The sequence below is a fragment of the Symphalangus syndactylus genome, chromosome 18 (genome assembly GCF_028878055.3).
Source record: "Symphalangus syndactylus isolate Jambi chromosome 18, NHGRI_mSymSyn1-v2.1_pri, whole genome shotgun sequence".
NCBI classification, from domain to species: domain Eukaryota; kingdom Metazoa; phylum Chordata; class Mammalia; order Primates; family Hylobatidae; genus Symphalangus; species Symphalangus syndactylus.
In genome coordinates this window covers 54113940-54186028 of record NC_072440.2, presented here as the reverse complement: position 1 = coordinate 54186028, position 72089 = coordinate 54113940, and the positions used below count along the sequence as shown (strand labels likewise).

General features: G+C 42.5%; 1 long non-coding RNA gene and 1 pseudogene across 1 annotated transcript; one reads left to right on the top strand and one right to left on the bottom strand.

Moving 5' to 3' along the window:
• Positions 1–6499: 6499 nt before the first annotated feature.
• Positions 6500–10705, bottom strand: LOC129468009 (uncharacterized). The gene is made up of 2 exons (XR_008652525.2): positions 10230–10705; positions 6500–6767 (listed from the first exon to the last, which is right to left on the bottom strand). It is a non-coding gene; the product is annotated as an uncharacterized lncRNA (long non-coding RNA).
• A 2301-nt stretch (positions 10706–13006) lies between these two features.
• LOC129467409 (uncharacterized) lies at positions 13007–20071 on the top strand (annotated as a pseudogene).
• Positions 20072–72089: the final 52018 nt, after the last annotated feature.

The following is a 72089-nucleotide window of genomic DNA, read 5'->3' as shown; positions in this document are numbered from 1 at the left end:
TGGCAGATGTGATGAAGTTAAGAAATTTGAGGTCAGGAGAGTGTCCTGGATTATCTGGGTCAGACCAATGTAATCACAAGGGTTCTTATAATAGGGAGTGCAAGAGAGTCGCAGTCAGAGAGGAGGTGGAACAATGGAGAGGGATGCTGGGGGGAGAAAGGATGGCACCATGAAGCTGGAAATGTGAGGGCATCTTGAACACAAAAGTATAGTATCTGATTCTCTCCCTTGGAGCCTCCAGAGAGAATACAGCCCTACTCACTCTGTGATTTTAGTTCAGCAAGACTTCTGACCTCCAGAACAGTACAATAATACATTTGTGTTGTGTGAAGCCCATGAGGTCATATTTATTTGTTCCAACAATAATAGGATACTAATGTAAGAGAAAGACATGTCTTTTTTCTCCTGAGTGCCTGGGTGGTCTCTGTTCTCCCAAGAAAAGAGAACCTTGTCATCATTTGCCGTCAATTATCACAAGAGACAGAACACATCCCATTGTGGGCTGGGAGGGAGGCAGGGGCATAGCACCAGAATGCTCCTAAGAATTTTCCTAAAATGTCTTGGGTCAGATCCCTTGAATGGCTCTTGAACAAGCTGGGTATCTGAGAGCCTAGTTGTGAGCTCTCACAGCACGTGAAAGGAGAGGGAATTATAGGGTTTTTATATATGTATATATATTAGGAGGGCAAATTAGACTTGCAGAACACATTCTGAGAGGGACAGACTGAGCCAGAGAGATTGGAAGAGAAACAGGAGATGTAGAGAGGGTCAGAGAAAAGAAAGAAGTGTTCTTTCTCACAAGTCCAAAATAAAATCATTCACAGTTGGTAAAGGCGTTGACAGACTTGTGTTTTTTAGAGGAAACTGCAGATGGGGATAGTTTATGATTAAGGTCAGCATGGTGTGAGGCAGAGGCAGCAGGGAGCTGTGGAGTCCACACTGTCCCTACAGTGTCTTCTCCCTTATTACAGCCTGTGGGCTTAACTATGAGATGAAAACGGCTACATGAAAGGAATATAATAAGGGCAAGCAGACTTGGGTGACATCTCAGCCACGCACTTGCTGATCATGTGACTTTGGGCACCCCACCCTGGAGGTCTGGTAATTGGTTTCCTTCCCTGTGAACTAGAGAACTATGCATATCATGGAGTGCCCTGAGGATTTAACCAGATGATGTACCTTGAAGTATATGTGTGCGAATGCGTGGAGATAAATATACATACATATGCATATACATATATGTATATATATTTATCAGATAAATATGTATATGCATGTATATATATATTAACCTGATAAATGTATCTAAGCTTATATATGTGTATATATGTATGAATATTTTATATATATATATTTATATACATGCATGAAGCTTAGAGCCACTGCAGTCCTGTAGAGACCATGAGGCATTGAGCCAAGGCAGAAAATCCAATGTGGTCAAGGTGACAAAGCAGAAATGTGGACAGAATTGGGGCCTTTCTCCTGTCACCAAGCTGCTGTACCAACCCTAAATACTTCTTCCAAATTCCATATATATATATTTATATCCAGTCCCCTTTTTATGCATGCTTGAATATCTTAGAATAAAGAGAGTATGTAAGATATTAGTAGCGAAATATCATTTTCAAATCAAATTTTAAAATATTTATTCTACAACTACTAAGGGTTTCACTAAAGGCAATGAGGTTTCCTATACATTATTTTTACCATAAAAATTTCCACCTACCTTGTTATGTGTGGCATTAGAAAGATAATCAAAATGACAGTTGACTATAACACTTTTAGTCTGGCTTGTCCTTAAGCCCCATTTGTGTTACTCTTTGGCTCCAGAGGCTGTGGTCACCAGTCTGAGTTCTATGTCCTTTCTTCTCCCATGCACAGCGTTTCCCAAGACACACTCTAGCCTCCTCCATGCTGAGAATCCAGACCCAAACTCCAGCTACTCTGTTTTGAATCCAGCATTAACTGCCTGGAAGCCTTTCTTTGTAATCCCTCCAAATGCAACCCCTGATAGAAAAGTGAATGGAACAGTCAGAATCTTCATTTCAAAAACACTGGAAAAAGAGGGGAATCCTGTAAACCTTATGGTGGTGTTGAGGAGATGCATAGAATCTCCAGATTTTATGTCTTCTCCAAGTGTTCTTGTCTCTTTCTTGACCACAATTCTAATTTCATGACCTTAATGGAAGGAGGAATTAAGGACAACAAGGGGATGTTCATGCTTAAGATATAAAAAGAGAAATAAAGACAAGAAGAGAGCAGAATTTATAAACTCTGTAACTTTGTTGTGGTTTCCCTAGCCATGGAAACAGAAGCACCAAGATGTCAGAGGAGGACATCACTTATTCGGGTTCCTGCTCTTCCTGCCTCTGACATCCACAGAGGTCTACTCACTTATGTTTTTCAGGAGAAACTCGCCTGCTGAAGCAGTGAGGTGCCCTGAACCCTAGGTGACCATGCCTATTATGAGAATTCCCTGGAGGAGCTATTACAACTTAAGTGTTTTTCTGTTGATGGTGAAGCCCTTTGGAACCACTGTATGTCATGAGGAATCTCCTCTGACCCTTGGCTCATGGGTGCAAGCATCCTTTATATTCGGAGCAATTTTTATCTCCATTGCTCTTATACAGAATGTAAAGGATTGGTGCAAACAAAGGAGCTTTTGAAAAGAAAAACACTCAGCTAGTCAAAGAAACTACTAGGTGGTCAAGCTATAGCTTGGTTTTATACGTTTTAGGGAAACATAAGACATCAATCAGTACATGTAACATGTACTTTGGTTCAGTCTGGAAAGGTGGGACAACTTGAAGCTTGAGGGCAGAGTTGGGGCTTCCAGGTCATAGCTGCATTCAAAGATTTTCTGACTGGCAATGGTTGAAATAATTATTATCTAAAGACCTGGAATCAATAGAAGGGAATGTTTGGGTGAAGATAAGGGGTTATGGAGACCAAGATTCTTATTATGCAGATGAAGCTTCTAGGTAGCAGGTGTCAGAATAGATTGTAAACGTTTCTTATTAGACTTAAGTGCCAGACTCTTTTTTTTTTTTTTTTTTTAGACAGTCTCGCTCTGTTGCCCAGACTGGAGTGCAGTGGTCCGATCTCAGCTCACTGCGAGCTCTGCCTCCGATTTCACGCCATTCTCCTGCCTCAGCCTCCCCAGTAGCTGGGACTACAGGTGCCCACCACCACGGCCAGCCAATTTTTTTGTATTTTTTTAGTAGAGTCAGGGTTTCACCCTGTTAGCCAGGATGGTCTTGATCTCCTGACCTCGTGATCCGCCAGCCTCAGCCTTCCAAAGTGCTGGGATTACAGGCGTGAGCCACCGCACCCAGCCAAAAAGTGCCAGACTCTTAATTATCCCCTGGGTCAAGGAAAAGACTTGGAAAGGGAAGGGGATTCTTTACAGAATGTAGATTTCTTTTTCCCTACAAGAGACAGCTTTACTGGGCTATTTCAAAATATGTTAAAGAAATACATTTTAGGGTAAAATACTTCCATTTCTTTCAGGACCCGCTGTCATGTGATTCTATACTAAAATCAGGTTGGAATTTGGTGTCTTATTGCTACAAATTGTTCGTTTTGTTCATCTTAAGATCTGTTTTAGCTGGGAGTAGTGGCTCATGCCTGTAATCTTAACACTTTGGGATGCTGAGGTGTGAGGATTGCTTGAGCTCAGTTTGAGACCAGCCTGGGCAGCACAGTGAGACCCTATTTCTAAAAAAAAGATTAAGAACAAAAATCTGTTTTAATGTTAATGCTTGTCATTTGTGCCTGAATTTCAAAGGGAAGATGGTATAATGAGGCATATCCAACTCCCCTTTCCCATCATGACCTGCATTTGATTTTCAGGTTTTCTTTGGAGCACGGCTGGCTGAGAGTAGAGGTTCATCTGTCAGTTAGGAGGCATCGAATTTTGTTTTTGGTTTACAATGTATATAGAGTAAAATGTTAATCAGTATGCAGGTGTCTCAGGATCTGGAGAGAAATGATTGATTTTCTCCTGCGTTTGTGCTTCATGAGGTAGGTAAGAAGATTACAGTCAGTGCATGTTAGTGAAATGTTTGGCAAATTCCAGCCTTGCAAGTGAGAGTTCATCTTTAATTCATAGGCCTAGATTCTTTTACCTGTGAGTTCAACTTGCAGCCATCTTGAGCTGCTTTTAAAATTCTTTCAGATTTTCTTTTTCTGACAACTTTAGGTAATTGTAATTCTGAATGGATAAATGGAAGATGAACATTTGCTTATTCTCTACTTTGCTGTCAGAGTTCATCCTCCCTCTCCTCTTGTAATTGTCCCAGTATGGTAACATTTTAGTTAGGTTTTGAGATGATGTCTTGCTCTTGTCACCCACGCTGGAGTGCAATGGTATGATCTCGGCTCATTGCAACTTCCACCTCCTGGGTTCAAGTGATTCTCCTGCCTCAGCCTCCTGAATAGGAGGCTGACTGTAATCTTCTTACCTATCTCCTGGCTTTTTTTTTTTTTTTTGTATTTTTAGTAGAGATAGGTTTCACTGTGTTGGCCATGACATTTTAGATGTCTGAATATTATACATATATGTCAAGCTATGAGTAGAACTTTTTTTTTTTTTGAGACAGTGTCACACTCCATCACCCATGCTGGAGTGCAGTGGTGCCATCTCGGTTCACTGTGGCCTTGACCCCTTGGCCTCTAGCCATCCTTCCACCTCAGCCTCCTGAGTAGCTGGAATACAAATGTGTGCCTGCACAGCCAGCTAAGAAAATATCTTTATGTGGCTTTTCCTCAGTCAATCATTTGACTTTGTAGAACACTATGTTAAATACTTAAGAATTTTGAAAGCATTTCTCTGTTGTCTTCTGTTTTTTGATTTGCTGTTGAGGAGGTTGATACCCTTCTGATTTCTGATGCTTTGTATGAAATCTATTTTTAATTCTCTAAGGACTTACATACCCCTTTTTTATCATGTTTTTCTCCAGCATTCTGAAAACACCATGATGTGTGTCTTGGTGTGGATCAATTTTCATCCAGTGTGCAGGACACTTGCTGGGACAGCTCATGCATATTCACACTCTGCAATTTTGGGAACATTTTCCCTATTATTTATTTCATTTTTCTTCCCTCTGTTTTTTCTGGTTCATCTTTCAGGGACACTTCTTGTGACTTTGGTGCTTGTGGACTGTCTTATTTTGTCCTTCTGCTTCATTTTTAGATTTGTCTTTTTCTCACCCTTTTATTGAGCTTTCTTTGTTCTCACATGTTCAGTTTCTAATAGCTCTTGTTTGTTTTCTGAAAATTTTTCTTAGTAGGATCTTGTTGTTGTTTTATGGTTCTTCTTTATTTTTCAATTTCTTCTCTGAGGATGTTAATGATTTTTTGTTTGAGGGACTTCTTTTTGTACAAGTTTCCTCAGTTGTTTTTTTCAGTTCATAGGAGGTACACTTCACAGTAACATTCACTCCTTTTAAGTGTAATTTTTAGTTTTGACAAACACAGTCATGTAACAACCAACATAATGAAAATATTGTTGAATTGTTTGGTCTTTTAAATTATGTCTGTTCCCTATCTGCTCATTTTTTGTTTTTGGTTTCATTTTTTTAGACGGAGTCTCACTCTGTCACCCAGGATGGAGTGCTGTAGCTTGATTTGGGCTCACTGCAACCTCCGCCTCCTGGGTTCAAGTGATTCTCCTGTCTCAGCCTCCAAGTAGCTGGGATTACAGCATCTGCCACCACACCTGGCTAATTTTTTTTGTATTTTTAGGAGAGACAGGGTTTCACCATGTTGGCCAGGCTGGTCTTGAACTCCCGGCCTCAAGTGATCTGACCAACTTGGCCTCCCAAAGTGCTGGGATTACAGATGTGAGCCACTGTGCCCAGCCCTTGTCTGCTCCTTTGAAGAGTGCTGGGCTGCTACCTGATTGTCAGCTAGCTTTCAGGATGAGGATTGTTCATCAGGCCATTACGTTGGGGAACTCCTGAGGTCAGATCACTTGTCTTTCCCCTGGGTGGTCAGATGTCCTAGAGAAGGCTGCCCAGTTTCTTTTTGGGAGGTGTATGCATGGCTATGCATGGCCTGGGAGTTAAGTAGGTAAAGAGAACTAGAAGACATCTGTCAGTATTCTGGATGTAAACTTACTTTTAATTTTCTTGTGTTCAGTGCAATACCTGTGGTAGATGAGAGAAAGTGCCTACAACATTTTGCAGCATCTCCTGAACCTGGGCATGAACATGTGGCTTTTTCGTCAGCCACCGAGTTCTGGGATAGCTGCTGTGCAGCAGTAGCTCACTGATAGGGTACCCTTATCCTCAAATGTGCTTGGCCACCCAGTCCTAAGACCAGCGTTTGACCTTCTCTAGAGAATCAGCATGCTGTTCTGGCAGTACAGAGGGAGGATTGGAGGTATAACAAGTTTTAAATTAGACTTTCAACCAATCTTCTCTTTTTTTTTACTCCTACTGTAACCACAATAGTTTCATCATTAATGCACACAGCAAGTCAATATGCAGACATTGGATTGTAGCAAAGAAAGATTTAATCATACGGCCACCAATCAAGGATACAGAACGAATCCTCAAATTCTTCTCCCTGAGTAGTTGGGGGCTGGGGATTTTAGGGGTTTTGGAATGGGTTGAAGTGTGGAGATGATTGATTGGTGAAAGAGTGCAAGTGAAGTCAAGGGACAGGAGATGAAGAAACAGTATTTTCATGCTGATTTTGTTCCTCTTCGGGGGAAGGGAGGTTTCAAACTGGTTGATGTCAGCTATTGAGCTGGAATTCAGGATCTGAAAAAATCATAAGCAATTCTTAAACAAAAGCCTTATGATTCCGATGTCAGAGATCCCATCTATAAGAACAATGGGAGATGCAATTAATTCTTAAAAGCCCATGACTGTAACGTCAGAAATTCTATAGGAACAGTGAGGATACAAGTGATCAGTATCTAGAGCTACATAACTTTTGGTTACAAGGAAGTGGGCCAAAGTGCAGCCTGATTAATGCTTAATTATAACTATATGTTTTGTTAAGAATTCTTGTTAACCCTGTGAGGTTGGCTTCACATCCTGGAGTTGAAAATATCACTGCTTCGTGAAACTTTTGGGAGGTTCTGTGATGTTCTAGTTACTTCTTAGCTTTCTTTAGTACTGGCCTAGGTTTTCTGTTTCTTACTCCTGCATTTACTGTTGTCCATCAGTGTTCCAGCCTTTAAAATTTGTTGCTATTTTCTCCTCTTTCGTGAGGTTTATGCCTTTAAGAAAAAATCCTTTATTGTAGTTTCAGAGAGGTTTTGAGAAGGAGCTGTGAAAGGAAAATAAATCTTGGGCCGCCAAATCACTAAGCCAGGGGAAAAGTCAAGCTGGAAACTATGTCAGGCAAATCTGCCTCCCATTTGCTTTCCAAATAAGATAACTACAAAATTAAAAAGCTACATAACTCTCTCAAAATTTGCCCACAAGGAAATTTCTTGTGGACAAAAGACAGAACTCAAAGTCATCCCTCTGAGGCTCACTTGAGACAAATCCGTATCTGATTGCTTCCTCTATCCTATTGTTTATGTAAAAATGCAGATTCATTGAGCTAGACTAAATTGTGCATTCAGTGGATAGCTGCTTGAGGACGCAAAATAACGCAGTCTTTTGTCTCTTATCTACTTATGACCCGGAACACCCCTTCCTCACCTCAAGTTGTCCTGCCTTATCAGACTGAACCTATGTACATCTGACACATATTGATTGTTCCAAATTTGGAACGATGGGGAAAAAAGAAAGGAAAAAACCCTGAAAACATTATTTTGCAGGGTTGTAGCCAATAAAAATTAGAATTTGGTTCAAATTGTATAAAATAATAAAATTGAAAAACCTAGGCAAGACTGGAATCTAACAACAGGTGCACTATAGTTTTTGAAACAATTTTTCCTCTAGTTTCCCATTTTTACTGAAGACAAATCATGGTAGGACTGATTTGCTTTATTATGCTTGGCCTTATTATTTGTATACAGTATAGCAAGAATAATTATTATTCTTTTACATAGGCTTTTAAATTGGCTTTGATGGAACTTTGTTCCATGGAAGGAATCTCAGATAAGACTTCTTTTTTAAAGCTGAGCCCTGCCATCATGGATTTATACCATCAAATACCTATGAGTTGTGTGACTTCCTTTCCTCTTGAGGTTCCAAGACAAACTTGGGCCTCCTGGGCCTGTCAGAGTGACATTCTTTACTTACCACAGGTCAGGAACCCTGTACAGGGACTGTGTAGACAAAGGTATGAGGTCAGTTTTCCCAAGGGGCTTTTATTGGCTCTGTAAGTCAGTTTGATTTCTTTATGGAAGACACATCATTCAAGTTAAAGCCTTGGTAAAATAACCAGTTTCTTTAATTGTGCCCTGTTACAAATGAAAACAGATTCTTACTGCACTTATGCAAATATGACATTGAAAACTCAAAGTAATAGCTACAGTGTATTTTCAGATCCCTATATAGCTGATATTTTATTAGATTCTCCATGCTACTAGAACATTCAAATAAATATAGTAGTTAAGATAGAGCAATAATAAAATATTTCAAAATCTAATTTCCCTTAATAACATTAATTTAATGTCATGTTAATATATTTTATATAATTAACATCATACAACAAATTTTATAATAAAGTATTCTTTATTATGATGAAACTATTCTTTGTCGACTGGATTTACAAATAGTTGAGAGTAGTTATTTGCCCTTGACTCTTGTGGAGACCACAATCTGCTGGCTTACATTATTGTTTAGAGACTCATTTTACTAATTAACTGGATAGAGGCAAACTTCACAAGTTCCAGAAATTAATGGTATTTTATTGGCCTAGCATTCCAGGTGAAAAGGGAATTTTTGCTAGGATGATTTAGATAATTGTCTCAATTTCCTTCATAGCTTTCTACTTATTGATACATCATTAGAGTTTAAGAGAGGTAGTTAGGAACCACATGTGTATTCTAACAGGCACAGGTAATCAGTTGAATATATCTATAGGTGATTCAGCCTGTGTTAAGTGCCTCCTCAGTAAAATATGTGCACACGATTGCATTGTTGAAGGTACATTACCAATAAAGATACCATGAAATTGCAAATCAATTCATGCATTTGTTAAAAACACTCAAACTTTTTTAAGTTTGAATTGTTTCGTCTTAAGAAGAATAGCTTTTTCAGTGTTTTAATTTTTTTCTCAATAATAATGTTAGCTTTAAAAAGACACACTGAGGTGCCTCTATGCTTCCTCTGTTTGTAAGTTGTATCTTGGTAAGCATTCAGAACAAAAAATAAGCATACAAATTTTTTAAAACTCGTTTTGGTAAAAGCTAAGACACAAATACACACACACTAGCCTAGGCCTACACTGGATCAAGATCATCAATATCAGTCTTCCATCTCCACATCTTGTCCCACTGGAAGGTCTTCTGAAGCAATACCACACATGGAGCTGTTATCTCCCATGGTAACAACGCCTTCTTCTGAAATGTCTCCTGAAGGTCCTGCCTCAGGCTGTTTTAGTTAATTTTTTTTTGTAAGTAGAAGGAATGCATTCTAAAATAATGCCAAAAATCATAGTATACTAAATACATAAACTGGTAATATAGTTCATAGTTGTTCATTATCATCATCAACTTTTAGGTACTATGTATACTCACATGTGCTATACATTTTTTTTCCTTTTTTTTTTTTTTTTTCTGAGACAGAGTCTTGCTCTGTCACCAAGTCTGGAGTGCAGAGGTGCGATCTCAGCTCACTGCAAGCTCCACCTTCCGGGTTCACCCCATTCTCCTGCCTCAGCCTCCTGAGTAGCTGTGACTACAGGGGCCTGCCACCACCCCTGGATAATTTTTTCTATTTTTAGTAGAGATGGGGGTTTCACTGTGTTAGCCAGGATGGTCTCGATATCCTGACCTCGTGATCTGCCTGCCTCAGCCTCCCAAAGTGCTGGGATTACAGGTGTGAGTCACCACGCCTGGCCTATATGTGCTATACTTTTACAGAACCAGGAGCTCAGTAGGTTTGTTTACGCCATCATCACTACAAACACGTGAGTATTGCATTGCATTACAAGGTTAAGATGGCTATGCTGTCACTAGGCAATGAGAATTTTCCAGTTTCATTATAATTTTATAAGACTACCCTGATACATGCAGGCCATCACTGGCAAAATGTTGTTATGCAGTGCATGACTGTATTATATTGGAAGAAACTGAGAGAATATGCTGACACTCACACCTGGCTCATGTGCCAGCAGGAGGAGGTCACCCTCCAGAGACTGCAGAAGAAGGGGGAGAACTCCTCCTCGCCCTGGCTGTTCCTCCACCACTTCCACTGAGGCCTGTGGTACAGCACCAGAAGCTTCCTACCTTCGCTAGGCCTGGCCGGGCAGGCCCCACAGCACTCCTACTCCCTCTTCCTGGCCCCTGGACTTGCTGCTGCTGTCACCAGTAGCACAGATGTCAACACAACCATCGCTGCTGTTGCCCTCAATGCACTGGCTCACCCTACAAAGCTCCTACTACCTGGCCACTGCCACAATCCTGCCCCTGCCATGGCCGCAGCTGGCTGTCCTCCTACTGCTCTGGTGCGCTGCAGTCTCTGTAGCTGCCACCAACTGCAGCGAGGCAAGCGGCAGCCCCAGGCCATCTGCAAGCTTCCAGCATGTAACTCCTCCTCCTGGCATGGAACAGCTGGGAAGGCAAAGCCAAAAAAGCCTAGAAGAGAACGCAGAGACAGAGAGTGTTAGAGCCTCACCTTGTCATCCTGGCCACTGGGTGGCAGGGGCTGGTCTCAGTGAAGGCACTCATATCCACCCTTTAAAGTCCAGCCTCTCCTTTTGGCCCAAGCAGGCCAGCAACTGGGGCCTGGCATGGTGACTGGTACCACCACATTGCCTGGCTCCAATTCACAGGAACTGCTGGGCCCACCAGGGTTGCGCTCCTTGGGGAGCAAAACCAGCAGGAACTCAGAACCAGCCAGCCCTCCCACCCAAGTACTGGTTCCAGATCCTGATGCTTCCACACACAGAGCCCTGTCCCCCCATGGTGTCCGCTACTCCATGTCCGGTGTGCCTAGGGGTTGCAGGTGGTCTCTGCAACACAGAGCAAAAGGGCATGGCCCCAGGAACCACGGAGAGTATGGGGGCCTTCCTGTGCTCAGAATTCCTGCGGAAACGCTGTGTGCTGACAGCACTGGAGCAGGGGCAGGAGGAGTTCGCCCTCTAGAGTCTGGAGTCCGGGGAGAGGAAGAAGGCTCCTTCCTTGGAGACCCTTTTGCTGCAACCTCTGCCACCACTGGCAAGGCAGACCCTCATAGTGCCCCTAATCCACTGCCTACTTTTGGCCCCAGGATAGTGCCCCTAACACCGCCCCTCGCGGCTGCAGTGTAAAACCCAATAGCGCCCCCAACCGGTCCCCCCCTTGGTGGCCACAGAACCAGACAACTCTCCCATCCTACCCCCGCTGTGGATCATGCAGCCACGGATTGGACCCCCAACCAACCCCCACCCCCCACAGCAGGCAATCACGCCCTAGAGAGCGCGGCAACCTACTCACCGCCCTGAATAGTGCAGTCATGGATCCTAAAGGTCCCCAACCCCCTCCCTACAATGGGCAGTGCAGCCCCAAATAGCAGAAAGCACCTCCAACTATCCCCCAGCCACGGGCAATGATGCCTTGGATAGTGCACCAAGGCAACTTGCCCTTTTTTTTTTTTTCTTTTTTTTTTTGAGACGGAGTCTCACTCTTTCACCCAGGCTGGAGTGTAGTGGCGCGATCTCGGCTCACTGCAAGCTCCGCCTCCCGGGTTCACGCCATTCTCCTGCCTCAGCCTCTCCGAGTAGCTGGGACTACAGGCGTCCGCCACCACGCCCGGCTAATTTTTTGTATTTTTTTTAGTAGAGACGGGGTTTCACCTTGGTCTCGATCTCCTGACCTCGTGATCCGCCCGCCTCGGCCTCCCAAAGTGCTGGGATTACAAGCGTGAGCCACCGCGCCCGGCCCTTGTTTAATCTTGTATATTTTTTAATTTCAATTTTATTTCTGCTACAATCTTATTCACTTTCTTATTTTGGGTGTAGTTTGTGCTTACTTTCCTAGTTCTTTAAGATCTATTGTTTATTTGAAGTTTTTCTTTTGTTTGGATGGTAGGCATTTATAGCTATAAATCTGTACCTTTGTACTGCTTTCTGTGTAACAAGTTTTGGTATATTGTGTTTTCATTACAATTTATTTCATGAAATTTTTCAATTTCTGTCTTAGTATCTTCATTGATCCGCTAGTCATTCATTCAGGAGCATAGTGTTTAACTTCTGCGTGATTATATGGTTTCCAAAATTACTCTTTTTACTGATACCTAGTTTTATTCCTTTGTAGTCAAAGGAGATGGCCATGGAGACAGCAGTGTGGTCAGAGTGGTAGGAGCCAGCCATCAGCGAGAGTTTCTCCATGCCTGGCTGCTGGGTCCTAGAGCCTGCAGCCCAGTGGCTTGCCTCACTGTGGTTGATGGTGGTGACAGAGACTGCAGCATGACCTGAGTGGTAGGATGGGGGCTCTCCGGGCTGCACTTTTCGCAGTGTGGGGTGGGTTGGGGGCACTATCCAGGGTGTCATTGCCTGCATTAGCAGTACTGGTTGGTAGCACTGTATGTGGCTGCACTGCCCACATTGGGGAGGTGGGTTATGGACACTTTCTGGGTCTGCAATGCCCATGGAGGAGGACAGGTTAGGGCACAATCGGGTATACAACTGGCGGCATTGTGGGGTGGAGGTGGGGGGTGGTATTGAGGGCAGGACTAGCCATGGAAGAGGGGCGAGTTCAGTGCTATCAGGGGCTGCACTGCTGGTGGCAGTCAGCAGAGTTGGCAGCAACACTGGTAGCATCCAAGGAAGGAGCGGTTCTCCTCTCCCTGGACTCCACACTCCAGAGGGTGACCTACACTTGTTCATACTGGAGCACGGCAGGTGCACAGTGTTTCCATGGGAATCTTGAGCACGGCAGGCCCCCACACCCACCATGGTTACTGGGCCCATGCACTCTGGGTCTGTGCCTCAGAGGCTGCCAGACACCCCTGGGTATGGAGTAGCAGACACCATGGGGAACAGGGCCCTGTGCGTGGAGGCATCTGGAACAGGAATTGGCACCTGGGTGCTGAGGGCTGGCTGGGTCTGAATTTTTCTGCTGCTCCTGCTCCCTGAGGAGTGCAGCCCCAGTGGGCCCAGTGGTTCCTGTGGAGTGGGGAGCTGGGCACTGTGGTGTCTCCAGCACCCACCCCAGGCCCCAGTTCCTGGCCAGCTTGGGCTAAAAGGAGAGGCTGGACTTTGGAGGGTGGGTGTGAGTGCCTTTGCTGAAACTCGCCCCTGCCACCCAGTGGCCAGCATGACAAGTTGAGGCTCTAACCCTTCCACCCCTCACATCTTCCTCTAGGCTTTTCTGGCTTTGCCCACCTAGCTGTTCCATGCCAGGAGGAGGAGACACCTGGAGCCTGCGACACCATGGCTCGCCTTGCTGCTGGTGGGTGGCAGGGATGGAGACTGCAGTGCGCCGGAGTGGTAGGAGAGCGGCTGGCTAGGAGGGCAGGCGGCTGCAGCCAGGGTTGGGGGTCAGGCTTACAGTGATGGCCGGGCTGTGGCAGTGGCCAGGTGGTAGGAGCCTTGTAGGGAGGGCCGGTGCATTGGCAATGGGCCTGGCTTTGCCCTGCCCCTGCCGTGGACCTGGCCCTGTTCTGCCCTGCCGTGTCCTGCACCTGGACTGTTTCAGCCCTGTCCTGCTCTGGTCCCATCCTGGCCCTGTCTTGGCCCTGTGCTACCCCATCCCTGCCCTGGTCTTGCCCTTGCACCGGCCCTTCCCTGAACCTGCACTGGCATGGCCTTGGCTCTGGCCCTGGCTCTGGCCCTGCCCCTTGTCCTGACCCTGGTCCTGTCATGGCACTGGCCCTGCCAATGGTCATGGGCCTGCTCCTGTTCTGGCACTGACCTGGCCTTGGACATATCCTGGCCCTGATTTGTTTTGGCTCTGCCTTAGGCCCGTCCCTGCCCTGGCCCCACCATGGGCCTGTTCTGCCCTCTCCTGGCACTGACCTTTCCCTGTCATGGCCAGTGGTGCCATTGCCCTGCCTTACCCTGCCCTGGTTGTGCCCTGGCCCTGCCTGGCCCTGGCCACTCCCTGGACCTACCCTGACCTTGCCTTGGCTCTTGCCCTGCAGTCACTATGGCCTGGCACTGGCCCTAGCCCTGGACCTGCCATATTCCTGGCCCTGCCTTTATCCAGGTCGTGCTCCTGCTGCTGCCCTGGCCTGGAACCAGGTCCTGTCAAGGACCTGCCCTGACTCTGCCATGGCCCTGGCCCTGCTTTGCCTTGGTCCTGGCCCTGACCCAGACCCTTTCCTGGCTCTGCCCTGGCCTTTCCCTGGCCCTGAGCTGGCAGTGGGCTGCCCCTGGTCTTGCCACCACCCTGCCCTGCTCTGGATATGTCATCGCCCTGCCCTGGCCCTATTCTGGTTTTGACCCTGCCCTGGCCCTACCTTGGCCCTCACCCTAGTCTTCGCTAGCCCCTGCTCTGGACCTGGCTGTAGCCCAGACCTGGCCCTGACCCTGGCCCTGGTCTTTGTCCTGCCATAGCCCTGGCCCTGAACTGGACTTGGAGGTGTCCTGGCCCTGGAGTGATCTTCCTCTGCCTTGGCCTGTCCCTGTTCTGACCCTACCATTGCCTTGCCCTGGTCCGCCCTGTCCCAGAACTGACCAGGCTGTGCCATTGCCCCACCTTACCCTGCCTTGGCTGTGCCCTGGCTAGGTTCTGGCTCTGGCCCTGGCCCCGCCCTGGACATGCCCTGACACTGCCTCAGCATTGGCACTAGTCTGGCTCTTTCTTGGCATCAGCCCTGCTCTCTCTATGTACTGGCTCTTGTCCTGTCTTGGAGTTGCTATACCATGTTGTGCCCTGACCTGACTCAGCCCTGGCTCAGCCCTGGCCCAGCGCTGGCTTTGGCATTGACCCTGGTCCTGCCATATTTCTTGCCCTGTTCCTACCCTGGTCTTGGCCCTGACCATTACCTTGCTGTGGCCCTGCCCTTGCCCTGACACAGCCCCATGGCCCTGCCCTAGACCTGTCCTGGCCCTGGCCCTTCCCTGCTTGAGACTTTGCCCTGGTTCTCCCCTGGCCCTGACCGTGGAATGCCTGGCCCTACCCTGGCCTTGCACTGCTCTGGCCCTTGCCTTGACTCTGGTCCTGTCACTGGCCTAGCCCCAGCCCTGTTGCTGGTCTTACCATGGCCCAGACCCTGCCTTGGCCCTGCCCTGACACTGTCCTGGACCCTGGCTGTGCCAAGAACTTGCACTGTCCTTGCCCTTGTTTTGCTCTTGCCCTGAAACTGGTCCAGCCCAGGTCATGGCCGTGGCCCCATCCCTGCCCCGGCTGTTCCCTGGCCCTGCCCAGGTCTTGGCACTGGCCTGGCCCAGCCTGTCTTGGCCCTATGCTTTCCTGGCCCTGCCTTGCCTGGCCTGGCCTTCCCTTGGCCCTACCCTAGCTTTGACCCTGCCCTGGCCCTATCTTGGCCTTCACCGTAGCCTTGCCTGGGCACTGTGTTGGAGCTGGCCATAGCACAGACCTGGTTGTGGCCCTGGCCCTGCCATGGCCCTGTCCCAGACCCTAGCCCTGCCAGGTACCTGTTCTGGCCCTGCTCTGGGCCTGGCTTTTCCCCTGGTTCTTAGATGACCCTGGCCCTGCCCCTGCCCTTGCGCTTGCCCTGGCACTGGCCTTGGACAGGTCCGTGGTCCTAACCCTGGCCCTGCCCTGGAGCTGTCACTGTCTTGGCCCTGCCCTGGCTCTGGCCCTGCCCCAGCCCTAGCTGTGCCCCAGCCATTGACCTGCCCTGGTTGGTCATTCCCTGCCTTAACCCTGTGATCCCCTGGGCCTGCTCCACCCTGCCCTGTCTTTGGCCCTGCCCTGACCCCACCTTGGCCCTCACACTGGCCCTTGCGCAGACCTGCTCCTGTCTCTGGCCTTGGCCCGGCATTGACCCCTGCTCCTGACCCTTGTCCTGCCATGGCCCTGGCCCTGCCAATGTTCCTGACAGCCCTGGCCCTGGCCCTGTCTTGGCCCTGGCCCTGAACTGGCCCTTCCCTGACCCTGGCCCTGAAGTGGGTTTGAAAGTGTCTTGTCCCTGATTTAACCTGGCTCTGCCTTGGTTCATCCCTGCCCTGGTCCTACCGGGGCCCTGCCCGTCTGCTGGCTCTGTCCTGGTCTTGTGCTGACCCTGACCCAGACCTTGGCCCTGCCCCAGCCTTGTCCTAGACCTGGCCATGGCCCTGCCCCTGCCCTGGACTGGCACTGGCATGGACCCTGGCCCTGGCCCTTCACTACTTAAGGCCATACCCTGGCCCAGCCCTGGTCCTGACTCTGTCCTGGCCCTAATTTGCCGTGGCCCTACCCAGGGATGCTATTCTGGCCTTATCCCTGACCCTGTCCCTGTCCCTGTCCTGGCCCTAGCCCTGTTGCTGCTCCTGCCATGGCCCTTGTCCTGACATTACCCTTTCCTGGTCCTGGCCCTGGCCCTGCCCCGGCCCTGCTCTGGCCCTTGTCTGAACCCTGGCCCTGCTCTGGCCCTTGTCTGAACCCTGGCCCTGCAATGGGCCTGCCTTGGCCCTGCCCAGACCCTGGCTCTGGCCCTACCTCTGCCCTGGCCATACACTTGCCCTGGCCTGGACCCTGGTCCTGGTCCTTGTCCTGCCCCAGCCATGTCCCTGGCCCTGTCCTGCCCGTGCCCTGTTCTATCCTGGGCTGGCGCTGCCATGGCCTGGTCTTGCTATTGCCCTGCCCTAGCCTGCCCTGCTTGTGCCCTAGATCTGCCCTGGCCTTTGCCCCTGTCTTGGTTCTAGCCCAGGCTCAGCCCTGGACCTTCCCTGACCTTGCCTCAGCCCTGGCACTACCCTGGCCTTGCCTTGGCGTTTGCCCTACTCTCTATGGCCTGGCTCTGGTCCTGCACTGCTCTCCTCTTTTTCTGTCCTGGCACAGCCCTAGTCCTGGTCCTGGCCCTGCCATATCCCTGGCCCTGTTCCTGCCCTTGTGCAGGCCTGACCCTGCCCCTGCCCTGGCTTTGGCCTGGACCTTGGCCATACAGTGACCCTGTCATGACCCTTTCCTGGCCCTGGCCTGGAACCTGGCCCTGCCAAGGACTCGCCCTGGCTCTGTCATGGCCCTGGCCCTTTCCTGGATTTGGATGTGTCCTGTCCCTTTGCCCAAGCCCTTCCCTGGCTCTGCCATACCCCTCCTCTGGGGTAGGGCCAGGGTCAGGACCAGACCAGGGCAGGGTCAGGACCAGGGTAGGGCCATGGTAAGGCCTGAAGATGGGAAGGGCCAGGGCAGCGGCAGGGCCAGGGAAGGGTCAGGGCCAGGGATATGGTAGGACTAGGGGCAGAGCCAGGGTTAGGGCTGAGCCAGGGCAGAGCAGGAGAGATTACATTAGGTTATTATTTAAAAATTTTATTTTAGATTTTTAAGATAACTATAGAGTAATAATAATGTCTATACTATGTTGTTTGTAATAGTAATAATATTTGCAGTAAATAATCACTAAATTTTAACTAATACCTTCTTTGCTTCCGGTAGTGTTGTATGAGTATAATTTTATAAATATGTATATATGTGAGGCATTGATTCTCACGATAACTCTACGTGCTAGGTACTTACAGCATCCCTATTTTCCAAATGTAGGAAACAGGCATAAAGAAGTTAAATACTTGGCCAGATTACTCCTGTAATCTCAGCACTTTGGGAGGCCAAGGCAGGCAGATGGCTTGAGCTCAGGACTTTGGAACCAGCCTGGGCAACATTGTGAAACCCCATCTCTACTAAAAATCCACAAAAAGCGCTGATTTAAGTTTCTTGTAGGATTCTGGTTATAAAATACTGGTCAAATACACAGGGCATGGATAGGGCAGGGCCAGGGACAAGGTCAGGCCACGAAGGGGCCAGGGCCAAGGCAGGGCCAGAGCTAGACCTGGAGGTGTCCTGGCCCTGATTTGCCCTGCCCCACGTTGGCATGGCCCTGCTCTGGCACTTCCTGTCATGCCCCGTCCCTGGCTTGAGCATTGGCCCTGGCCCGAGCATTGGCCCTGGCCCTGTCCTGCTTCTGGCCTTGCCCTGGAGTTGACCAGGCACTGCCATGGCCCAGTCCTGCCATTGCCTTGCCCTCTTCTGCCCTGGTGTTCCCATGGCCCTGCCTGGGCCCTAGCTCTTCCTTGACTCTGGACCTGCCCTGACCCTGCTCAGCCCTGGAACTACCCTGACTCTGCCTTGGTATTGGCCCTCCCTTCTCTGTGGCCTGACTCTGGCCCTGCCTTGCACAGGCCATTCTCTGCCTTGCGCATCCCAGCCTGGGCCTAGCCCTTGTCCTACCATATTCCTGGTGCTGGTCGTACCCTTGTTCTGGCCCTGACCCTGCCCTGGCCCTCTCCTGGCCCTTCCTTGGTCCTGCACTGCCCTTCCATGCCCTGGCCTTGCCCTCACCCTAGCCTTGCCCTCACCCTGCATTGACCCTGCATTGGTCCTGCTCTGCCCTGGCACTGTCTTGGTACCAGCCCTGCCTTCTCCCCAGGCTTGCCCTTGCCCTGCCCTGGCTTGACCACAGGCCTACCATGTCCATGACATGGCCCTGGACCTGCCTTGCCATCCTCTGTCCTGGCCCTGTATTTTCCCTACCATGCTCTGGTCCAGCGCTTGCCCTGGCCCTGTTGCTAGTCCTGCCACTGCTATGGCCCTGCCCTGCTTTGGCCCTGGCCCTGCCATGGCCTTCTCCTACCCTGGCCTGGCCCTACCCTGGCCTTTTCTACCCTGGCCTTGCCCTTCCCTGGTCTTGCCCTGCCCTGGCCTTGCCCTGCCTTGGCCTTGCCCTGCCCTGGCCTTGCCCTGCCCTGGCCTTGGCTTTGTCTTGTCCTGGTCCTGGCTCTGCCCTGGCCCTGCCCTTGCTCTGGATCCTCCCTGGTTCTGCCTTCTCCCCGACTCTGCCCTTGCTCTGGCTGTGTCCCTGGCCCAGACTTGGCCTGGTCCCTCCTTTGGCCCTGCCCTGGCCCTGCCTTCGCCCTGTGCTATCTTAGTCCTGTCCTGGCCCTGAACTAGCCCTGGCCCTACCCTCACCCTACCCTGGCCCCACCCTACCCAGGCCTTGCCCTGCCCTGGCCTTGCCCTGCCCTGGCCCTGCCTTTCACCTACCCTGGCTCTGGTTCTGCCCTGGCCCTGCCCTTGCCCTGGACCCTCCCTGGTCATGTTTTTTCCCTAGTCCTTCTCTGTCCCTGCCCTTGCCCTGTCCCCTTTCTTGTCCTGCCATGTTTCTGGCCCTGCCCTGTCCATGTCCTGGACCTGGCTCTGGCCCTGGACTTCCCTGTCCCCGCTCTGCCATACCCTGGCCAGTTCCTTGCTCTACAGTGACCCTGCTGTACCTTGGCCCTGTGCTACTCTAGCCCTGCCCTGGCCCTGCCATGGCCCTTGCCCTGCCGCTTCCCTTCCCCAGCACTGGTTCTGTCCTGCTTCTGGCCCTGGCCTTGGTCCTGTCATGTCCCTGGCTGTGACCCTGCCCCTGGTTTTTCTCTGGCCATGACCCTGCCCAAGTTCTGTCCTATCCCTGGCCTGTCCAGTTCTGGTCCTGCCCTGGCCCAGCCCTGACTGGGCACAGCACTACCTTGGCCCTTCCCTGCCCTGCCCAATGCGGCCCATGCCGGGGCCCTGCCTTGGCCCTGATCGTGACTTGGCCATGCCCATGGACCTGCCCCTGGTCCTGCCATTACCCTTATCCTGCCACTGGTCCTGCCATAGGCCTGACCCTGACTTGGCCCTGGTCCTGATCTGGCTCTGGTCTTGCCCTGCTTCTGGCCTTGTCTTCGCCTTGGCACTACCTTGGCCCTGGCCCTGCCCTGGCTCCTACTTGCCCTGGCCTTTCCTTGGCCCTGTGCTACCCTGGCCCTGCCATGCTGTGTCCCTGCCTCTGCCTTGGCCTTGCTCTGAGCATGGCCTTCACATTCGGCCTGGCCCTGGCCTGGACCTGCCATACCATTACCTGACCTGTCCCTGTCCCTGTCCTGCCCTGCCCTGGCCCCACCCTGGCCCTGTCTTGGCCCTGTGCTACCATGTCCCTGCCCTGCCCTGGCCCTGCGCTTGCACTGGCCTTTCCCTGGCCCAGGCCCTGGATCAACAAAGTTATACAATCATCAGTCACCACGGTTTCTGTGCAGAACATTTTCTTTTCTTTTTTTTTATGTTTTAAGTTTTAGGGTACATGTGCACAACATGCAGGTTAGTTACATATGTATACATGTGCCATGTTGGTGTGCTGCACCCATTAACTCATCTTTTAACATTAGGTATATCTCCTAATGCTATCCCTCCTCCTTCCCCACACCCTGTTCCCCTTCCTGTGTCCATGTGTGCTCATTGTTCAATTCCCACCTATGAGCGAGAGCATGCGGTGTTTGGTTTTTTGTACTTGTGATAGTTTGCTGAGAATGATGGTTTCCAGCTTCATCCATGTCCCTACAAAGGACATGAACTCATCCTTTTTTATGGCTGAATAGTATTCAATGGTGTATATGTGCCACATTTTCTTAATCCAGTCTATCGTTGTTGGACATTTGGGTTGGTTCCAAGTCTTTGCTATTGTGAATAGTGCCTCAATAAATATACATGTGCATGTGTCTTTATAGCAGCATGATTTGTAATCCTTTGGGTATATACCCAGTAATGAGATTGCTGGGTCAAATGGTATTTCTAGTTCTAGATCCCTGAGAAATCACCACACTGACTTCCACAATTGTTGAACTAGTTTACAGTCCCACCAACAGTGTAAAAGTGTTCCTATTTCTCCACATCCTTTCCAGCACCTGTTGTTTCCTGACTTTTTAATGATCGCCATTCTAACTGGTGTGAGATGGTATTTCATTGTGGTTTTGATTTGCATTTCTCTGATGGCCAGTGAGGAGCACTTTTTCATGTCTTTTGGATGCATAAATGTCTTCTTTTGAGAAGTGTCTGTTCATATCCTTCACCCACTTGTTGATGGAGTTGTTTGTTTTTTTCTTGTAAATTTGTTTGAGTTCATTGTAGATTCTGGGTATTAGCCCTTTGTCAGATGAGTAGGTTGCAAAAATTTTCTCCCATTCTGTAAGTTGCATTTTCACTCTGATGGTAGTTTCTTTTGCTGTGCAGAAGCTCTTTAGTTTAATTAGATCCCATTTGTCAATTTTGGCTTTTGTTGACATTGCTTTTGGTGTTTTAGACATGAAGTCTTTGCACATGCCTATGTCCTGAATGGTATTGCCTAGGTTTGCTTCTAGGGTTTTTATGGTTTTAGCTCTAACATTTAAGTCTTTAAACCATCTTGAATTAATTTTTGCATAAGGTGTAAGGAAGGGATCCAGTTTCAGTTTTCTACATATGGGTAGCCAGTTTTCCCAGCACCATTTATTAAATAAGGAATCTTTTCCCATTTCTTGTTTTTGCCAGATTTGTCAAAGGTCAGATGGTTATAGATATGTGGCATTATTTCTGAGGGCTCTGTTCTGTTCCATTGGTCTATATCTCTGTTTTGGTACCAGTACCATGCTGTTTTGGTTACTGTAGCCTTGTAGTATAGTTTGAAGTCAGGTAGCATGATGACTCCAGCTTTGTTCTTTTGGCTTAGGATTGACTTGGCAATGCAGGCTGTTTTTTGGTTCCATATAAACTTTAAAGTAGTTTTTATTCCAATTCTGTGAAGAAAGTCATTGGTAGCTTGATGGGGATGGCATTGAATCTATAAATTACCTTGGGCAGTATGGCCATTTTCACAATATCAATTCTTCCTACCCATGAGTATGGAATGATCTTCCATTTGTTTGTATCCTCTTTTATTTCGTTGAGCAGTGGTTTGTAGTTCTCCTTGAAGAGGTCCTTCCCATCCCTTCTAAGTTGGATTCCTAGGTATTTTATTTCCTTTGAAGCAATTGTGAATGGGAGTTCACTCATGATTTGGCTCTCTGTTTGTCTGCGATTGGTGTACAAGAATGCTTGTGATTTTTGTACATTGATTTTGTATCCTGAGACTTTGCTGAAGTTGCTTATCAGCTTAAGGAGATTGTGGGCTGAGACAGTGGAGTTTTCTAGATATACAGTCATGTCATCAGCAAACAGGGACAATTTGACTTCCTCTTCTCCTAATTGAATACCATTTATTTCTTTCTACTGCCTGATTGCACTGTAGAGAACTTCCAACACTATATTGAATCAGAGTGGTGAGAGACGACATCTCTGTCTTGTGCCAGTTTTCAAAGGGAATGCTTCCAGTTTTTGCCCCTTCAGTATGATATTGGCTGTGGGTTTGTCATAGATAGCTCTTATTATTTTGAGATACGTCCCATCAATACCTAATTTATTGAGAGTTTTTAGCATGCAGGGTTGTTGAATTTTGTCAAAGGCCTTTTCTGCATCTATTGAGATAATCATATGGTTGTTGTCATTGGTTCTGTTTATATGCTGGATTATGTTTATTGATTTTTGTATGTTGAACCAGCCTTGCATCCCAGGGATGAAGCCAACTTAATCATGGTGGATAAGCTTTTGATGTGCCACTGGATTCAGTTTGTATAATAAAATTCGGCTCAGTATTTTATTGAGGATTTTTGCATTGATATTCATCAAGGATATTGGTCTAAAATTCTCTTTTTTTGTTGTGTCTCTGCCAGGCTTTGCTATCAGGATGATGCTGGCATCATAAAATGAGTTAGGGAGGATTCCCTCTTTTTCTATTGAATGGAATAATTTCAGAAGGAATGGTACCAGCTCCTCCTTGTACCTCTGTTAGAATTCGGCTGTGAATCCATCTGGTCCTGGACTTTTTTTGGTTGGTAAGCTATTAATTATTGCCTCAATTTCAGAGCCTGTTATTGGTCTATTCAGAGATTCAACTTCTTCCTGGTTTAGTCTTGGGAGGGTGTATGTGTTGAGGAATTTATCCATTTCTTCTAGATTTTCTAGTTTATTTGCGTAGAGGTGTTTATAGTGTTCTCTGATGGTAGTTTGTATTTCTGTGGGATTGGTGGTGATATCCCCTTTATCATTTTTTATTGCATCTACTTGATTCTTCTCTCTTTTCTTGTTTATTAGTCTTGCTAGCAGTCTACCAATTTTGTTGATCTTTTCAGAAACCAGCTCTTGGATTCATTGATTTTTTGAAAGATTTTTTGTGTCTCTATTTCCTTCAGTTCTGCTCTGATCTTAGTTATTTCTTGCCTTCTGCTAGCTTTTGAATGTGTTTGCTCTTGCTTCTCTAGTTCTTCTAATTGTGATGTTATGGTGTCAATTTTGGATCTTTCCTGTTTTCTCTTGTGGGCATTTTGTGCTATAAATTTCCCTCTACACACTGCTTTGAATGTGTCCCAGAGATTCTGGTATGTTGTGTCTTTGTTCTCGTTGGTTTCAAAGAACATCTTTATTTCTGCCTTCATTTTGTTATGTACTCAGTTGTCATTCAAGAGCAGGTTGTTCAGTTTCCATGTAGTTGAGCGGTTTTGAGTGAGTTTCTTAATCCTGAGTTCTAGTCTGATTGCACTGTGGTCTGAGAGACAGTTATAATTTCTGTTCTTTTACATTTGCTGAGGAGAGCTTTACTTCCAACTATGTGGTCAATTTTGGAATAGGTGAGGTGTGGTGCTGAGAAGAGTGTATATTCTGTTGATTTGTGGTGGAGAGTTCTGTAGATGTCTGTTAGATCTGCTTATTACAGAGCTGAGTTTAATTCCTGGATATCCTTGTTAACTTTCTGTCTCGTGGATCTGTCTAATGTTGAAGTGGGGTGTTAAAATCCCCCATTGTTATTGTGTGGGAGTCTAAATCTCTTTGTAGGTCTCTAAGGACTTGCTTTATGAATCTGGGTGCTCCTGTATTGGGTGAACATATATTTAGGATAGTTAGCTCTTCCTGTTGAATTGATCCCTTTACCATTATGTATGTGGCCTTCTTTGTCTCTTTTGATCTTTGTTGGTTTAAAGTCTGTTTTATCAGAGACGAGGATTGCAACCCATGCCTTTTTTTGTTTTCCATTTGCTTGGTATATCTTCCTCCATCCCTTTATTTTGAGCCTATGTGTGTCTCTGCATGTGAGATGGGTTTCCTGAATACAGCACACTGATAGGTCTTGACTCTTTATCCAATTTTCTACTCTGCGTCTTTTAATTGGAGCATGTAGCCCATTTACATATGAGGTTAATATTGTTATGTGTGAGTTTGATCCTGTCATTATGATGTTAGCTGGTTATTTTGCTTGTTAGTTGATGCAGTTTCTTCCGAGCCTCAATGGTCTTTACAATTTGACATGTTTTTTTCAGTGGCTGGTACCGGTTGTTCCTTTGCATGTTTAGTGCTTCCTTCAGGAGCTCTTTTAGGGCAGGCCTGTTGGTGACAAAATCTCTCAGCATTTGCTTGTCTGTAAAGGATTTTATTTCTCCTTCACTTATGAAACTTAGTTTGGCCGGATATGAAATTCTGGGTTGAAAATTCTTTTCTTTAAGAATGTTGAATATCGGCCCCCACTCTCTTCTGGCTTGTAGAGTTTCTGCCAAGAGACCCGCTGTTAGTCTGATGGGCTTCCCTTCGTGGGTAACCCAACCTTTGTCTCTGGCTGCCCTTAACCATTTTTCCTTCATTTCAACTTTGGTGAATCTGACAATTATGTGTCTTGGAGTTGCTCTTCTTGAAGAGTATCTTTGTGGCATTATCTGTATTTCCTGAATTTGAATGTTGGCGTGCCTTGCTAGATTGGGGAATTTCTCCTGGATAATATCCTGCAGAGTGTTTTCCAACTTGGTTCCATTGTCCCCATCACTTTCAGGTACACAAATCAGACGTAGCTTTGGTCTTTTCACATAGTCCCATATTTCTTGGAGGCTTTGTTCATTTCTTTTTTTCTTTATTCTCTAAACTTCTCTTCTCACTTCACTTCATTCATTTGATCTGCCATCACTGATACCCTTTTTTCCATTTGATCGAATTGGCTCCTGGGGCTTTTGAATTCATTACGTAGTTCTCGTGCCTTGGTTTTCAGCTGCATGAGATCCTTTAAGGGCTTTTCTGCATTGTTTATTTTAGTTATCCATTTGTCTATTTTTTTTCAAGGTTTTTTAACTTCTTTGACATGGGTTCAAACTTCCTCCTTTAGCTCAGAGTAGTTTGATTGTCTGAAGCCTTCTCTCAACTTGTCAAAGTCATTCTCCATCCAGCTTTGTTCCGTTGCTGGTGAGGAGCTGCATTCCTTTGGAGGAGGAGAGGCACAATGGTTTTTAGAGTTTCCAGTTTTTCTGCTCTGTTTTTTCCCCGTCTTTGTGGTTTTATCTACCTTTGGTCTTTGATAACGGTGACATACAGATGGGGTTTTGGTGTGGATGTCCTTTCTGTTTTTTCATCTTCCCAAAAAGAAACCCGTTAGTAGTCACTCCCTGTCCCTCTCCTCTCACAGCCCTTGGCAACCACTGTTGTAGTTTTTGGTCTCTATGGATTTATTTATTCTAAACTAGATATTTCATATAAATGGAATCATTCACATGCCTTTTTGTCTGGCATGTGCCAAGGTTTTTGAGGTATACTTTTTAATTTTTGTCTGATATTTTCTAGATTTTAAAGTTTAGATTTTTTAAATCTTTCTGTATTTAATTATTTTTGAGATGGTGTTTCACTCTTGTTGCCCAGGCCAGAGTGCAATGGCGTGATCTTGGCTCACTGCAACCTCTGCCTTCTGGGTTGAAGCAGTTCTCCTGCTTTGGTCTCCCTGATTTAAACTGACTCTGCCTTGGCCTGTCCCTGCCCTGGCCCTACCATGGCCCTGCCCCTCCCCGGCTCTGCCTTGGTCTTGTGCTGACCCTGACCCAGACCTTGGCCCTGCTCCAGCCTTGTCCTAGACCTGGCCATGTCCCTGCCCTTGCCCTGGACTGCTGCTTGCACTGGCATGGACCCTGGCCCTGGCCCTTTGCTACTTAAGGCCATACCATGGCCCAGTCCTGGTCCTGACCCTGTCCTGGCCCTAATTTGCCCTGGCCTTACATTGCCATGCTATTCTGTCTGTAGCCCTGACCCTGTCCCTGTCCCTGTTCTGGCCCTAGCCCCATTGCTGGTCCTGCCATGGCCCTTGTCCTGACATTGTCCTTTCCTGGTCCTGGCCCTGGCCCTGCCCCAGCCCTGCTGTGTCCCTGGTCTGAACCCTGGCCCTGCAGTGGGACTGCATGCAATCGTGAGTAGCTGGGATTACAGGCATGTGCCACCATGCCTGGCTAATTTTGTATTTATAGTAGAGATGGGGTTTCTCCATGTTGGTCAGGCTGGTCTTGAACTCCCACCCTCAGGTGATCTACCTGCCTTGGCCTCCCAAAGTGGTGAGATTACAAGTGTGGGCCACCATGCCTGGCTAAGAAATGCATTTTAAAAAATGTATTACAAAAAAAAAAACTAGCTAGATGTGGTGGCAGGCACCTGTGATCCCAGGAACTCAGGAGGCTGAGGCAGGAAGAATTGCTTGAACCTGAGAGGTGGAAGTTGCAGTGAGCTGAGATCATGCCACTGCACTCCAGCCTGGGCACCAGAGTGAGACTCCATCTCCAAAAACAAAAACTAAATTAATAAAATAGTATTCTTACCCTTTGCTACTCACATTCCCACTGAGCTTGTTAGTGTTATTGGCTGGTGTATATCCTTCCACTCACATCTACTTACCCATACATTCAAATGCAAAATACACATATATACATACGTAGGATGGCAGTGGTTGCATTTTAAAATGAAATTATTTTGTGCACATTACTTTGCATCTTGCTTTATTTATCTAAGAAAATATTTTAGTTGTTCCTCAAAATAGTTGATAGAGATCTAACACATTCCTTTCAATATTAGGTAACATTCTGTTACACTAATGAGCCTCATTTACTCAACCATTTCACTGAATGGGTGGATATTCAGATGTTTACAGTGTTTTGCCACTATAGCCAAGCCTTAAGTAAATATCTCATTCATATATTCTTGTTAACTGATGCTTTTAATTCTATAGACTAGAATCCCAAATCTGGGGTTTCTGTGTCAAGAACATTTGCATTTAAAATTTGTAATAGTTATTATTAGATTTACATTCCCCAGTAGTTGCAGCAGGTCACAGCTTCATCCCCACTGAATTATCTATTTTCCTTCATTTTTATCAGGATTAGCTGTTTTTGAATCTTTAAAATTGTTGCCACACTAATAAGGTAAGATAGTATTTTATCTCAAGTATTCTTACCTTCTCTTTCGGAGGTAAACTGTGTGATGTGATGGATATGTTAATTATCTTGATTGTGGTACCCATTTTAGAATGTATAAGTTTATCAGAACATCATGTTTTGTACATCTTAAATATATACAATTCTTATTTTTCAATCATACCTCAATAAAGCAGAAAAATGTCATTCAGAAAGGAAGCAAAGAGTAGATACTAGCATTAAAAACATGTAATAAATTTTCAAGCAAAAAATGATAACAAGGAACAAGAATTTGTGTGAATAGATTTTAACATTTATATCTATGAATATTAATCCATATATACAACTCTTGAAAGCAAGTTACAACCTTGAAGAAAATGAAAATTACGTGTACCTATAATAGCTGGGCGTGGTGGCTCACACTTTTGTCCAAGCTACTCAGGAGGCTGAGTCACGAGAATCACTTGAACCCAGGAGGCAGGGGTTGTAGTAAGCCGAAATCATGCCACTGCACTCCAGCCTGGGGAACAGAGTGAGACTCAGTCTCCATAAATAAATAAATAAATTCAAAGGAAAGCAGGAAGAGAGAGGGAAAAAAAAACTAGATAAAATAGACAAGCAGAAAGCATAAAATAAAGTGAAAGGATAAGAATATAGGAGATTTGAATAGATTATTTCCCACTTTGATTTTAATGGACATACATGGCGATTAGAGAATATTATGCAGCCATTTCAATTGCATATGGAATACTTAACTTGGCATAAAGAAATTGGAATGAAATTGAAATGAGATGAAATAACGAGATAAATGATGAGATGAAATGTTGAGCTGAAATGATGAGATGAAATGGCGAAATTGAAATGAGATGAGATAAAATGAAATGATGAGATGAAATGATGAGATGAAATGAAATGAAATAATGAAATAATGAAATGAAATAATGAAATTGAAATGAAATGAGATGAGATGAAATGATGAGATGAGATAATGAGTTGAAATGATGAGATGAAATGATTAAATGAGATGGAAAATGATGAGATGAAAAATGAGATGAAATGAAATGAAATAATGAAATGAAATTATGAAATATACTGAAATGAAATTATGAAATATAATGAAATTGAAATTGAAATAAGATGAGATGAGATGAAATGATGAAATGATGAGATGATATAACGAGATGAAATGTTGAGTTGAAATGAGATGAAATGATGAAATTGAAATGAGATGAAATGAAATTATGAAATGATGAGATGAGAAGAATGAGTTGAAATGATGAGATGAAATGAGATGAAAAATGATGAAATGAGATGAAATGATGAGATGAAATGAATGAAATAATGAAATGAGATGAAATGAAATAAATGAAATTTTGAAATGTAATGATGAAACTGAAATGAAATTGAAATGAGATGAGATGAGATGAAATGATGAGATATGAGATGAAATAAAATGATGAGATGAAATGAGATGAAAGGATGAGAAATGATGAGATGAAATGATGAGATGAAAAGATGCAATGAAATGATGAGATAAAATGATGAGATGAAATGATGAGATGAAATGAAATGAAATGCTGAGATGAAATGCTGAGATGAAATAATGAAATGATGAATGAGATGAGATGAGATGAAATGAGGAGATGAAATGAGATGAAATGAGATGAGATGAAATGAGATGAAATGATGAGATGAAATGAAATGAGATGAAATGAAATGAGATTAAATGAAATGAGTTGAAATAAAATGACATAATGAAATTGAAATGAGATGAGGTGAAATGATGAAATGAAATGGTGAGATGAAATGATGAGATGAAATGAGATGAAATGAAATAATGAAATAAAATAATGAAATTGAAATGAGATGAGATGAGATGATATGATGAAATGATGAGATCAGATGAGATAATGAGTCGAAATGATAAGATGAAATGATGAGATGAAATGAGATGAAAAATGATGAGGTGAGATGAAATGACATGAAATAATGAAATGAAATTGAAATGAGATGAGATGAGATGGAATGAGATAAAATGATGAGATGAAATGAGAAGAAATGATGAGATGAGATGATGAGATGAAATGATGAGATGAAAAATGAGATGAAAAATAAGATGAAATGATGAGATGACTTCAAATGAGATGAAATGAAATGAGATGAAATGAAAAGAAATGATGAAATGATATTGAAATGAAATTTAAAGATGAGATGATGAGATGCAATGAAGAAATGTTGAAATGAAATGATGAAATGCTGAGATGTGGTGAGATAAAACGATGAGATGAAATGATGAGCTGAAATGATGAGATGAAATGATGAAATGAAAAATGATGAGATGAAAAATGATGAGATGAAATTATGAGATGAAATGAGATGAATTGAGATGAGATGAAATAATGAAGCTAGATGAAATAATGAAATGAGATGAAATGAAATAATGAAATGATATTAGATGAAATAATGAAATGAGATGAAATGAAATAATGAAATGCAATTGAAATGAGATGAAATGATGAGATGAAATGATGAAATGAAAGGATGAAATGATGAGATGAGATGAGATGAAATGAAATGATGAGATGAAAAATGAGATGAAAAATATGAGACGAAATGAAACAAAATGATACGAAATGACATAATGAAATGAAATAACGAAATTAGATGAAATGAAATGAAACAGTGAAATGAAATGATGAAATAATGAAATAATGAAATGGAAATGAGATGAAATGATGAGATGAAATGATGAGATAAAATTATGAGATGAAATGATGAAATGAGATGAAATGATGAGATAAAATTATGAGATGAAATGATGAAATGAGATGAAATGATGACATGAAGTGATGCACTGTCACCTGTGTGTCTATTCATTTTCCCAAGTAACAAAAATTATAATTCATTTTCATTTTATTATTTCACAAAACTTCCAGAGGAACGATCAGGCAGCAGCATTTGTGGTTCATGAAAATCCACTGTTCTGCAGCCACTGCTGCTGATGCCGAGGCAAACAGCGTCTGGAGTGGACCTCTAGCAAACTCCAACAGACCTGCAGCTGAGGGTCCTGTCTGTTAGAAGGAAAACTAACAAACAGAAAGGACATCCACACCAAAAACCCATCTGTACATCACCATCATCAAAGACCAAAGGTAGATAAAACCACAAAGATGGGGAAGAAAACAGAGCAGAAAAACTGAAAATTCTAAAAATCAGAGTGCCTCTCCTCCTCCAAAGGAATGCAGCTTCTCAGCAGCAATGGAACAAAGCTGGATGGAGGATGACTTTGACGAGTTGACAGAAGAAGGCTTCAGACGATCAAGCTTCTCTGAGCTAAAGAAGGAAGTCCAAACCAATGGCAAAGAAGTTAAAAACCTTGAAAAAACATTAAACGAATGGCTAACTAGAATCTTAAAGGACCTAACGGAGCTGAAAACTATGGCATGAGAACTACGTGACAAATGTGCCAGCCTTAGTAGCTGATTCGATCAACTGGAAAAAAGGGCATCACTGATGGAAGACCAAATGAATGAAGTGAGAAGACAAGTTTAGAGAAAAAAGAATAAAAAGAAATGAACAAAGCCTCCAAGAAATATGGGACTATGTGAAAAGACCAAAGCTACGTCTGATTGGTGTACCTGAAAATGACGGGTAGAATGGAACCAAGTTGGAAAACACTCTGCAGGGTATTATCCAGGAGAACTTCCCCAATCTAGAAAGGGAGGCCAACATTCAAATTCAGGAAATACAGAGAATGCCACAAAGATATTCCTCGAGAAGAGCAACTCCAGGACACATAATTGTCAGATTCACCAAAGTTGTAATGAAGGAAAAAATGTTAAAGGAAGTCAGAGAGAAAGGTCTGGTTACCCACAAAGGGAAGCTCATCAGACTAACAGCTGATCTCTTGGCAGAAACTCTGCAAGCCAGAAGAGAGTGGAGGCCAATATTCAACATTCTTAAAGAAAAGAATTTTCAACCCAGAATTTCATATCCAGCCAAAGTAAGCTTCATATGTGAAGGAGAAATAAAATCCTTTACAGATAAGCAAATGCTGAGAGATTTTGTCACCAACAGGCCTGCCCTAAAAGAGCTCCTGAAGGAAGCACTAAACATGGAAAGGAACAACTGGTACCAGCCACTGCAAAAACATGTCAAATTGTAAAGACCATTGAGGCTCAGAAGAAACTGCATCAACTAACAAGCAAAATAACCAGCTAAAATCATAATGACAGGATCAAATTCACACATAACAATATTAACTTTAAATGTAAATGGGCTAAATGATCCAATTAAAAGACACAGACTGGCAAATTGGATAGTCAAGACCCATCACTGTGCTGTATTCAGGAAACCTATCTCATGTGCAGAGACACACATAGGCTCAAAATAAAGGGATGGAGGAAGATCTGTCAAGCAAATGGAAAGTAAAAAAAGGCAGGGGTAGCAATCCTACTGTCTGATAAAACAGACTTTAAACCAACAAAGATCAAAAGAGACAAAGAAGGCCATTACATAATGGTAAAGGGATCACTTCAACAAGAAGAGCTAACTATCCTAAATACATATTCACCAAATACAGGAGCACCCAGATTCATAAAGCAAATCCTTAGAGACCTACAAAGAGACTTAGACTCCCACACAATAATAATGGGGGACTTTAAAACCCCACTGTCAACATTAGACAGATCAATGAGACAGAAAGTTAACAAGGATATCCAGGAATTGAACTCAGCTCTGCACCAAGCAGACCTAATAGACATTTACAGAACTCTCCACCACAAATCAACAGAATATACATTCTTTTCAGCACCACACCAAACCTATTCCAAAATTGACCACATAGTTGGAAGTAAAGCACTGCTCAGCAAATGGAAAATAACAGAAATTATAACAAACTGTCTCTCAGACCACAGTGCAATCAAACTAGAACTCAGGATTAAGAAGCTCATTCAAAACTGCTCAATTACATGGAAACTGAACAACCTGCTCCTGAATGACTACTGGGTACATAAGGAAATGAAGGCAGAAATAAAGATGTTCTTTGAAACCAGCGAGTACAAAGACACAACATACCAGAATCTCTTGGACACATTCAAAGCAGTGTGTAGAGGGAAATCTATCGTACTAAATGCCCACAAGGGAAAGCAGGAGAAGGATCTAAAATTGACACCCTAACATCACAATTGAAAGAACTAGAGAAGCAAGAGCAAACACATTCAAAATCTAGCAGAGGGCAAGAAATAACTAAATAGAGCAGAACTGAAGGAAATAGAGACACAAAAAACCCTTCAAAAATCAATGAATTCAGGAGCTGGTTTTTTGAAAAGATCAACAAAATAGATAGACTGCTAGCAAGACTAATAAAGAAGAAAAGAGAGAAGAATCAAATACATGCAATAAAAAATGATAAAGGGGATATCACCACCAATCACACAGAAATACAAACTACCATCAGAGAATACTGTAAACACCTCTATGGGAATAAACCAGAAAATTTGGAAGAAATGAATAAATTCCTCGACACATATATTCTCCCAAGACTAAACAAGGAAGAGGTTGAGTCTCTGAAAGGGCCAATAACAGGCTCTGAAATTGAGGCAATAATTAAGAGCTTACCAACCAAAAAAAGTCCAGGACCAGACAGATTCACAGCAGAATTCTATCAGAGGTACGAGGAGGAACTGGTACCATTCCTTCTGAAACTATTCCAATCAGTAGGAAAAGAGAGAATCCTCCCTAACTCATTTTATGAGGCCAGCATCATCCTGATACCAAAGCCTGGCAGAGACACAGCAAAAAAAAGAGAATTTTAGACCAATATCCCTGAAGAACATCAATGCAAAAATCCTCAATAAAATACTGACCCAAATTTTATTATACAAACTGAATCCAGCAGCACATCAAAAGCTTATCCACCACGGTCAAGTGGGCTTCATCCCTGGGCTGCAAGGCTGGTTCAATATATGCAAATCAATAAACATAATCCAGCATGTAAACAGAACCAGTGACGAAAACCACATGATTATCCCAATAGATGCAGAAAAGGCCTTTGACAAAATTCAACAGCACTTCATGCTAAAAACTCCCAGTAAATTAGGTTTCAATGGGATGTATCTCAAAATAATAAGTGCTATCTATGACAAAACCACAGCCAATATCATACTGAATGGGCAAAAACTGGAAACATTCCCTTTGAAAACTGGCACAAGACAGGGATGCCCTCTCTCACCACTCCTATTCAAAATAGTGTTGTCAGTTCTGGCCAGGGCAATCAGGCAGGAGAAAGAAATAAAGCGTATTCAGTTAGGAAAGAGGAAGTCAAATTGTCCTTGTTTGCAGATGACATGAATGTATATCTAGAAAACCCCATCGTCTCAGCCCAAAATCTCCTTAAGTTGATAAGCAACTTCAGCAAAGTCTCAGGATACAAAATCAACGTGCAAAAATCACAGGCATTCTTATACACCAATCACGGACAAACAGAGAGCCAAATCATGAGTGAACTCCCATTCACAATTGCTTCAAAGAGAATGAAATACCTAGGAATCCAACTTACAAGGGATGTGAAGGACCTCTTCAAAGAGAACTACAAAACACTGCTTAATGAAATAAAAGAGGATACAAACAAATGGAAGATCATTCCATACTCATGGGTAGGAAGAATCAATATCATGAAAATGGCCATACTGCCCAAGGTAATTTATAGATTCAATGCCATCCCCATCAAGCTGCTAATGGCTTCACAGAATTGGAAAAAACTACTTTAAATTTCGTATGGAACCAAAAAACAGCCCGCATCACCAAGTCAATCCTAAGCCAAAAGAACAAAGCTGGAGGCATCATGCTACCTGACTTCAAACTATACTACAAGGCTACAGTAACCAAAACAGCATGGTACTGGTACCAAAACAGAGATATAGACCAATGGAACAGAACAGAGCCCTCAGAAATAGTGCCACATATCTACAACTATATGATCTTTCACAAACATGATAAAAACAAGCAATGGAGAAAGGATTCCCTGTTTAATGAATGGTGCTCTGAAAACTGGCTAGCCATATGTAGAAAGCTGAAACTGGATCCCTTCCTTACACCTTATACAAAAATTAATTCAAGATGGATAAAGACTTACATGTTAGACCTAAAACCATAAAAAACCCTAGGAGAAAACCTAGGCAATACCATTCAGGACATAGGCATCGGCAAGGACTTCATGTCTAAAACACCAAAAGCAAGGGCAACAAAAGCCAAAATGGACAGATGGAATCTAATTAAGCTAAAGAGCTTCTGCCCAGGAAAAGAAACCATTATCAGAGTGAACAGGCAATCTACAGAATGGGAGAAAATTTTTGCAACCTACTCATCTGACAAAGGGCTAATATCCAGAATCTACAATGAACTCAAAACAAATTTACAAGAAAAAAACAAACAACCCCATCAAAAAGTGGGCAAAGGATATGAACAGACACTTCTCAAAAGAAGACATTTATGCAGCCAAAAGACACTTGAAAAAATGCTCATCATCACTCGCCATCAGAGAAATGCGAATCAAAACCACAATGAGATAGTATCTCACACCATGTAGAATGGCGATCAATTAAACGTCAGGAAACAACAGGTGCTGGAGAGGATGTGGAGAAATAGGAACACTTTTACACTGTTGGTGGGACTGTAAACTAGCTCAACCATTGCGGAAGTCAGTGTGGCTATTCCTTAGGGATCTAGAACTAGAAATACCATTTGACCCAGCCATCCCATTACTGGGTATATATCCTACCCAAAGATTATAAATCATGCTGCTATAAAGACACATGCACACGTATGTTTACTGTGGCACTATTCACAATAGCAAAGATTTGGAACCAAGCCAAATGTCCAACAGTGATAGACTGGATTAAGCAAATGTGGCACATATACACCATGGAATACTATGTAGCCATAAATTATGATGAGTTCATGTCCTTTGTAGGGACATGGATGAGGCTGGAAACCATCATTCTCAGCAAACTCACAAGGACAAAAAAACACCACATGTTCTCACTCATAGGTGGGAAGTGAACAATGAGAACTGAGAACACTTGGACATGGGGTGGGGGGGACATCACACACACGGGTCTGTCATGGGGTAGGGTAGGGGGGGAGGGATAGCATTGGGAGATATACCTAATGTTAAAGATGAGTTAATGGGTGCAGCACACCAACATGGCACATGTATACATATGTTACAAACCTGCACGTTCTGCACATGTACCCTAAAACTTAAAGTATAATAAAAAAATACAAAAACACCATAGAACAATAAAGGAAAATTGATTCAATGAATACAATTATGCTTTAGAGCTAACTTTGGTATAAAATATTTATATATTATATCTGGGGATTCTGATGTCATTAGACAAATATATAAAATTGAATAAAATTTAATCATGTATATAAAAAAGGAAAACCTGAAGTTATCTGAAACATGAAGTATCCCTGTAGAGTTTGCTTTGACTGTTTCAGTGAAAGATTTATGTTAAGATTTTGAGTAACTAAGAACAATACTTTTAAGTATGAGACTACTGAGCCTTTCTAAGAAGCTAAGTTGTCTTTGGGTCTCAGATAATTATTTACAATCAGACATAGGGATGAAAATATTTCTGTGGAGCTGATTGGAAGAGGAAATATCAATTGATTCATCTGCATAATAATTATGTTTAGAAACGGCAACTTGGGTGGATCCTTTTCCTTAAGGAAAATAACAAATCCTAATATTTAGATGAAGTATTTATAAAGATAAGTACAAACAATATTCTCTATAATCACAGAAAATTGTCATCAAAAATTAATTTTTAAACTGAAAGAATCCTAAAGCATCTAATAAAGTCAGAATTAAGATAGATTAAAACAATATCCTAAGTCTCCTTGGAGGCAAATTTAAGATTTCTTATGGGAAGAGTTTCTGAAGAGAAAATGCAAAGGTTGAGATTTAAGTTTACCACCTAAGCTTCTCATTAAAGACTCATGATCAGAGCACACACAGTTTATTGCGGGTTGATCATTTAGTCGAGAATATTTCCAATGCTTGATAAAAAGTGAAGTATGGTTATTCAAAGAATGTTTCATTCGATTTATGTGAATGAGCAAAAACTCTATTGCACTTCATTTTTTTTCACAGCTCTCTAATATTTGTCCCTATATACCTTTGCCATTTTAATGTGTACTGGATGAAAATAAGAACACTGTATTGTATGATTCTTCTCCAGTTCTGCACAGATTCAAACATGGAGGACTTTCATCTAGTAGCCTTAATTACCTCGTCCCTGAACAAATACTGAACAAGGCAGAAGGATTTATTTTTTCTACATCTGTATCAATCTTTGTGCCCCGTATATCTGGAGTAAAACAGTATCTTTTTTACCTGATACGTACTGTTCTCTTTAACATCTACTATGCTTTTGCATTTCATTGTTCTGTACTTCTATTAGATGTTAAAAATCAAATTCAGTTTACAGAAAAAAGGAAAATTTTTGGCTTGTTAATTTGATATTTCCTCCCATTCCATAGGTTGTTTGGTTACTCTGCTTATAGTTTCTCTTGCTGTGCAGAAGGTCTTTAATTAGGCCCCATTTGTCAATTTTTGTTTCTGTTACAATTGCTTTTGGCATTTTTGTTATGAAATTTTGCTCAGTCCCATGTCCAGAATGGCATCTCCTAAGTTATCTTCCAGGGTTTCTATAGTTTTAGGTTTTACATTTAAGTCTTTAATCCATCTTGAGTTAATTTTTGTATGTGGTGTAAGGAAGGGATCCAGTTTCAATTTTCTGCATATGGCTACCCAGTTATCCCAGCACCACGTATTGAATCAGAAAAGTCGGCAAAGGATATGGACAGTTTTCAAAAGAAGACATACATGTGGCCAACAGGATATGAAAAAACACACAAGGTAACTAATCATTGGAGAAATGCAAATCAAAACCATAATGAGATACCAGCTCACACCAGTCAGAATGGCTATTATTACAAAGTCAAAAAATAACAAATGCTACCAAGGTTTCAGAGAAAAGAAAATGCTTATAACTGCTGGTAGAACTGAAAATTAGCCCAGCCATGGTGGAAACAGTTTGGCAATTTGTGAAGAACTTAAAACAGAATTGCTATTTGATGTGATTTAGCTGTGTTCCCACCCAAATCTCATCTTGAATTGTAACTCCTAAAATTCCCATGTGTTCTGGGAGGAACCCATGGGAGGTCATTGAATTATGGGAGTGGGAATTCCATGCACTGTTCTCTTGATAGTGAATGATTCTCATGAGATCTGATGACTTTAAAAATGAGAGTTTCCCTGCACGAGCACTCTCTTTTTGACTGCCACCATCCATGTAAGAGGTGTTTTGCTCCTCCTTGCCTTCTACCATGATTGTGAGGCCTCCCCAGCCATGTGGAACTATAAGTCCATTAAACCTCTTTTCCTTCCCAGTCTCGGAAATGTCTTTATCAGCACTGTTAAAACGGACTAATACAGTAAAGTGGTACCAGTAGAGTGAGGCACTGCTGAAAAGATATGCAAAAATGTGGAATCAACTTTGGAGCTGAGTAACTGGCAGAGGTTGGAACAATTTGCAGGGCTCAGAAGACAGGAAAATGTGGGAAAGTTTGAAATTCTGAGACTTGTTGAATGGCTTTGACCAAAATGCTGATAAGTATACAGACAATGAAATCCATGCTGAGGCAGTCTCCGATGGAGATGAGGAACTTGCTGGGAACTGGAGCAAAGATGACTCTTGTCACCTTTGACAAGATGGTGGTTGAGGAGAGGCCTTGGCAAGCCGTGATGTATGCATGTAGTGAGGGGCCTGAAAACGGAACTCAGAGCAGACACTGGGTTTTAGGGCCTGAAACTACAGAAAGTCCGCTGCGTACAAGGCCTGCTTCCACCAAAATCTAGCAGTGTGGCCTCAAGCAAACCATTTCACTTATCTTGGCCTCAGTTTCTATATCTGCAAAATGGGATTTATAATCCCACCCCAGCCCACAGAATTCAGAGTCATATGAGAAGGCTAGAAGAGCTCACCTACCAAGGGACTCTTTTAATGACAAGGTGGGGAAACTGAGGCCCCGAGAGGGCTAGGGCTCTGCTAGCTGTCACCCAGAGTCAGTGATGGACCTGCGATGAGAAACCGGGACTCCTGCCCCTAGTTCCCCGGGCTTTCCTCAGGCTGGGGAGTGAGTGCCGTGAGATGGAAAGGGCACGCCCTCCTGCTGTTTCTCTCTGGACAGGGGCAGGATGCTGGGTGAAGGGTAAAAGGAAGAGGCTGGAGAAAGGAGAAAAGCTCCAGCTCACGCTAAGGCTGAGATTCTGTAAAATGCGGACTCTGCGGCCCCTCCCATACCCGCCCTATTCCTCTCTGAAGTCCTGGTTGTGAAGGGCCTAGTCCCAAAGTCTGCTGCTCCGCCTCTCTGTGTGCAGACCCAAGGGGCCCTCACAGGCTGCAGTGGGTCCCCAGCCCCCAGGGCTGTGCCCACTGGTCCTGACGAAGCTCGCAGCTGCTGAGGTCAGTCCAGCGCCAAGGGCACGGGGCCAGGGCAGGCGGGGCAGGGCTACCCGAGGCACACAGAGGCTGCTGGTGTCAACGTGACGCCTTCTAGGGCGCTTGGCATCCCTAGGAGTGGAAGCCGCTGATGAAGTCAAAGCTGCCTCCTTCAGGAAGACTTTGCTCCCACAGCTGGCGAACAGAAAGTGGAGCAACGCCAGGAGGATCTGCGGGCACTGCTGAGGGCTTCTATGCAGGGACAGTGCAGCAGGCAGCCGGGGACGAAGACTGCAAGGCAGCCCCCCAGGGCCAGGGGAAGTTCAGAACAGGAGTCATCCGCTGCTCTGCGCATTCTGCATCCCTGGATCAGTACAGGGGCATTTGGACTCGGTGGGGAAGTCGCGGTCTGGGGATATTGGGTCGAGCCTCTGGGTAGAAGCAGGTGATAAACGCACTCCAGCCAGCCCGGAGCGCCAGCCAGACTGCGGTGCCCACGATGCCCAGGGTGAGCGCCACGAGGGGCAGGAAATTGGCTAGGGTGAGAGCTCACTGGTAGGGGGCCCGGGAAGTCAAAGATCTGCTGCTCCAGCGCTGCCACCACCTGCAGGCAGCAGAAGGCGACAAGTGTGTGGCGCCCAGGCACTCGCCCATCTCTCCTCAGACCTCTTTATCCAACCTTCAATAATTATTCTTTTTATTATATTCAATGCTTATTATAGGGAGCAGCTGTCAGTGCAATAACACACTTAACAAATGGTACACCTGTCCTCAAGGTTAACAAAAACATGAAGACCAGCCCAACCCTGAAAATCAGTTTGCAAACCTTCACTATGTCAGGCCATTCCTAAAAATTTTTAGGGACAAATTTTGTTTGTGGTAAACAACATAAGGTGGGGTGTGTGCTGAGCCCAAAGCTGACCAATTGCTCACAATCACTCATAACTACCCATTGAATTGACGTGATTAAACTTCAGACAGTCTTGTCTCCTCTCCTCAGGCCCCTGGACCTTGGCTCACCACCTAAGACTGAACAAGCACTAAAGGACAGACCAGCCCCCTAACAGCTCACTCCAAAAATGAGCAGGACTCCCAGAGAAACGATTTTTATTGGAGCATCCTGGTTTTGCCACCTGTTCACCCCACTGCCTGTCCTTCTCTCCAAGGAGGCTTCTGCCAGCCCTGCTTATCCTTTCCTAGAAAAGGAAAGCCTTTTCCTGTTTAATCTTGAGACACTTGTAGATTGAGTTTGGAATATTCTCCCTATTGCAATGGTCTTTTAGAAGAAGTTTTATTTTTCCCTACCTCTAGTTGATTTTTAATTAATACCAGTGATCTTGAATAAAAGCCTGCACACCTCAGATGTGTGTGTGTGTATTTTAGTATTTCTATGAATATAATAACAATAAAATCAAACAAAAACAAATGGATAAGAAATATGTTGACTAGTATCTCAAATATGAAAATGGCATTGCCAGCAGTGATATGATTTTTTTGCAACTGGTAAGCTTTTTGAAGTATAATCTTATTTTAACCTAAAATCTTACTATCGAAAAATGCAGTGTACATTAAAATGTTCTGAAATGCTTTTATTCATATATTAAATGGTTGTACTTGCTCAAATATCTATAAATTTGTTTTTCACTTATGTAATTGTCTTATAGAATGTTCGAAAGTCATGCAGAATGTGAGACAATTTTCTATTGAATACGATTGCTTTATCATTGCAAGACATGAAACATCCCTGTTTCCTGTCAAATAATTGTACAATAGCAATAAATGTAAATATGTGTTTTGTAAAAAAGATATATTTTTGAGTTACAAAACAAGGATTTTAAAACTTGAATTGTTACAGTGAATGTGTCTTAATATAGGCTACAGTCACTTTAGATAAAAAATTACCTCGCGTCTATTCTTTTCAGTATCACTTAAAGGTGTATATTTAGTGGCAAAGAGTTTTTTTTGTAACTACAGGCAGATACTTTGCCCTATGGCTATTTATGTTATGAAACTGTATTTAAACGAATGTACATATATAAAAGCTGCCACTCTGGCTGTAAACTATTAAAAGTTATCAAGATTAAAAAATAAACAAATAAAAATATTTCTGTTTTTCTATGAAATATCTTAATGCCAGTCCAAATTTAGAGGTTTAAAATGCTTGAAATTAATAAAACCAAGTGTTTCACATATTTAAGTTTGAAAGGCCTTTGTTCTAGTTTTGTTAGTGTAGCAGGCAGACTGCATTTTTTCTCTCTCATACACCTTCAAAAGGTGGACAGAAAAATTTGATAAAACTTCTAGGGCATTATCTGATGAAACACATTAAACACTAAAGGAGAAATACAACTTCATTGTTTATAAAAGACGTGTAAGAAGGAAACCTGCATACATATATCTATCAGTTTTGTATTTTCAAGAAATATTTGCCTTAAAATGAGCGTCATTGGAATACGTGTTCTCCCACAAAGCCAAGGAAAGTAGACAGAGGATCTGGAAGTCTACATGTGTGACATAATTTCATTGAATACATTTCACAAATAAGGCAGAAATGTATCAGTGTGACCCAAAATATTCTCCAAATTTTCTCACAGCAATGTGGCCACATTTATTGTCTTTTACTATAACTAGTCATCATTCCATGCATTTGAACATTGCCTCACCCATTTGCAGCCTCCTATCTCTGCGAATAATTATGGCTAACATTCTCGGCAGTCCAAACATCTTGCAAGTGACAGCTTGAAAAGGCCTACCAGAATGACGTTCACTCTGCCACCTGACTAGCTTGTCGTCCATCTAGACATTGCAGTATTTAGAAGAGCGCTTTTGGTATTCTGAATTTGATCCAACACGTGTTCAATTAGATGAAATCTTAAATATTGCACTATGAGTGAATTGGGAAAATGTTAATTTCCTTCTGTAGTTTCAAGTGTATTCTCAGAGGTAGATGAAGACGTATTCTATCACTGTAGTCAAGAAATAAAGTAAATAGAAGAAAAAAGATGTTATTTTAGTTTGGTTATGTTTATATTTTGAGTTTTCTTTTCCAGATATAGGAGAACTTGCTAAATACCCTGACAAAAATGTGATAGCCCTGGGTTAAATATCATACTTTATTTTTAGTTTATTAATTCCAGGATAGAGTAGAAAAATATGCTCTCTTATATAATATAAAAATGATATGGAGGAAATAAGTAAAAAATTAACTTAGAGACATCATTAATTAATTTCTTTTATAAATGAAACACTAAATCGTTTCTATTTGTTTTGACAAATAGAGAATATGTTTAGAATCAATGTTTTATTTCTTGGAAAGTGGAGTAAAAATGTTAAATGTATTATTCATATTGCATTATTACTATGCACTACAGGCCACATACATTTGTCTTTTCTTCATATTAGACATTATTTAATGGTAAGCGTCCTTTCGAGGGCTATTTTATATAAGTAGTAAAGTATCTGGAATTTCTGAAATAATAAAAGTGACCTAAATCATTGTGTTTGGTAAATTCACAATATCCAAATGGCAGGAGGGGAGTGCTAGAGGTAGGGAGGGGAATGCTCATGTTCTCATTATTCCCAAATGGATTCTTCCAAGTCTTCTCACTGGACACACGGATGCACCTCAGTAATACCCAATGTCTTAGATAGCTACAACTGTCTGCACTTTTTAATGAGATACATTTCAACATTATTATTCCTTGTCACCTCAATGTCAGATATTTTCTCATGTAATCTTTTACTTCTGAGGAGCTGAATTCTTGATCCATAAACTGAATCCATAGCTAGATATCTGTGGATGTTTTTAGATTATGTGAAAATTTTGTATATGCATTTTTCAGGGGAAAGTATCAGAACATCCACCTGGTGATTGTAACAAAAACAATCACTCGTGTTGGTATTTAAGTCTTAATTAATTTGGAAAAATTTGCACACACCTTAAGGTCAGATACTATTTTGTACCCTATATATAAAAACTCCTTTTTTTTATTTGAGATTGAGTCTCACTCTGTTGCCCAAGTTGGAGTGCAATGACCTGATCTCAGCTCACTGCAAACTCCACCTCCCATAACATTAATGATCACTAATCACAGATCACCATAACAAATATAATAATAAGGAAATATTTAACAAATTGTGACGATTACCAAAATGTGAAACTGAGACACAAAGTGAGCACAGGCTGTTTCTTAAGTGGCACCAATAGACTTGTTCCACCAGGGTTGACACAAACATGTCATTTGTAAATAAAAAAAAGGTCCTATCTGTGAAGCACAATAAAGAGAAGTGCAATAAAATAAGATATGTTTGTATTAATTTGGTTAACTTTATTCCAACTTAATGTAAATTAGTTTTAAAACAGTTTGTATAACTCTAAAATGAACCTGGCAAATTTAGAGCAATAATAAAATGATTTAAATTAGAAAAGTCTTTTTTGTAAAGGATAAATAACAAATGTCTCATTGGAATTATTAAAGTTGTTTCAAGTTCAGCACTGAGTTTCTTAGAAACTAAAGTAAAAAAGCATGACCAGTTTCTGAAGTCAAGATAAAATCATGCAATCTTTAACATAGAAAATTATCTTCTGTGTCATGTACTAAGCCTAAAACATATGTAAGGACTTGCCCTGACACTCTGTAAGTGGATCCACTCCAATACGCACTGCAGAAATGTTTCCTGGCAAGAACAGCAAGTCAGAAGCCTTTTCAGCATGGTAAGGAGGGAGAGAGACTATGCTATGTTAAAAAAAATAAGATGGGGAGGAAAAATAGCACCTTAGGTAAGTGAGAAGTTTCAAAAGAGGCATGTATAAGGAGAGCAGTTGCAATTATAAGGAGCAAAATGTGGAATGATGAAAAAAGATACTTTAAAGAAAGTTTTCCTCAGTACTTTGCAATGCACTTGCCACCTTCTGAAGAAAGCTGGCTCCTCCTGGAACCTTACGGTATTTGGACCCAGGCTTTGGAATGGGTTGACCTTCATCAACCTACCTTAAACTCAAATTTGTGGGCATACGATAAGAATAATTGGGTTAAATAAAATTCACTTTTAATCTAAAATGTCGTTCCTTAGTTTGACCAACTTTCCTTACCACTGGCCACTTGATCCTTGTCTTGTTTCACCAGGGTTGTCAAACAAGGTTTGTTGTTTCCTTCTTTGAAGGAGTCAGTGTTTCTCCCATTCCAATGCATCCACTTGAGGAATTTTTAGTACAATGGGCAATGAATGGGCAATAGAAGAAGTTACAGGACTGCTAATCAAATGCTAAGTAATAAACCCTGGAAATTCTAAACTCGCTAGCATGAAGACCTTGCTTATTTTGTAACTATTATGTATTATCATACGTATACTTAACTCTTTGAATGTGTTAGTAGGTATTCAAAGTATACCTTAATGTAGGTGGAGCCAAGATGGCTGAATAGGAACAGCTCTGGTCTACAGCTCCCAGCGTGAGCAACACAGAAGACAGGTGATTTCTGCATTTCCATTTGAGGTACCGGGTTCATCTCACTAGGGAGTGCCAAACAGTGGGTGCAGGACAGTCGGTGCAGCACACTGTGCACGAGCCGAAGCAGGGCGAGGCATTGCCTCACTTGGGAAGCACAAGGGGTCAGGGAGTTCCCTTTCCTAGTCAAAGAAAGGGGTAACAGACAGCACCTGGAAAATCGGGTCACTCCCACCCTAATAATGCGCTTTTCCAACGGGCTTGGAAAATGGCACACCAGGAGATTGTGTCCTGCACCTGGCTCAGAGGGTCCTATGCCCCCAGAGTCTCGCTGATTGCTAGCACAGCAGTCTGAGATCAAACTGCAAGGCGGCAGCGAGGCTGGGGAGGGGCGCCTGCCATTGCCCAGGCTTGCTTAGGTAAACAAAGCAGCCAGGAAGCTCAAACTGGGTGGAGCCCACCACAGCTCAAGGAGGCCTGCCTGCCTCTGTAGGCTCCACCTCTGGGGGCAGGGCACAGACAAAAAGTCAGCAGAAACCTCTACAGACTTAAACGTCCCTGTCTGACAGCTTTGAAGAGAGTAGTGGTACTCCCAGCACGCAGCTGGAGATCTGAGAACGGGAAGACTGCCTCATTAAGTGGGTCCCTGACCCCCAGGCAGCCTAACTGGAAGGCACCCCCCAGTAGGGACAGACTGACACCTCACTCGGCCAGGTACTCGTCTGAGACAAAACTTCCAGAGGAACAATCAGACAGCTGAAATTGCGGTCTCATGAAAATCCGCTGTTCTGCAGCCACTGCTGCTGACAACCAGCCAAACAGGGTCTGGAGTGGACCTCTAGCAAACTCCAACAGACCTGCAGCTGAGGGTCCTGTCTGGTAGAAGGAAAACTAACAAACAGAAAGGACATCCACACCAAAAACGCATCTGTACATCACCATCATCAAAGACCAAAAGTAGATAAAACCACAAAGGTGGGGAAAAAACAGAGCAGAAAAACTGGAAACTCTAAAAAGAAGAGCATCTCTCCTCCTCCAAAGGAACGCAGTTCCTCACCAGCAATGGAACAAAGCTGGACAGAGAATGAATTTGACGAGTTGAGAGAAGAAGGCTTCAGACGATCGAGCTACTCCGAGCTATGAGAGGAAATTCAAAACAATGGCAAAGAAGTTAAAAACTTTGAAAAAAAATAGATGAATGGATAACTAGAATAACCAATGCAGAGAAGGGCTTAAAGGAGCTGATGGAGCTGAAAGCCAAGTTTCGAGAACTACGTGAAGATTGCAGAAGCCACAGGAGCCGATGCTATCAACTGGAAGAAAGGGTATCAGTGATGGAAGATGAAATGAATGAAATGAAGCAAGAAGGGAAGTTTAGAGTGAAAAGAATAAAAAGAAATGAACAAAGCCTCCAAGAAATATGGGACTATGTGAAAAGACCAAAGCTACGTCTGATTGGTGTACCTGAAAGTGACTGGGAGAATGGAACCAAGTTGCAAAACACTCTGCAAGATATTATCCAGGAGAACTTCCCCAATCTAGCAAGGCAGGCCAACATTCAGATTCAGGAAATACAGAGAATGCCACAAAGATATTCCTCGAGAAGAGCAACTCCAAGACACATAATTGTCAGATTCACCAAAGTTGAAATGAACGAAAAAATGTTAAGGGCGGCCAGAGAGAAAGGTTGGGTTACCCACAAAAGGAAACCCATCAGACTAACAGCTGATCTCTTGGCAGAAACTCTACAAGCCAGAAGAGAGTGGGGGCCGATATTCAACATTCTTAAAGAAAAGAATTTTCAACCCAGAATTTCATATCCAGCCAAAGTAAGCTTCATAAGTGAAGGAGAAATAAAATCCTTTACAGACAAGCAAATGCTGAGAGATTTTGTCACCACCAGGCCTGCCCTAAAAGAGCTCCTGAAGGAAGCACTAAACATGGAAAGGAACAACCGGTACCAGCCCCTGCAAGAACATGCCAAATTGTAAAGACCATCGAGGCTAGGAAGAAACTACATCAACTAAAGAGCAAAATAACAAACTAACATAATAATGACAGGATCAAATTCACACATAACAATATTAACTTTAAAGGTAAATGGGCTAAATGATCCAATTAAAAGACATAGACTGGCAAATTGGATAAGGAGTCAAGACCCATCAGTGTGCTATATTCAGGAAACCCATCTCACATGCAGAGACACACATAGACTCAAAATAAAGGGATGGAGGAAGATCTATCAAGCAAACGGAAAACAAAAAAAGGCACGGGTTGCAATCCTAGTCTCTGATAAAATAGACTTTAAACCAAGAAAGATGAAAAGAGACAAAGAAGGCCATTATATAATGGTAAAGGGATCAATTCAACAAGAAGAGCTAACTATCCTAAATATATATGCACCCAACACAGAAGCACCCAGATTCATAAAGCAAGTCCTTAGTGACCTACAAAGGGACTTAAACTCCCACACAATAATAATGGGAGATTTTAACACCCCACTGTCAACATTAGACAGATCAACGAGACAGAAAGTTAACAAGGATATCCAGGAATTGAACTCAGCTCTAAACAAAGTGGACCTAACAGACATCTACAGAACTCTCCACCCCAAATCAACAGAATATAAAATTTTTCAGCACCACACCACACCAATTCCAAAATTGACCACATAGTTGGAAGTAAAGCTCTCCTCAGCAAATGTAAAAGAAGAGAAATCATAACAAACTGTCTCTCAGACCACAGTGCAATCAAACTAGAACTCAGGATTAAGAAACTCACTCAGAACTGCTCAACTACATGGAAACTGAACAACCTGCTCCTGAGTGACTACTGGGTACATAATGAAATGAAGGCAGAAATAAAGATGTTCTTTGAAACCAATGAGAACAAAGACACAACATACTAGAATCTCTGGGACACATTCAAAGCAGTGTATAGAGGGGAATTTACAGCACTAAATGCCCACAAGAGAAAGCAGGAAAGATCCAAAATTGACACCCTAACATCACAGTTAAAAGAACTAGAAAAGCAAGAGCAAACACATTCAAAAGCTAGCAGAAGGCTAGAAATAACTAAAATCAGAGCAGAACTGAAGGAAATAGAGACACAAAAAACCCTTCAAAAAATTAATGAATCCAGGAGCTGGTTTTTTGAAAAGATCAACAAAATTGATAGACCGCTAGCAAGACTAATAAAAAACAAAAGAGAGAAGAACCAAATAGACGCAATAAAAAATGATAAAGGGGATATCACCACCGATCCCACAGAAATACAATCTACCATCAGAGAATACTACAAACACCTCTGTGCCAATAAACTAGAAAATCTAGAAGAAATGGATAAATTCCTCGACAAATACACCCTCCCAAGACTAAATCAGGAAGAAGTTGAATCTCTGAATAGACCAATAACAGGCTCTGAAATTGTGGCAATAATCAATAGCTTACCAACCAAAAAGAGTCCAGGACCTGATGGATTCACAGCCGAATTCTACCAGAGGTACAAGGAGGAACTGGTACCATTCCTTCTGAAACTATTCCAATCGATAGAAAAAGAGGGAATCCTCCCTAACACATATTATGAGGTCAGCATCATCCTGATACCAAAGCCTGGCAGAGACACAAACAAAAAAGAGAATTTCAGACCAATATCCTTGATGAACATTGATGCAAAAATCCTCAATAAAATACTGGCAAACTAAATCCAGCAGCACATCAAAAAGCTTATCCACCATGATCAACTGGGCTTTATCCCTGGGATGCATGGGTGGTTCAACATACGCAAATCAATAAATGTAACACAGCATATACACAGAACCAAAGACAAAAACCACATGATTATCTCAATAGACAATACAGTGTTCTTATTTTCATCCAGTACACATTAAAACGGCAAAGGTATATAGGCACAAATATTAGAGAGCTGTGAAAGAAAAATGAAGTGCGATAGAGTTTTTGCTCATTCAAATAAATCAAATGAAACATTCTTTGAATAACCATACTTCACTTTTTATCAAGCATCGGAAATATTCTCAACTAAATGATCAATCCGCAATAAACTGTGTGTGCTCTGATCATGAGTCTTTAATCAGAAGCTTATGTGGTAAACTTAAACCTCAACCTTTGCATTTTCTCTTCGGAAACTCTTCCCACAAGAAATCTTAAATTCGCCTCCAAGGAGACTTAGGATATTGTTTTAATCTATCTTAATTCTGACTTTATTAGATCCTTTAGGGATTCTTTCAGTTTAAAAATTAATTTTTGATAACAGTTTCCTGTGATTATAGGGAATATTGTTTGTACTTATCTTTATAAATACTTCACCTAAATATTGGGCTTTCTTATTTTCTTTAAGGAGAAGGATCCACCCAAGTTGCCATTTCTAAACATAATTATTATGCAGATGAATCAATCGATATTTCCTCTTCCAATCAGCTCCACAGAAATATTTTCATCCCTATGTCTGATTGTAAATAATTATCTGAGACCCAAAGACAACTTAACTTCTTGGAAAGGCTCAGTAGTCTCATACTTAAAAGTATTATTGTTAGTTACTCAAAACTTAATATAAATCGTTCATTGAAACAGTCAAAGCAAACTCTACAGGGATACTTCATGTTTCAGATAACTTCAGGTTTTCTCCTTTTTTACATGATTAAATTTCATTCAATTTTATATATTTGTCTAATGACATCAGAATCCCCAGATATAATATATAAATGTTTTATACCAAAGTTAGCTCTAAAGCATAATTGTATTCATTGAATCAATTTTCCTTTATTGTTTTATGGTGTTTTTGTATTTTTTTAATTATACTTTAAGTTTTAGGGTACATGTGCAGAACGTGCAAGTTTGTTACATATGTATACATGTGCCATGTTGGTGTGCTGCACCCATTAACTCGTCATTTAACGTTAGGTATGTCTCCCAATGCTATCCCTCCCCCCTCCACCCTACCCCATGACAGACCCCGGTGTGTGATGTTCCCCCCCATGTCCAAGTGTTATCAGTTCTCATTTTTCAATTCCCACCTATGAGCGAGAACATGTGGTGTTTGGTTTTTTATCCTTGCAATAGTTTGATGAGAATGATGGTTTCCAGCTTCATCCATGTCCCTACAAAGGACATGAACTCATCATATTTTATGGCTGCATAGTATTCCATGGTGTATATGTGCCACATTTGCTTAATCCAGTCTATCACTGTTGGACATTTGGCTTGGTTCCAAGTCTTTGCTATTGTGAATCTGCAATAAACATACGTGTGCATGTGTCTTTATAGCAGCATGATTTATAATCCTGTGGGTAGGGCATATACCCAGTAATGGGATGGCTGGGTCAAATGGTATTTCTAGTTCTAGATCCCTGAGGAATCGCCACACTGACTTCCACAATGGTTGAACTAGTTTACAGTCCCACCAACAGTGTAAAAGTGTTCCTATTTCTCCACATCCTCTCCAGCACCTGTTGTTTCCTGACGTTTTAATGATCGCCAGTACCTGGTGTGAGATACTATCTCATTGTGGTTTTGATTCGCATTTCTCTGATGGCCAGTGATGATGAGCATTTTTTCATATGTCTTTTGGCTGCATAAATGTCTTCTTTTGAGAAGTGTCTGTTCATATCCTTTGCCCACTTTTTGATGAGGTTGTTTGCTTTTTTCTTGTAAATTTGTTTGAGTTCATTGTAGATTCTGGATATTAGTCCGTTGTCAGATGAGTAGGTTGCAAAAATTTTCTCCCATTCTGTACATTGCCTGTTCACTCTGATGATGGTTTCTTTTGCTGTGCAGAAGTTCTTTAGTTTAATTAGATCCCGTTTGTCAATTTTGGCTTTTGTTGCCCTTGCTTTTGGTGTTTTAGACATGAAGTCCTTGCCCATGCCTATGTCCTGAATGGTATTGCCTAGGTTTTCTTCTAGGGTTTTTATGGTTTTAGGTCTAATATGTAAGTCTTTAATCCATCTCGAATTAATTTTTGTATAAGGTGTAAGGAAGGGATCCAGTTTCAGCTTTCTACATATGGCTAGCCAGTTTTCCCAGTACCATTTACTAAATAGGGAATCCTTTCCCCATTTTTGTTTTTGTCAGGTTTGTCAAAGATCAGATAGTTGTAGATACGTGGCACTATTTCTGAGGGCTCTGTTCTGTTCCATTGGTCTATATCTCTGTTTTGGTACCAGTACCATGCTATTTTGGTTACTACAGCCCTATAGTATAGTTTGAAGTCAGGTAGCGTGATGCCCCCACCTTTGTTCTTTTGGCTTAGGCTTGACTTGGCCATGCAGGCTTTTTGGTTCCTTATGAACTTTAAAGTAGTTTTTTCCAATTCTGTGAAGAAAGTCATTGGTAGCTTGATGGGGATGGCATTGAATCTATAAATTGCCTTGGGCAGTATGGCCATTTTCACGATATTGATTCTTCCTACCCATGAGCATGGAATGTTCTTCGTTTGTATCCTCTTTTATTTCATTGAGCAGTGGTTTGTAGTTCTCTTTGTAGAGGTCCTTCACATCCCTTGTAAGTTGGATTCCTAAGTATTTCATTCTCTTTGAAGCTATTGTGAACGGGAATTCACTCATGATTTGTCTCTGTTTGTCTGTTATTGGTGTGTAAGAATGTCTGTGATTTTTGCACATTGATTTTGTATCCTGAGACTTTGCTGAAGTTGCTTATCAGCTTAAGGAGATTGTGGGCTGAGAAGATGGGGTTTTCTAGATATACAATGATGTCATCTGCAAGCAGGAACAATTTGGCTTCCTCTTTCCTAATTGAATATGCTTTATTTCTTTCTCCTGCCTGATTGCCCTGGCCAGAACTGCCAACACTATTTTGAATAGGAGTGGTGAGAGAGGCATCCCTGTCTTGTGCCAGTTTTCAAAGGGAATGTTTCCAGTTTTTGCCCATTCAGTATGATATTGGCTATGGGTTTGTTATAGATACCTGTTATTATTTTGAGATACGTCCCATCAAAACCTAATTTATTGAGAGTTTTTTGCATGAAGTGGTGTTGAATTTTGTCAAAGGCCTTTTCTGCATCTATTGAGGTAGTCATGTGGTTTTTGTCATTGGTTCTGTTTATATGCTGGAATACATTTATTGATTTTCGTATGTTGAACCAGCCTTGCATCCCAGGGATGAAGCCCACTTGATCATGGTGGATAAGCTTTTTGATGTGCTGCTAGATTCGATTTGCCAGTATTTTATTGAGGATTTTTGCATCGATGTTCATCAGGGATATTGGTCTAAAATTCTCTTTCTTTGTTTTGTCTCTGCCAGACTTTGGTATCAGGATGATGCTGGCCGCATAAAGTGTGTTAGGGAGGATTCCCTCTTTTCCTATTGATTGGAATAGTTTTAGAAGGAATGATACCAGCTCCTCCTTGTACCTCTGGTAGAGTTCAGCTGTGAATCCATGTGGTCCTGGACTTTTTTGGTTGGTAAGCTCTTAATTATTGCCTCAATTACAGATCCTGTTATTGGCCTATTCAGAGACTCAACTTCTTCCTGGTTTAGTCTTGGGAGAATGTATGTGTCGAGGAATTTATTCATTTCTTCCAAATTTTCTGGTTTATTTGTGTAGAGGTGTTTATAGTATTCTCTGATGGTAGTTTGTGTTTCTGTGTGATTGGTGGTGATATCCCCTTTATCATTTTTTATTGCATCTATTTGATTCTTCTCTCTTTTCTTCTTTATTAGTCTTGCTAGCAGTCTATCAATTTTGTTGATCTTTTCAAAGTCCAGCTCCTGGATTCACTGATTTTTGAAGCGTTTTTTTGTGTCTCTATTTCCTGTAGTTCTGCTCTAATCTGAGTTATTTCTTGCCTTCTGCTAGCTTTTGAATCTGTTTGCTCTTGCTTCTCTAGTTCTTTTAATTGTGATGTTACGGTGTCAATTTTAGATCTTTCCTGCTTTCTCTTGTGGGCATTTGGTGGTATAAATTTCCCTGTACATACTGCTTTAAATGCGTCCCAGAGATTCTGGTATGTTGTGTCTTTGTTTTCATTGGTTTCAAAGAACATCTTTATTTCTGCTTTCATTTCCTTATGTACTCAATAGTCATTCAGTAGCAAGTTGTTCAGTTTCCATGTAATTGAGTGGTTTCAAGTGAGTTTCTTAAGCCTGAATTCTAATTTAGTTGCACTGTGGTCTGAGAGACAGTTTGTTATAATTTTTCTTCTTTTCCATTGGCTGAGGAGTGCTTTACTTCCAATTATGTGGTCAATTTTGGAATATGTGTGGTGTGGTGCTGAAAAGAATGTACATTCTGTTGATTTGTGGTGGAGAGTTCTGTAGATGTCTATTATGTCCACTTGGTGCAGAGCTGAGTTCAATTCCTGGATATCCTTGTTAACTCTCGGTCTCGTTGATCTGTCTAATGTTGACAGTGGGGTGCTAAAATCTCCCATTATTATTGTGTGGGAGTCTAAGTCTCTTTGTATATCTCTAAGGACTTGCTTTATGAATCTGGGTGCTCCTGTATTGGGTGCATATATATTTAGGATAGTTAGCTCTTTTTGTTGAATTTATCCCTTTACCATTATGTAATGGCTTTCTTGTCTCTTTTGATCTTTGTTGGTTTAAAGTCTGTTTTATCAGAGACTAGGAATGCAACCCTTGCCTTTTTTTGCTTTCCATTTTCTCGGCAGATCTTCCTCCATCCCTTTATTTTGAGCTTATGTGTGTCTCTGCACGTGAGAAAGGTTTCCTGAATACAGCACACGGATGGATCTTGACTCTATACAATTTGGGTGTCTGTCTCTTAATTGGAGCATTTAGCCCATTTACATTTAAGGCTAATATGGTTATGTGCGAAACTTGATCCTGTCATTATGATGGTAGCTGGTTATTTTCCTCTTTAGTTGATGCAGTTTCTTCCTAGCCTCAATGGTCTTTTCAATTTGGCATGTTTTTGCAGCGGCTGGTACCTATTTTTCCTTACCATGTTTAGTGCTTCCTTTAGGAGTTCTTTTAGGGAAGGCCTGGTGGTGACAAAATCTCTCAGCATTTGCTTGTCTGCAAAGGATTTTATTTCTCCTTCACTTATGAAGCTTAGTTTGGCTGGATACGAAATTCTGGGTTGAAAATTCTTTTCTTTAAGAATGTTGAATATTGGCCTCCACTCTCTTCTGGCTTGTAGAGTTTCTGCCAAGAGATCAGCTGTTAGTCTGATGGGCACCCCTTTGTGGGTAACCTGACCTTTCTCTCTGACTGCCTTTAACATTTTTTCCTTCATTTCAACTTTGGTGAATGTGGCAATTCTGTGTCTTGGAGTTGCCCTTCTCGAGGAGTATCTTCGTGGTGTTCTCTGTATTTCCTGAATTTGAATGTTCGCCTGCCTTGCCAGATTGGGGAAATTCTTCTGGATAATATGCTGCAGAGTGTTTTCCAACTTGGTTCCATTCTCCCTGTCATTTTCAGGTACACCAATCAGACGTAGCTTTGGTCTTTTCACATAGTCCCATATTTCTTGGAGGCTTTGTTCATTTCTTTTTATTCTTTTTTCTCTAAACTTGTCTTCTTACTTCATTTCATTCATTTGATCTTCCGTCACTGATGCCCTTTCTTCCAGTTGGTCGAATCGGCTACTGAGGCTTGCACATTCATCACGTAGTTCTCGTGCCATGGTTTTCAGCTCCATTAGTCCTTTAAGATTCTAGTTAGCCATTCGTTTAATGTTTTTTCAAGGTTTTTAACTTCTTTGCCATTCGTTTGGACTTCCTCCTTTAGCTCAGAGAAGTTTGATCGTCTGAAGCCTTGTTCTCTCAACTCGTCAAAGTCATCGTCCATCCAACTTTCTTCCACTGCTGGTGAGGAGCTGCATTCCTTTGGAGGAGGAGAGGCACTCTGATTTTTAGAATTTTCAGTTTTTCTGCTCTGTTTTATCACCATCTTTTTTGGTTTTATCTACCTTTGGTCTTTGATGATGGTGACGTACAGATGGGGTTTTGGTATGGATGTCCTTTATGTTTGTTATTTATCTTTCTTTCAGTCAGGACCCTCAGCTGCAGGTCTGTTGGAGTTTGCTGGAGTTCCACTCCAGACCTTGTTTGCTGGGTGTCAGTAGTAGAGGCTGCAGAACAGTGAATATTGATGAACAGCAAATGATGCTGCCTGATTATTCCTCTGGATGTTTTGTCTCAGGGGAGTACCCGGCCATGTGAGGTGTCAGTCTGCCCTTACTGGGGGGTGCTTCCCAGTTAGGCTACTTGGGTGTCAGGGACCCATTTGAGGAGGCAGTCTGTCCATTCTCAGATCTCAGGCTGCGTGCTGGGAGAACCAATACTCTCTTCAAAGCTGTCAGATGTGGACACTTTAGTCTGCAGAGGTTTCTTCTGCCTTTTGTTTGGCTATTCCCTGCCACCAGAGGTGGAGTCTACAGAGGCAGGCAGGCTTCCTTGAGCTGCAGTGGGCTCCACCCGTTTCAAGCTTCCCTACCACTTTGTTTACCGACTCAAGCCTCAGCAATGGTGGGCGCCCCTCCCTGAGCCTTGCTGCCACCTTGCAGTTCGATCTCAGACTGCTGTGTTAGCAATGAGCAAGGCTTGGTGGGCGAAGGAACCTCCGAGCCAGGTGCAGGATATAATCTCCTGGTGTGCCTTTTGCTAAGACCATCAGAAAACTGCAGTATTAGGGTGGGAGTGACCCAATTTTCCAGGTGTCGTCTGTCCTTGGCTAGGAAAGGGAATTCCCTGACCCCTTGTGCTTCCCGGGTGAGGCGATACCTTGCCTTGCTTAGGCTCAGGCTCAGTGCACTGCACCGACTGTCCTGCACCCACTGTCCAACAATCCCTAGTGAGATGAACCTGGTACCTCAGTTGGAAGTGCAGAAATCATTCGTCTTCTGTGTTGCTCATGCTGGGAGCTGTAGACTGGAGCTGTTCCTATTCAGTCATCTTGGCTCCATGGAACAATTTCTTATAAATCCCTTTCGCACAGGAAGGGTGGTAGGGGATAGGGGCTGAGTAGAGTGGGAAGGTCTGCAAAGGATGTTTCTGGAGGCTGAGACCTGGGAGCCCAACCTCACTCCTTCCTGTCTTTAGCCCTTTTTCTGTGATGGCCATACGGGCAGCTTGTGCTCCACCTGCCTAGGGTGTAGGCCAAAAATGGGCTGGCAGAGATGCTGCCTGCAGTCCTCAGGGTGGCCCTATGGCTGGCTGTTCAGACACCTGCCCATGGTCCACTGCGTGCCTTCCCTGTGTGGTGCATGGGACATGTGCCCGGGCAGCACCCAGGGCCTCTGCTAGTGAACCTCAGTGGATTTCCACAGGGCCTGGTGTGAGGAGGGCTCAGAAAACACTTTAGGGCTGATTGCAGCAGGGCCCAGGATGGACACTGCTCCAATTCCCCATTTGGGAGAGGACTTTCCTGAATTATGGAGATCCAGTCTCTCCAGAGGGTTGTGATCCAGGCACAGGTACTGTGGCTGCACCATGCTGTGATCACACAGCAGGCCAATGATTGTGAGCCCCTCCTACCAGTGCTTTGGTCCTAGTGTTGTCCCCAGGGTAACTATGGTGTCTGACTTCCCATCTGAGGACCTAAGTCTTGCTGGTCAGGGGGAACTGGGCCTTGCTGGTCAGGGGGCACTGGGACTCTGAGGCCTGCATCCCCCACTGTCCTGTGGGTCTGGTCTCTGTGGCACTTGGGTTTTTGGTACTTTGGAGAGTGAGAGGCAGACGAGTTCATAACCAGTCTTTTGGCTTGGGAGCCAGAAAGCCTGGGTGCACAATACAATCTCAGGAGGATGTGGCCTTCCTGCCTCCTAGCATCCTTTTCCCTTCTTGAGATGGGCCCAGCTGCCCTCTGAGCAGGTTCTTCACTCATTGCCCGGCACCTCCAGCAGGGTCAGCGGGCCCTGCTCCCACTCCCTGGGCAGAGGCCTTGACTACGCCAATGCAACTGCCTGCTTCAGGTCCCTGGCTGGCCGACAAGATCTGCCAGGCCTTTTGCTGTCCCTTAAGGGCCTGGAGGCTGGGTAGGGTGGGGGCTGTGGCCAGCCACCTTCTTGCTGCCATTGGAGCTGAGATGGAACCCAAGATAGCTAAGTAGGAGGGGAAGAGCTGCTGGGTGCTCATGGCTTCATGGAGCCCTGTGGTATCCACATCTGCCCTAGCTCCTTCCTGCCTATGTACATTGGTACAGCTTGGCTTAAGCCGGTTTGGATTGTAGTTTCTGTCACTTGCAATTCCAACAATCGTAGCAGAGGTACCCTCTGAGCTTTGGCTTCCACCATTCATGCCTTGGGGAAAGGCTTTTCCTTGATTAGCAGCACAAATGGACAGGCCAAACCTCACCCATGCCACCCCTCCCTGGGGTGGGAAATTCCTGCTGACACAAGCCTCCCTGGGGCAGTCCCCCAAGAAGGAGGCCAGCAAGTGCCTGAGTCCTGGGCTGTGCCTGAGCCCTGGTGATTCAGGTATTGAGTGGTTCTGTCTGGGGGCAGCCCTGGTCTTGCTGAGAGGAAGTGTGGCCACAGCTAAGAAGTTTGGGGAGGCAGCCAGGGCCGAATCCCAGATAGGTTGAACATGCGTCTGTAGCCCACTCACCACACAGCGGTGGCTCACTTAAACTTGGATGACAATAGCAGCTACCTGTCGGGGCCCAGGAAGACACTGCCCAGGTGTGGCCCTTCTTCCCTTGGCAGAAGGTGTTGGGGATCTCTGTCCACTGAGGTCCTTGATTTTCACACATGTGAGGTGAAGTACCTAGCACAGGGGAACAGAACCCCTTCAGGGTCCACGTGGTGCCTGGGCCTTACTCACATCCTCCTGGGAGCGGCCTGGGGCCGAGGGCTTTGAGAGCCAGTGGAGAAGAGTAATTAATACCCCAGGCCTAGGGAGAAGCAAAGCCTAAACAGGGTGCAATGGATGGCAAAATTCCATTCTATTTTGTGGTTTCAAGACTAGAATGGTCAGCCTGGCTGATGTTGTAGCCCATTCATCCTCTCCCTGGGCCTTGGCCTCACTGTCCATGGCCACAGGCTTCAGCTTTTGCAGCTCCTCCTGGGAAGTTCTCTATCAGGATCTCATCCTTTAGCCACCTGGAAATCAAGACCATCCACACAGCCCCAGAGCCCCGGACTCACTGGGCCCCAAGAGATTCAGAGCTATGGGGCATGGGACACATGTTCACAGGCAGCCAGACAGAAAAGGGCCTTGACCTGGCTGTGGATCTCCCGGGAGCTGAGATGGGTTGGGACACACTCACAGGGGGTGGTAACTGGAATCTTGGGCTGCTAGGCTTCCCGCCCTCAGGGTGTGAGCTCAGCACACACTGCATGGCTCTTGTCCACACAGGAGAACTGGCTCAGATTCCTCCCAATGGAGCAGCAGGAAAATCTCTCTCAGCAGGGTCCAAGGCAGGACCACCAAAGAGGCTGCCTCCAGAAACTGCTGAGAAATGAGGTCCAGGGACCCTAAGCCTGACCGGTACTGTCAGAAGAAAGTCAAGGCCGGGCTAAGACCCCATACCCTCCCCTCAAGGGTGGGCATGAGACCCCGTCTCTCCTTGCCTCCGTTTCTGCTCCTGTAAAGTGGCTGTGAGGAGTAAATGACTTTATCTGCATGGGCTGAGCAGTTTGGAGGCACTGAGCTCTTGTGATATGGATGTTCTTGTTGAAGGAAGGGCTTTTACAACGGCCACTGCTGCAGGACCCTCAGCGTCCCCATACACCATCCTTCCAGAAAGATCAACTCTGGCCATATCTCAGCACCAGACACCCCAAAGGGCCTGCCCAGTAGGACCTAGAGTCACACCCGCACCCTGCATGAAAAGGGACCCTCTTTGAGAAGACTTTGGTCAGTGTAGCAGGGGGGTCAGGATGCAGTGATTGGGGGAAGATGATGGCTGGGGCACCTCTGTTCAAGAAGGCATCCTTAGTCCATCTGCAGCAGGGTCATATCACTGTCATGAGTGGACCCTGTGCAGAGGTCTCATGCCCAGTCCTCACAGGAGCTTCCCCTAGCTATAGCGCACCTTGGCCAGCTTGCCTTAAGCATGCACTCACCTCGACCAACTTCGGGGACCTCATGGGTGCTGGGATTAGGAGCCCACCTTGCATGTGACCCCCAGTCCCTGCCAAAGGATGAGGCTGCTATGGGTGCAGAGGGAGGAGGGAGAAGGACATGCCCCCAGGCTGGCCATAAAGCTCTTGGCAGGACACCCCCACCCAAGGTAGCAATTCATCAGGCAATTGATGGCCCAGGTGTGGATATTTTTAGTCTGTGACCTGCCATCCACTCTTGTCTGGGTGTTAATGTCCAAATGTTTTACAAGTATATTACCAGAAAGAATTATTCCTGAGAGGCAGTCATTTGTGGGAAGGTGTTAGAAAAATGTTGCTTTTCATTCCTTCGTCGTTACCATGCACAGAGGGCCAGGCAAACTGGCTTCTGAAGCTCTTGCAGGGTGTAGGCTGAGGAGGAACCTAGTGGACCCCCCAAACCTCCCTGATGCAGGAGCTGCTTCCTTGCATGGAGGGCCCAGAGTAAGCAGCACGGACGCTAGAGCTTTTGGAACTCCTGCAGCAGCAGGTGTCAGACAGAAGGGCTCCTCTCTCTCTCTCGGAGGGTGATCTAGCAGCAGCCAGGGCACGGGTTGCTGCCCTTCCTCAAAATGCTGGAACCCCCCGTTAGGAATTGGCTAAAGGAGAGCTGTCTGTCCTGTCCCTGTTAGAGAAGGGCTGGCGATGCAGGGGCTGACAAGATGGGGCCCCCAGAATCATGGAGGCAGGAGTCAGCAGGACGAGAGGGGTTCCCTTAGCCTGTGCCTCTTCTAGAGGGATGGTCCAGGCCAACCTGTATTCCAGTCAGCCGAGGGCACGCACTGCCTGGAGGACTAGGGTAGCAGCCTGGGGATGGAGCATTCTGCCCTCCACCCGAGGTATATGAGGAGTCTCTGAGGAGAGCTAGATGGGCCAGTGGGTCACCTCAACAACACTCACCCAGCCAGGAGAGCCAAGGCATGTCACCTGGAATGACTGGCTCTCCAAGGGCCAGCTGGCCACCCTATCCTGGAGGTGGTCAACAAAGCTTTGACCCTGGCCAGAAAGGAAGATGCTGGCAGGGCCCTGGGCTGAGGACAGCAATGACATAGCACACTTACCTGGGCAGGACCCACACACAGAGACTCCTGGAGAGGCACAGGGCCTGTCACCAAGATGCACAGTCTCTGGGGATTGTGTCCCTGGGGACTGTCTGTGTGGGTGGACTGTGTGAGCTGCCCCAATATGCCACCCAGAGAGTGGAAATGGCCTTGGAAAGCGGTAGCAGGGAAGCCCCACCCCAGTGGCTTATTCTCCACCTGCCTCCCTCTGCTCCTGGCAGCCCTGCCCCATCCCGTTTTTCAACCCCACCAGTGTCTGCCTGGAGGGGGGCATGGCTAGCTTTAGTATTTCCTTCTGCAGCTGAGTGATGGGCTCCCGCAGCCCTCACCATGCCTTAGAACCTGAGACCCTTAGGGAAGGATGGGGCATGCTGCAAACACAAGCCCACTGTGAGAGGGTCTTCGGGCCACAGAGGTCACAGGTAGTGGTCTACAGACTCCAATTCTGATTTCCTGACCAGGATTCAACCATCAGCATGCTCTTTAACTTTATTAAGTCTTGTTGTTCCCATCTGTGACATGGGGAAGGCACCCACCTCAGAGGTTTTGTGTAGCAACAAATGAATATGATTAAAGTGCCTTTCCTGGTGCTACACATAAAGCCAGGCATGAGTCCTCGTGCAGATCCCCCCCACGTCCAGGTCCCAGAGGGTAGCCTGGACGCTGACATTGGGCCAGGGCTCAACAATACCTGGATGCCTGGCCCCCCTGTAGATACTGGGACCGTGGCCTGGGCCTGGACAGAAGGTGTTGCTGTGGCATTTGGAGATGACCCCATGGGTGAGGACTGGGGCCTATGTGGCCCTGTGAAGGGGTGCACCCTAAGGTGGGGCTTGAGCACCTGGGCTGAGAGGGTACAGGATGGACGGGCCCGCAGGTGAGATCCAAGACCACTCTCCACCATGCTCAAACAAACCCCTCACCCTCCATCTGCAGACTCAGCTCTGCATATTTAAGACACTAATGGGCCCTTACTTAAAAAAATGATATTTTGCTTGCACACTCAAGACTCTTGATCCGACATCAGTAGGGAATCAAAAATCTCTTATTTGGAAACAGCACGTAGGGGAAGCAATGTTGAAAATTTATCATTGTTCCACAACCTACACATCCTCTCGGAGTTATTATTTTAAAACACAACATATACTGTTAGTTTAAATCATCCCAACTGTGATAACACTCTTTAAATCTTCCGTAATCCGTCGCGTTTGAACCACTTGCAGATGAGAGTAAATCTATTAGGTGAGAGGAGAGTCAGCACTCAGTGGATGTGAAATAAAATGATGCAACAAAAACCTAGATTGTGGGCTAACACCTCCCACCATCCCCCTCAGAATGTGGCAGCTGAACAAGGAGACATGGCAGGCCCGGCCACAGTGCCCAGTGGGGCTTCCCATCCTAGCTTTTAGGAAACTGGACACTTGGGGCCAGTGTCCACCTGGGGCCTAGGGGTAAACCTAAGATCTGTGTCCACCTGTGGCCTAGGGGTCAACCTAAGACCTGTATTTCCCCTGGGACCTGATGTCCACCTGAAGACTGGAGTTCACCTGTGGCCTACTGTCCACCTGGGGCCTGAGGTCACTAGGGGCCTAGGTATCCTTCTGGGGCCTCGTGCCCACTTGTCCTTGATTTCTACCTGGATCCTGGGTATCCACCTGGAGCCATATACCATGAGCCTGGTTACCTTCCTGGGGCCTGGTGTCCATCTGGGGCCTGAGAGTCAACCCACGGCCTAATGTAAACCTGGAGTTCAGTGTTCACCTGGGGCCTGAGTTCTTGAGGAGCCTGGTCTTTACCTGGGGCCTGTATCTGTGTGTGTATGTGTGTACATGCATGTGTGTAATCTCACTTTCTATATAGTTTTGAAAAATAACTCTGGGTTTCTTTTTGTTATCATTGTTCACATGCAGTTAAGATTCAAGTAAATGGACACACTGATTTCTTTCTGTCTTCTCAATTTTTCTTATTGTGCTTCATTTGCTTTATTATTTCTGTTCATCGCCATTTGAACGGTCAATCACAGGATACCAAAAATGACTTTATAAGGAACAGTGGTAAAGAAAAATTGACCAGAAAATATGAAAATCTGTAACATAAATATAATTAAAAGTGTAAGTTTGAAATTTTAATTTAAACAAATAGGATAGGGAAAATAGGTGGAAAATTAATTTTAATTAGTTCTTTAGTTAACTAGTACCGAAATATTGAAAGACAAAAGTAAAAAAGCTGAAAAAAGTATAAATAACATGGTCAATAAGCTTTATCTAAAAGTATACAAATGTACATTCAAGAAAAAATATAAATTTAGTCATGTTTTCAAATGTAGGTCATGAATTAGACAACCAAGGAGTAATCAATGCATTCTAAATAATCAACATCATATTGTATTCCTCAAAGCCAGCACCAATTGGAGGTATATTTCTAACTTTAAGTATGTATTTTAGAAGAAAACTGAAAATCTAATAAAATAACTAAATCATCCATCTGAAAACCTAGAAAAAGCATATAAGTAAACAAAAAGCATAACAAATTTAAGAAATATAAAATACTTAAAGAAATAACATGACAAAAATTAAAATAAGAAAATAAATTTTGATATTAGCAGTAACACTAATTAAGAACATAAGGTACATAAATGAAACACAGAATTTTGAAAAAGATATTACTAGAGATGTAACAGAAATAAAAAAATTTGGTCTTAAAGTAGCAGGAAAAAATGTTTATCCCTGTACTTTTCACAAATTCCTCCAAACTATCAAAGATAGACAGAAAGAAACAAACAAGAACAAATAGAAAATAGAAAAGCACAACAAACCAGACCTGTTCATTTCACACTCTCCTATTAGGTTCGTGTAAAAGTTATTCTGGTTTTTGCCATTAAAAGTAACGTCAAAAACTGCAATTACATTTGCACCAATCTAACAATCTTCTGCTTAAAATTTGCCTTTTTCTGCATATGGGACTGTGGAGAGAACACACCAGCCATGACAATCCAAGTATTCAATTTCCATATGTTCATTATGACTGGCATGGGTTTGTGGGTGGTGGATGTACACAGTGTTTGCACAATTTGCTATGTAGGGGATGTTCTTAGATATCCACATAGAGTTACCAGGCAGTAGCCCATCACCTCTCTGAGACTAGAGGTCTGAGAACAGAGTGGATGGGAGAATATAGCGAGAATTCTGTGAGGAATTAGAGATATGTGGGTGACACCCTTGACCTACGTGTGGCCAGCAAGTCCTATTCAATGTGCTGAGTTTTAGAGAAAGGCTCAGACAAGGGACCAGAGAACGTGTAGGAGATTCCACAAGCTTCCAAGGATTCTGCATGGGCCAGGGCCTTGCCCAGCACAGTCTTGAAAGGACAGAACTGGGGTCCTGCAGTCCACCTCTGTGGGCACCTGGAACTAGGACAGTCCCACTTGCCCTAGTGTAGACAGGGGCTACAGGAAAATAAGCCTCTGTTTTCTCCTGTATGTAATGTGAGGTGCTTAGAGCATGAAACCACAGGGTTCCGCATGCTCAGAAAGTGTCTGTTGACCTTGATTTTTTATGAATGATCCCATTTGTGCTGAGACACTTGGAAAAAGCTATTCACTCCTGGGGGTCCTTCAGAGCAGAGAGAGGCTTGGAGGTTTGGGTAAATGATTTGGGATAGGACAGAATGTGCCCAGGCACTGGACCCTGTGTCAAAAGTCCCAGAACAAGATCAAACCTCATTTGGAAGTTGGGGGAAATTGCTGCCCTGGCTGAGGTGAGGATGCCTCGAGAGTGAACTGCACACCCCAGGAGCTGGAGGCAAAGAGGGGACAAGAGAAGCTGCTGAGGTCCTTCTTACTGCCCTTGGAACCTGCAGATCTTGCTCCTTTGCCTCCTGGGACCCTGGAGAGCCACCAACTTGAGGACTCCTAAATGCAGTTTCCTGTTTTGTTCTGTGATGCTCCTGTCTGAGGCTGCGGTGCTGATGCTGGCTGGGTGGGTGGAGGACAGCCTCCTGTGTTCCTGGCGCCCACTGAGCTTTGCTCATCCATCAGGAGCCAGGGGAGTCATGCTGAGGTCATGCATTTCCTCTTCTTGTGAATAATCTCCACATTATGAGGTGGCCAGAAGCAGGAAAGGGCATTTGACATCCTCCCATTTATTCACTCAGCGACTCTGCCCTTAGCATTAGTCCTGTGTGCCAGGTGCCCTGGTGGGCCCAGCGTATGGTATTGAAAATGGTCTCGTGGTGCCTGACCCCTAGGGGCCAATAGTCTGAAAATAGGTAGACATCAAGCCCCAAGTTGATACCTAGGTGCCTGGTGAACATCAGGCCGCAGATGGACACCCTGGCCAGAAGTAGACATCAGGTCCCGATGGAAACTCGGCCCAAGGTGGCTATCTTGCCACAGTTGAATAGCTAGTCCCAGGTGGACAACAGCCTCCAGGTTGACATCAGTCCGCACGAGGATATCTAAGCCCTGGGTGGATACCCACTGCATACTTGTAAATTGTCAAGATTGCTTTTTTAAAGCAACAGGGAGTTATCATAGAACATGATAAGTTTTAGTAGATTTTGAATATTCCTAAACTCCGTGAGAAATCATAATAAATATTTCTAAAATCAGGGTGTATATGAAATAAGTATTTTTAAATTTATCTTTCATGTTTAAGGATTTGGAATGAAATGTTACAAAAGCTAGCTGTCTTATTTGTAGAAAATATAGACAATGAAAAAATCACAGGGCAAAAATATCTATATTTTTTGGCTATGGGATAATCACTGCTATATCACATTCCTTCTAACCTTATTGCCATAGATTTTTTACAATTAATATTGATTTTATGCCATATAGTTCATTACATATGCAATGGAGTATTACTTGTTCATTAGTAAATCACGAAGAGTTTGACTGTATGTATATTTAAAAAGGCAAAAGAGAGAGAGAAATTTACATAATTCAGGTTTTTCCACTTAGCATTTTATCAATAAACATACGTGATTGAGTGCAGGTGAATGAGAGATTTGGTTCTGCATTTACTTCGGATGGCCTCATGCCCTATGTGCTTATCACTAAATATGATTCTATTGTAAACCATTTGGATTTAGTTTTAAATATGTCCTTAAAGGAACAAAAACATCTACCTTTGATGTAAAGCAAATAAACAACAAGAATCTGTTCTAATGCTAGAGCAAAAGCAAACTGAAGATGATCGGAAAAGTAGATATATCAATACGTCACTTTAGAGGCCAAAATAATTTTTTTTCAAGGGGATATTTGACTACATTTCACTTGCATCTTATTTAATGATTTTAGAATTTAAACCCCAAATTATAAATCTAGAATTTATAAAGTGTATTTCCTCTCTGGATTACATTTTTGGAAATATTATTTTATATGTGCACAAATATTACAAAGTCACTGTAGACACTTGAAAACTGTAATAACTTTTAAAGGCAATATTCTACATTAAACTGGTGTAACAAAATTCTTTTGTGCATTTTTTTCTAGTACATTTTGTATATTTTACAATTTAACTTTTTTATTCAGCAAATAATTTTTGAGTATCGACTAAGTACTATGTTCTGCATTACCAAATGAATTTAAAGAGTTAAATAACAGACATGGTCTTAGACAATAAAAATTAACATTAAGTCACCTATTTATATATTTTAAAATGGTAACTATGAAAAGTTTTTCAGATTTTTATCTAAATAACATTATAATAACACACTTGATGTTGTTAATATTTGCCAGTGAGCAAAAAAGAAAATAAAAAGATGGTTTAAATTTATTCAATATACACTTTAAAATTGCAGAAAATAGTCAAGTTTCTCTGCTTTGCAGTTGAATGTCTATGTGTTTTTCTCTGCAACTTGGCTATTGTGGAGTGAGAGAAACAATTATTCTTCCAGCCCAATAAAGGCAGAAGAGTAGCAATAAATCTAAAATTTTAAATGCTTATCAAAAGATAGTAAACATATTATTTCAGAATGCTGAGATCAATAAGTTGACCTACAAAAAAAGCGAAACTGACAGTATTACTGAATAAGGAAAGGCACAAACAGACAAAATACTTTTTATTTTGTAATCTCGGTATGACACAACTTATCCTAACTATAAAGACCCTAAATTACCGAGATGGGTGCTTATAATATGGAGAGTAGAAAAACTCATTTCCCTTTTAGCTTTTTTATTTCTCTCAGAATAAAAAGTGTATTAGGAGTTTATAAAGAAGTTGACACTATAAGTTAATACTACAATGACAGCATTATTCAAAAAAAGACTTTTTTTCTCTTACAAATATCGTGTTAGCAGTATTTGTTTTCTCCAGAAATAATGAGGAAATAAAAACATGAGTATGTGGGTAATTAGTTTAGTTTTAAAGAAATGAGTTAGGCAACAGGCTAATAATGCATACTTCACTGGCTTTTGAATGCCAACAATCATATTCCTTATAAGGCACAGAGATTTTTCCAAAGAACAAGTATGTGAACCTGAAAAGTAATCACCACTTGGTAGTGACAATGTGGATAGGGTGAAGGGTGTCATCAAGAAGCAATGAAAAGATACATTTGCAGTTAAATTTGAAAACCATGATGTTTAATACATATGGTAATAAAGAATACATTCTCCTGTTTCAACATTATTTTAGAATTTAAGATAGAAGCTAAAATACCTAGGGATAATGATATGACTATCAAAAATTAAAAATTAAAGGACATTTTGAGTATTATAGGTTAAGAATGAGAACTTAGTACCCAATGAACAGGGGATAATTCATTATGCTCCATATCCATTGAATTAAAAGACAGGCCCATTACCTGGATAATTTGGAAGTCTAATTTTATTTAAAAGTCTTGTTTCATTCATCAAGCCAAAGGATTAGCTCCCAGAAATATTCCACGATTGCATATCCACAACTCTGTAGGAAGTATAGAAAGAATGTTATAAGGGCCACCATCTAAATATTATTATGTAAATTATTTAGTACCATTTCATTTGCCTTTGTAGATTTAAAAATGTAAATGGCTTTCTCATATTACGAAACATCATTTTTCAAAACCCAGATAAACATAGTATACTGCAAGAGAATAATTATTTTCTTTATTAAAAGAGAAATGCTGGTTGCTAAGTCCAAAAGATATAAATTATTTTATACTAATAACTACTAATATATTATTCATTAAAATATAAAGGTCAAGGATTTTAAAATGATCTTTAAATCATAAATAACATGTTGATCTCTTTTTCTTCTTTCTGTAAAACTTTTTGTGTCTTAAAAACACTAAACTATACAAGCAATATTAAATAGTATATAAACTTGGATTAAAATATTCAAATTTACTAGAATGTGGACATTGGAAAGCATGAAATTAAACAGAAGCATAAAGCAGCAGATAAAAAATTAAGAAAGCAACTAAGAGCGTTTAAAGTACATATTCATCTGTAGTCTAATGTCTACCATAAACAGTGAGTCTTCTCAGTAAAACACAAATTGTTCATGAAGGGAAAAACATGTTGTATTACAGAATATTCAACATAATTTTCTTTAGTACTAACTTGTGCCTGGAATATTATTGGTTTTTCTATTATGAACTTATGCACTTGCTAATTTTTTTCATAAAAATTGTGTTTACAACTCCATTCAAAAGCAGTATTTGGTGGGTTTTTTTTTTTCGAGACAGAGTTTTGCTGTTTTCACCTAGGCTGGAGTGCAATGGTGTGAACTTGGCTCCCAGCAACCTAGCAACCTTTGCCTCCCAGGTTCAGGTGATTCTCTTGCCTCAGCCTCCCGAGTGGTTAGGACTACAAGCATGCACCACCATGCCTGGCTAATTTTTTGCTTTTAGTAGAGACATGATTTTGCCATGTTGACCAGGCTGGTCTTGGACACCTGACCTGAGCTAATTCGCCCACCTTTGCCTCCCAAAATGCTGGGATTAGTGGCAAGAGCCACCATACCCGGCCTCAAAAGCAGTTTTTAAAAGCAAATACAATATAACACCAAAGTTGAAAACTCTATGCTCACCCAAGAATGCCAGGTTTAATAAAATATTTATAGAATACTGCATCAAAAATAAGAAAATAACCCAAAATATACCATTAAAGATGTATCCACTCCTACAACTAGAGATAATTAATCTATCTGGCAGCAAATGATACTTCAATCAGTTTCAGCATGTCTGAAATCTGTAAGGACAAAAGTGATAAAACATGACCTTCATTCTTCATTAGACTCTTACAACACTTGAAGGAAAATAATTTCTGAAGCGCAAAGAGGTAAAGAGGTGCAATCTTTCAAAAAGATATTCAGTGTTCAAAATCCAAGAGTGCAATATCAGGCTGGGTGCGGTGGCTTACGCCTGTAATCCCAGCACTTTGGGAGGCCATGGTGGGTGGATCACCTGAGGTCAGGAGTTCGAGACCAGCCTGGCCAACAGGGTGAAACCCTGACTCTACTAAAAATACAAAAATTAGCCAGGCATGGTGATGTGCACCTGTAGTCCTAACTACTTGGGGGGCTGAGACAGGAGAATCGCTTGAACCTGGGAGGTGGAGGTTGCAGTGAACGGAGATCATGCCACCTCACTGCAGTGTAACAGAATGAGATTCCATATCAAAAAAAAAAAGTGTAATATCAGTATACACAGATAATATACTGAATGAAACAAATAATTTGAAGAGTTATCTTGATGAACAAGGGGTCATTAGAATGGTTGTATTCATGTCTTTGAAGGAAATTGCAACGTGAGAAATTAGTATTTTGACTAAATTTAGTAAATTTAGTACTATACTAAAAGTTTATGGGAGAATTTAGTACTTTGACTAAATTTAGTAAATTTAGTACTATTTACTACTATACTAAAAGTACTATTTAATACTGCACTATTTAGTACTATACTAAAAGTACTATTTAGTACTATACTATTTAGTACTATACTAAAAGTACTATTTAGTACTATACTAAAAGTTTATTGCTAACATGTATTGAGTTATTAACCTGTGTTAGGCATAGAACCATGGAATTTACACGTGTTATCTCTTTTATTGTAGGTAAAACGTAATTTCGAACTCTGGGAGTATATAAGAATTAGATGGAATAAAATTCTATTTAAGTGGCTGTCAGTAAATCCGTATCTAGGAACAGGTTGATACAGTGCCCAAGTTTTCTGTTCTTACTAAATGTTGTGTTTCATTTTCAATGTTTTCTTGGATATTGCTCTTTATTGGTCATTTTTATTTTTTTTATTTTAGAAAACTAATAAATTGACTCTTCTTGGTACTGACTCTTGGGTTTTATAGAAGAAAAAGTAATTAAATTCTCTACATTTACCTTTACCTCATTTTTTCCCTTTTAAATTTATTTTAATTGACATATAATAGATGTACATGTTATGGGGTACAGAGTGATATTTTGATATTTCTATGCAATGCGTAAAGATCAAGTCAGAGTCATTATCATACCCATTACCTAAATCATGTATTATTTATTTGCAGTGAGAATATTCAAAATCTTTTATTTTAGTTATTGGAAAACACACAATAAATTCCCGATAACTACAGGCACCCAACAGTGCTGTAGAGAACTAGAAATTCTTCCTTCTCTCCAGCTGTAATTTTGTACGTATTAACCACATTTTTCTTATACTCTTCTTTCTCCTACTCTTTCCAGGATGTGGTAACCAGAACTCTACCGTTATCTACTTCTACGAGATTAAAAATTTTAACTTCCATACATAAGTGAGAACATGTACTTATGTGGTGTTTATATTTCTATGCCAGGCTTATTTCACCTAACATAATGCCCTCCACTTGCATTCTTGTTGCCACAAATAACAGGATTTTGTTCTTTATTATGACTAAATAATATTCCATTATATATGTATGTCACATTTCTTTATCCATTCATCTGTTGATGGACACTTATGTTGATTCCATATCTTAGCTATTGTGAATAGTGCTGTAATAAACATGGGAGTGCAGGTAACTCTTTGATATACTGATTTTCTTTCCTTTGGATATATACCGAAAACCATATGATTAAATTAATAAACACAATAAAAGCGTTTGGCACAACTAAATATACTTACATGACAAAAAACCTCTCAACAATTTAGTATAGAAAATATATGCCTTAACACGGAAGGAAATAAAGGACAAATCTACAGCTAAGATCATACTGAATGTGGAAAAGGTGAAAGATTTTACTGTGAACAAGAAAAGGATGCCTGTTTTCACCAATCATATTTCACCTAGTGAAAGTTTAGCCAGGACAATTAGGTTAGAGAAAGAAATAAAGGACATCTGAATTTGAAAGGAGACACTCAAATTATCCCTGTTTAAAGACAATGTGATCTTATACATGGAAAAAAATAAGACTCTACCAAAAGCTTCTTAGGGTGATAAATGAAATGAATAAAGTTGCAGGATAAAAATCAACATACAAAAATCAGTAGCATTTCTATATATTGATAGTAAACTAGCTGAAACAAGAAATTAAGAAAGCAATTCCTTTTACAATAGTTACAAAAATGCACTTAGAAATAAATTTAACCAAAGAAGTAAAAGATTTATACAACAAAAATGACAAATATTAATGAAAGAAATTAAAGAAAACACAAAAACGGAAAGACATCCACGTTTATAGATTGAAATAATGTTCTTAAAATGACCCACTATCCTATGTGATTTACAAATTTAGTACAATCACTAGCTTGTATTTTTCAAAGCACCTTTGCTGCATATTCTTAAGATACTCAATGACAATGCCTGGATTTAAGTTTGAGGTGTTATTATATCTATTTTATATTGGGCACAATATAATGTTATCAGGGATAACAGTTTTGATTGGTCTTAGGTCATACAGTAATATATACATTGCGATTTATAGACAAGCTATCTTTTAATACTCAGGCATTTAGAAAGTTCACTTAGACTGACCGGGTACGGTGGCTGAAGCCTGTATTCCTAGCACTTTGGGAGGCCGAGGTGGGCGGATCACGACGTCAGGAGTTCGAGACCATCCTGGCCAACATAGTGAAACCCTGTCTCTACTAAAAATACAAAAAAATTAGCAGGGCGTGGTGGCGGGCGCCTGTAATCCCAGCTACTCGGGAGGCTGAGGCAGGAGAATGGTGTGAAACGGAGGCAGAACTTGCAGTGAGCCGAGATGGTGCCACTGCACTCTAGCCTGGGGGACGGAGCCAGAATCTGTCTCCAAAAAAAAAAAAAAAAAGTTCATTTAGACAAAGTTATAAAACCTTGCCTTCTATTCTGCTTATATAACCTAAACATCCTAATTTAAGAGGTAATAACATTTTTTATTTGACATACAATTTATCAACACAATAAAAATCTAACAATTATCAAGTGCAGAGTGTGAAAATCTCATCAGATTAAGGAACACAAAGTCATCTTTTTCATATTTCGCAAGTAAAACTGTTTTGGAAACTGTTATGTTTAGAAACAGTTAAAAACATTTTTTCATTAGTTTTTCACGTAAAATTGTGACAACCAGCATGAAATAACTGTCATCACAGAAGCATGGTATATTCGATTCCAAAATATATTCTGTTTAAGTTTCAATATACTTAAGTATTATTTATACTTAGATTGTAACCCATAATGTACAGATATTATTTTTCCATCAACTCTTAAGAATATTCTTAAATAATACAATTAAAATTAATGAATTACAATTTTTTTGGTTGGGAAAATGAGTAGACACACGTGACAGTGCATCACTTCACCTCATCATTTCATCTCATCATTTCGTCTCATTTCATCATTCATGTCATCATTTTATCTCATCATTTCATCTCATCTCATCTCATCATTTCATCATATCATCTCATCATTCATCTCATTTCATCAAATCTCTTCTCATTTCCATTTCATTATTTCATTTCATTTCATTTCACTATTTCATTTCATCTAATTTCATTTCATTATTTCATTGTGTCATTTCATATCATCTCATTTCATCTCATATTTTTCATCTCATCATTTTCCAGATCATTTTTCATCTCATCATTTCATCTCAATTCATTTCATCTCATCATTTCATCTCCTCATTTCATCATTTCATCCTTTCATTTTGACATTTCATCTCATCATTTCATCTCATCTCATTTCATTATTTCATTTCATCTCATTTCATTATTTCACCTTATTTCATTATTTCATCTCATCTCATCTCACTTCATCTCATCTCATTTCATCTCATCGTTTTTCATGTCATCATTTAACCTCATTTCATTTCATTTCACCTCATCATTTCATCTCACCACATCTTCATTTCATTTCAACATTTCATCATTTCATCTCATCATTTCATCTCATCTCATCTTTCAATTTCATTTCAATAAAATTTCATTTCATCATTTCTTTTCATTTAATCTCATTTCATTATTTCATTTCATTTCACCTCATTTCATTTCATCTCATTTCATCTCATCTTGTCTCATTTCATCTCATCATTTCTTCTCATCTCATCATTTCACCATTTCATCTCATCATTTCATCTCATCTCACCTCATCTCATCATTTCATCTCATTTCATCTCATCATTTCACCATTTCATCTCATCATTTCATCTCATCTCATCTCATCATTTCATCTCATTTCATCTCATTATTTCATCTCATCACTTCATCTTATCATTTCATCTCATTTCATCTCATAATTTCCTCTCATCATATCTCATCTCACCTCAGCATTTCATCATTTCATCTCACCATTTCTTCTTCTTACATCTCATCATTTTATCTCATCGTTTCATCTCATCTCAATTCAATTTCCTTTCATTATTT